Source organism: Quercus suber, unplaced genomic scaffold (assembly GCF_002906115.3).
Source record: "Quercus suber isolate HL8 unplaced genomic scaffold, Cork oak 2.0 scaffold_105, whole genome shotgun sequence".
NCBI lineage: Eukaryota > Viridiplantae > Streptophyta > Magnoliopsida > Fagales > Fagaceae > Quercus > Quercus suber.
The window spans coordinates 833,144-905,130 of record NW_027069570.1 but is presented as its reverse complement, the minus strand read 5'-3'; the positions used below and the strand labels follow the sequence as shown (position 1 = coordinate 905,130).

General features: G+C 34.9%; 6 protein-coding genes across 7 annotated transcripts in view; 2 read left to right on the top strand and 4 right to left on the bottom strand.

Annotated features, from left to right (window-relative positions):
• Positions 1-18,055: 18,055 nt before the first annotated feature.
• On the bottom strand, positions 18,056-24,996 carry LOC112012711 (DNA-directed RNA polymerases II, IV and V subunit 8B). 2 transcript variants are annotated; one of them, XM_065775136.1, is made up of 5 exons: positions 24,818-24,996; positions 24,291-24,396; positions 21,634-21,794; positions 18,913-19,004; positions 18,056-18,320 (listed from the first exon to the last, which is right to left on the bottom strand). In XM_065775136.1, the coding sequence occupies exons 2-5, from the start codon at positions 24,361-24,363 to the stop codon at positions 18,209-18,211; spliced, it is 438 nt and encodes a 145-aa protein (XP_065631208.1). In that variant the 5' UTR covers positions 24,364-24,396; positions 24,818-24,996; the 3' UTR covers positions 18,056-18,208. The 2 variants fall into 2 exon arrangements, with proteins under 2 accessions (XP_065631208.1, XP_065631207.1); XM_065775135.1 differs by having other exon boundaries at positions 24,822-24,996.
• Positions 24,997-26,204: 1,208 nt separating this feature from the next.
• LOC112029946 (peptidyl-prolyl cis-trans isomerase FKBP16-3, chloroplastic) lies at positions 26,205-32,094 on the top strand. Its single transcript, XM_065775133.1, has 7 exons — positions 26,205-26,302; positions 27,917-28,200; positions 29,780-29,863; positions 30,762-30,811; positions 31,260-31,308; positions 31,425-31,499; positions 31,764-32,094. The coding sequence occupies exons 1-7, from the start codon at positions 26,278-26,280 to the stop codon at positions 31,839-31,841; spliced, it is 645 nt and encodes a 214-aa protein (XP_065631205.1). The 5' UTR covers positions 26,205-26,277; the 3' UTR covers positions 31,842-32,094.
• A 2,743-nt stretch (positions 32,095-34,837) lies between these two features.
• Positions 34,838-35,621, bottom strand: LOC112012708 (uncharacterized). Its single transcript, XM_024045100.2, has one exon. The coding sequence runs from the start codon at positions 35,539-35,541 to the stop codon at positions 35,020-35,022; it is 522 nt and encodes a 173-aa protein (XP_023900868.1). The 5' UTR covers positions 35,542-35,621; the 3' UTR covers positions 34,838-35,019.
• A 1,031-nt stretch (positions 35,622-36,652) lies between these two features.
• Positions 36,653-40,470, top strand: LOC112012710 (pentatricopeptide repeat-containing protein At1g62350). Its single transcript, XM_024045101.2, has 3 exons — positions 36,653-37,003; positions 38,548-38,931; positions 40,119-40,470. The coding sequence occupies exons 1-3, from the start codon at positions 36,680-36,682 to the stop codon at positions 40,146-40,148; spliced, it is 738 nt and encodes a 245-aa protein (XP_023900869.1). The 5' UTR covers positions 36,653-36,679; the 3' UTR covers positions 40,149-40,470.
• A 4,227-nt stretch (positions 40,471-44,697) lies between these two features.
• LOC112012707 (GTPase-activating protein gyp1) lies at positions 44,698-61,083 on the bottom strand. Its single transcript, XM_024045097.2, is given in 12 exon segments — positions 44,698-45,165; positions 46,294-46,395; positions 46,606-46,691; positions 48,667-48,938; positions 53,863-53,954; positions 54,044-54,181; positions 57,946-58,016; positions 58,781-58,904; positions 58,907-58,963; positions 59,093-59,184; positions 59,187-59,248; positions 60,870-61,083. Coding segments are annotated over 12 exon segments (1,371 nt in total). The 5' UTR covers positions 60,983-61,083; the 3' UTR covers positions 44,698-45,003.
• Positions 61,084-68,438: 7,355 nt separating this feature from the next.
• LOC112020325 (uncharacterized) overlaps positions 68,439-71,987 on the bottom strand; it is a 10,006-nt gene continuing 6,457 nt past the window's right edge. Inside the window, exon 4 of the mRNA XM_065775106.1 lies at positions 68,439-68,827. Within this exon, the coding sequence (XP_065631178.1) occupies positions 68,439-68,827 (389 nt within the window). The remainder of the gene's footprint in view (positions 68,828-71,987) is intronic.

Sequence of the window (71,987 nt, the reverse complement as noted above, 5' to 3'; positions counted from 1 at the left end):
TTTTTTTTTTTTTTTTTTCTCTTAAGAATAGATGGAACTTATCGACAAGTTAGGGTTTGGTGTGAATTAGTCAATTAGGAAGATGCGTGTCCAAATATAGAATTCATATTGGACAGTACTATGTTATGAGTGCACTTTTATAGTTTTATGATTAAACTTGACCATGGAAACATGGTTTGCCTTTCCTAAAAAATAATTAGACAATGAACCTCTCAAATCTCATCCCTATCGCTCTTTGATTTTTGTTTATTATTTATTATTTCAACCCTTAACTCGAGTTATTTCGACACCATTCACGTACTGATCGACACCTTTTTTTTCATATTCTTCTGTTACTTTTGTCCGCTAGTGAGAGGGGCAATGAAACCCTACGTAGGACACTCGAATTTTAAAATAAATCTCTCTACCTTTTTGCCTTACTCTCTCAGTAATCTTCTTTGACCTAAAGCTGTCCTCTATGTATTAAAAGTTAGCTGGATGCAATGATCCTGGGGTCGCTAGAACTTTTTTTTAAAAAAAAAATAATAAAAAGCTTAATGCACTAATCTAAGTACATTGGCCTTAATTGGCAGGGTTGGCAGGGTTGGCGCTTATAGCAAATTAAAAATCAATATGCAATTTTTATGATACTGAAATAGAAGACATGATAGTCAAGGATAAGTATGATACTGAACTTACGTGAGTTTGAAGTGTTACATTTATAATATTTTTATAACAAATTATAAATGATAAGTTATTATTGGTTATAACAAATTAAAAATCAATATGCAATTGTATTATACTGAAATAGAAGACATGGCAGTCAAGGATAAGTATGATACTGAACTTACGTGAGTTCGGAGTGTTACATTTATAAAATTTTTATAACAAACTATAAATGGTAAGTTGTTATTGGTTGTAATTTGAATTCACAATTTAATTTACATTTTTACCCACCCATAATAACCTACCACTTATAATTTGTCATAAAAGTATTGTGAAAATATTGAAAATACAACATTTCTCTTTAGATTAATGACAAAATATAATATATTGTTCATAAATTATTAACTGATCTATTTATTTTCTTCCAAGTGGAGGTTTTGGGATTCGAAGTCAAACTTCTCACCATATCGGATATGTCATTAGATTACAAATTCCTTGGCTTAATTTTAACTTATGTAATATCATAAATCACACAATTATTATAACGTAAACCCATGCACATATAGGCATGTATGTTTTTTTTTTTTTTTTTGAAAACAGGCATGTATGTTTTTGAGTGCGCATGTACGTGCACATAATATAGGCATCTATAATATGGGCATTTTAAACAAGTTTAAAAATGATAATAATATAAGCAACGTACCCCTCTATATAGGGTTTTTACAAATATACTTTGGACTATGACATGAGTATTAATTTGTGTAAGGTTAGGATTTGTGGTCCAAGCCAAAAACAATGAATTTGTAGAGAATGGGTGAAAGAGCTTGATTGACTATGGAATTGACAACAGTTAATCACAACCTCCAAGTATAAACCAGCATGAATTTACACATAAAAAAGAAATGAATTGGTGCCCGAAGAGGCATATAATTGATTATGGAGTGATTACAGTTCTTAGAACTACAGTAAAATCTTTCTCTCTTTTCTAATGCCCTTTTTATCTCCCCCATTTATCAGGAGCTTCTTCCATATATCCTCCTTTCCATCATCTCCATCGTCCACTTGTACTTCATCTGTGAACCTACTTGAGTATATGTCACGTCAAGCATTTCCTTTGGCTCTGTGTGAGTGGCGGTAGGTGAGGTTACACCGTTCAAGGGTCTTCTCCACATAAATGCGGCCAGAAAAGTTGTTGCAGTGCCTTAAATACGGTGGTAGCAGCTTTTCCTTTAGATATTTCCTCATTCTTATCATCTCCAGATATACTCAGAGCTTATCTAATCAGTAGGAGTGCTTGGAAGATCATTTTGACCTTTTATACGTTCGATTGATCCGTACTGTTCGCGTCCGAGGAATAAAATCTCTTCGGACAGACGGCGATCTCCTAGGATTATAAACATTCTTTTTTTAGGATCCCTCTCCCAGATGATGGCCTTGCCTTACCACCTCCTTCTCTTCGGACGCACAGTAATCCTCACATAGGGCTCTAGGCTCACTACGTTAGATTGGGCCTTTCCCCCCCACAATAACCCCTCAAATTTTAATTTTTCCCTCGCATCCGAGGAGAAAGAGTAAGATTTTGACCTGCCATGCAAGGAAAAAGAATAAAAAAGTTTGAAAAGAGCTCATAAATACCCAAGTTTACACGTGCTCAGGCATAGATACAAGCGCTTCATTATTGCCGCTGTTAGTTCCGTATTCCCAAAATGTTGTATTATTATTCTCTACCGGCGGCGTTTTGTCTTTTGCATCCAACGGTGGATTGTTGATCCAACGGACAAGGCTCTTCTTCAGGATTTGGACGGGATGAATTACATCCTCTCACCTGTCCCCGTATATAAGCCCTAGAGGAGGTTATTTTTCTTTACTTTACGCATCCTCAGAAAATCAGCGAACTCATTCATTCAAAATCCTTCAAGCTTCTTCGATTTTCTGTCTTCTTTCTTTCCAGAATCTACCAAGAGTCCACTTTGAGTTCAGAGATCATTCTTCACTCCCGTCTGTGTAAGTTTTGGCATCTTTAGCCCCTTATTTCTTATCGGCAAGTTCTAACAATAGCTCTGTGGCTCACTCAGTTCTCATAGTACGTAACAGTAACCCTCTAGAGCTGAATTAAATAACAAAGCATCACAAATAATGATCCCACAATATTACTGGTACGAAATCGAATATCCATAATCCCCACATGTATCTGAGTGTATATAATTTAAGAAAGATAAATAACAATGACAAAGCAACAATAAATAGTCACAACTGAAATAGCATTCGGATTAAATCACCTGAAATCATTGCACCACATTCTGCAAGTACCATTTATATAGGTCATCCCTCAGAGAGAAATCTTTGGGGCCCAACCTAATGAAGTGAGCTAGGCATGTCCCAAACGAGCTTCCCCTCAAACCCTAGCACATCTTTGTGTGTTTTGAATCTTTTGAAGAAGCGGCGAAGTTTTTAAGGTAACTTGCATGGGCTCCGGGTTGATTTCTTGCAAGGTTAGTCAATATGTCCCAATCAACCTGGCCCACGTGGCCACTCTAATACCCAATGCCTACCTATTACAAAGTATGGGTTTTTTAGTGCTGGCCAGGCCCGTGATATATATATATATATATCCTGGGTCAGAATCTTACGTCCAGGCCTCAGATGATGGCGGACCTATTATTATTCACTGTTAACAGATTGGCCTCACATCAAGTTGGGATTTGGTTCGATTTGAATTTGTTTGTTGGGATTGGCAAGAAATAATGGTGTTAGTTCTGGAGAAATTTTTCTGATTTTTTTTTTTTGGTGGTTTTGAACTCAGGACTAAGAACGAAAAACCAGTAATGAGCTTGACAATGAATGTGTTTTTATGAAACAAAAATTCTTGGCATTAGAGTTCAGGGAGATAATAATATAATAAATTAAAAAAGAAACAACTACATTAGACCAACATTTTGTTGCCTGATAAAAAAAACATTTTAGTTGCCATAAAGTGGAATAAAAAGTAAGGAAATTCTAAATTTAACGTCATCAAGATCACCTAACTGAGCAAGAAGAGTTGTATTTACTATTTATACTCTACTAATATAGCTCACTTTGATTGGGTGTGTTTGAAATCCCAGGTGCCATATAATGAAATTCAAGGTACTTTTCTCTTCTAAAGCAGCTCACTTTCTACGAGATATTTATACTATATCACTAATTCTAATGTAGAAGAACAGTATCAAAGTCAAAAAAAAAAAAAAAACTCATCTATTTGTATATTTTTTATCAAGTTTCAAGGGTAGTGTTTTGAGTTTGGAGCCTTAAAAGAAAAGCACCTAAAATTACTCTTCTTATGTTGAAGGAATTTTTGAAAACATATATTAGACAGTATTTTTCAGTTGCCAGTTAAGGCTTACAGTTGATGATCCAATTACAAACAAAGGGATAGCCTTTTCCGAAGGAATTTTGTTTACATAGCCCCCACATCAAAAACAGCCAAATTTAAAAAAATAAAATAAAATAAAGAGGCTTTAAAGACAAAAAAAATCTATTGTTTTGTGTATAAATATAATGATTTATATTGTCCCAAAAACTAAAGGATAAAACTTAGGTATAGTATATTAAGTGTTGTTTCTTAGGTTCTCCTCNTTAGCTTGTATTTTTTCTTTTTCCTTTTTTTTTTTTTTTTTTTTCCTTTTGGTATGCACTTCATATAATAAAAAATCAAATATCATTATCTGTATTTGGTTGTAATTTACAACTGGTATTCGTAATGAAGTTAAGATATTAATTTGTCTAAATGGCTTAATGCTTGATAGCGTTCCACCTCCTTTGTGGGTGGGTTAACTGTAATTTGTTAGGGAAAGTTATTTGGATCCTCTCTCTCTCTCTCTCTCTCTCTCTCTCTCTCTCTCTCTCTCTCTCTCTCTCTCTCTCATGAAAGTCAAATAAAATTGTGATTACACTAAATTTGTCATATATCATTCCAATCGTGTATCATTATAATAGGTGCTATTGTAGCGGTGAAAAAGTCAATGCAAACCATTGTAATAAACTCCGAAGCCATAGATTTATGCAACACTAGATTTTCGTTGCAATAAGTTCCGCATTGCAATGATTTATTTTGAAAATCCAGTTTCAAAGAGAGAGAGAGAGAGAGAGAGAGAGAGAGAGAGAGAGAGAGAGAGAGAATGGAAATGACTCAAATGAGACTTGAAGATGACGATATGATAGAACTTCACAAGACACCGGGAAGTCGGTGTAGAGATGATACACTAATGGAAATAACGATTCAAGGAGGAGATGATATTGTTGATCGCTACAACACATTAGCAAAAACAACACAATCAAGGAAGAAATGGTGGAAGAATTTGTTGAAACACTTGAACTATGAAGGTAATTGAGTAGAAGAGAATTGTGGCTATATAATGGTAATGGCTGCTGTGATTACAACTATCACTTTCCAACAAGCAGCTAGCCCCCCAGGCGGTGTTTGGCCACAAAGTGGAAATGTTACTAATAAAAAAATCCATCCTTGCATGGGTAGAGGCCATTCACAAACTCAATTGTTGAGAATCTTGAGACTGTCGCATTGTTGTTTCTAATAATAGTTGAATTTTGAAGTATCCATCAAAGAAAAGTGACATAGCAGGTTGTGTGGTCTTTTGGAGCATCAATGCCTGATAAGTACTACAATATATTGGCTTCTCCTTAAGTTTTTTTTTTTTTTTCCTTCTCTTTGCTTGTATTTTTTCTTTTTCTTTTTTTTTGGTATGCGCTTCATATAATAAAAAATCAAATATCATTATCTATAGTTGGTTGTAATTTGCAACGTGTATTCATAATGAAGTTAAAATATTAATTTGTCTAAATGGCTTAGTGCTTGATAGCATTCCACCTCCTTTGTGGGTGGGTTAACTGAAATTTCGTGGGGAAAGTAATTTGGATACTCTCTCTCTCTCTTATGAAATTCAAATTAAATTGTCATTACACTAAATTTGTCATATATCATTCCAATCATGTATCATTGTAATAGGTGTTATTGCAACGATAAAAAAGTCAATGCAGACCGTTGTAATAAACTTTGAGGCAATAGCTTTATGCAACACTAGATTTTTGTTGCAAAAAGTTCCACATATTGCAATGTTTTATTTTGAAAATCTAGTTGCAATAGGTGTTATTGCAACGACAAAAAAGTCAATGCAAGCCATTGTAATTGAAAAAGAGATAGGCTTGGGTGTGGGTGTAAGTTAAATTTGAGAGGGGAGAAAACAAGAAGATAGATGTGGTGAGAGAAAGTGGGAAATTGAGATTAGGAAGAAAAAAAAAAAAGAATAGACATGGGTGAGCAGATGCAATTGTGTTTTTGTATATTTTATTTATCTATGTAAATAGACCGGCAACTAGATAACCATTTATTCGAAACCATTTAGGTGGATTTTCCAAGAATAATCTTCTTATTATATCAAGTGAGAGAAACGTAGTGCAATTCACAAGTGAGGGAGAGAAAGAATGGAAATGACTCAAATGAGACGTGAAGATGATGATGTGATAGAACTTCACAAGACACCCAGAAGTCGGTGTAAAGATGATACACTAATGGAAATAACGATTCAAGGAGGACATGATATTGTTGATCGCTGCAACACGTTAGCAAAAACAACACAATCAAGGAAGAAATGGTGGAAGAATTTGTTGAAACACTTGAACTACGAAGGTAATTGAGTGGAAGAGAATCGTGGCTATATAATGGTAATGGCTACTGTGATTACAACTATCACTTTCCAACAAGCAGCTAGCCCCCCAGGCGGTGTTTGGCCACAAAGTGGAAATGTTACTAATAAAAAAATCCATCCCTGCATGGGTAGAGGCCATTCACAAACTCAATTGTTGAGATTCTTGAGACTGTCGCATTGTTGTTTCTAATAATAGTTGAATTTTGAAGTATCCATCAGAGAAAAGTGACATAGCAGGTTGTGTGGTCTTTTGGAGCATCAATGCTTGATAAGTACTACAATATATTGGCTTCTCCTTAAGTTTTTTTTTTTTCCCCTTCTATTTGCTTGTATTTTTTCTTCTTCTTTTTTTTTTTTTTTTTGGTATGCGCTTCATATAATAAAAAATCAAATATCATTATCTGTATTTGGTTGTAATTTGCAACGGGTATTCGTAATGAAGTTAAGATATTAATTTGTCTAAATGGCTTAGTGCTTGATAGCATTCCACCTCCTCTGTGGGTGGGTTAACTGAAATTTCTTAGGGAAAGTAATTTGGATCCTTTCTCTCTCTCTTATGAAATTCAAATTAAATTGTCATTACACTAAATTTGTCATATATCATTCCAATCATATATCATTGTAATAGGTGTTATTGCAACGATAAAAAAGTCAATGCAGACCATTGTAATAAACTTCGAGGAATAGGTTTATACAACGCTAGATTTTTGTTGCAAAAAGTTCCACATATTGCAAGATTTATTTTGAAAATCTAGTTGCATTAGGTGTTATTGTAACGACAAAAAAGTCAATGCAAGCCGTTGTAATTAAAAAAGAGATAGGCTTGGGTGTGGGTGTAAGTTAAATTTGAGGGGGAGAAAACAAGAAGATAGATGTTGTGAGAGAAAGTGGGAAATTGAAATTAGAAGAAAAAAAAAAGAATAGACATGGTGTGCAGATGCAATTGTGTTTTTGTATATTTTATTTATCTATGTAAATAGATCGGCAATTGGATAACCATTTTTTCGAAACCATTTAGGTGGATTTTCCAAGAATAATCTTCTTATTATATCAAGAGAGAAACATAGAGCAATTCACAAGCGAGGGAGAGAAAGAATGGAAATGACTCAAATGAGACGTGAAGATGACGATATGATAGAGCTCCACAAGACACAGGAAGTCGGTGTAGAGATGATACACTAATGGAAATAACGATTCAAGGAGGACATGATATTGTTTGATCCTACAACCACGTTAGCAAAAACAACACAATCAAGGAAGAAATGGTGGAAGAATTTGTTGAAACACTTGAACTACGAAGGTAATTGAGTGGAAGAGAATCGTGGCTATATAATGGTAATGGCTACTGTGATTACAACTGTCACTTTCCAACAAGCAGCTAGCCCCCCAGGCGGTGTTTGGCCACAAAGTGGAAATGTTACTAATAAAAAATCCATCCCTGCATGGGTAGAGGCCATTCACAAACTCAATTGTTGAGATTCTTGAGACTGTCGCATTGTTGTTTCTAATAATAGTTGAATTTTGAAGTATCCATCGGAGAAAAGTGACATAGCAGGTTGTGTGGTCTTTTGGAGCATCAATGCCTGATAAGTATTTCATATATTGGCTTTTCCTTAAGTTTTTTTTTTTTTTTTTTTCCCCTTCCATTTGCTTGTATTTTTTTTTTTTTTTTTTTTTGGTATGCGCTTCATATAATAAAAAATCAAATATCATTATCTGTATTTGGTTGTAATTTGCAACGGGTATTCGTAATGAAGTTAAGATATTAATTTGTCTAAATGGCTTAGTACTTGATAGCATTCCACCTCCTCTATGGGTGGGTTAACTGAAATTTCTTAGGGAAAGTAATTTGGATCCTCTCTCTCTCTCTATGAAATTCAAATTAAATTGTCATTACACTAAATTTGTCATATATCATTCCAATCATATATCATTGTAATAGGTGTTATTGCAAATAAAAAAGTCAATGCAGACCATTGTAATAAACTTCGAGGCAATAGGTTTATGCAACACTAGATTTTTGTGCAAAAAGTTCCACATATTGCAATGATTTATTTTGAAAATCTAGTTGCAATAGGTGTTATTGCAACGACAAAAAAGTCAATGCAAGCCGTTGTAATTAAAAAAGAGATAGGCTTGGTGTGGGTGTAAGTTAAATTTGAGAGGGGAGAAAACAAGAAGATAGATGTGGTGAGAGAAAGTGGGAAATTGAAATTAGGAAGAAAAAAAAAAAGAATAGACATGGGTGTGCAGATGCAATTGTGTTTTTGTATATTTTATTTATCTATGTAAATAGATCGACAACTGGATAACCATTTTTTCGAAACCATTTAGGTGATTTCCAAGAATAATCTTCTTATTATATCAAGAGAGAGAAACATAGAGCAATTCACAAGCGAGGGAGAGAAAGAATGGAAATGAATCAAATGAGACGTGAAGATGACGATATGATAGAGCTCCACAAGACACCAGGAAGTCGGTGTAGAGATGATACACTAATGGAAATAACGATTCAAGGAGGACGTGATATTGTTGATCGCTACAACACGTTAGCAAAAACAACACAATCAAGGAAGAAATGGTGGAAGAATTTGTTGAAACACTTGAACTACGAAGGTAATTGAGTGGAAGAGAATCGTGGCTATATAATGGTAATGGCTACTGTGATTACAACTATCACTTTCCAACAAGCAGTTAGCCCCCAGGGGGTGTTTGGCCACAAAGTGGAAATGTTACTAATAAAAATATCCATCCCTGCATGGGTAGAGGCCATTCACAAACTCAATTGTTGAGATTCTTGAGACTATCGCATTGTTGTTTCTAATAATAGTTGAATTTTGAAGTATCCATCAGAGAAAAGTGACATAGCAGTTGTGTGGTCTTTGGAGCATCAATGCCTGATAAGTACTACAATATATTGGCTTCTCCTTTAGTTTTTTCTTTCTTTTTTTTTTTCCTTCTATTTGCTTGTATTTATTCTTTTTTTTTTTTTTTTTTTTTGGTATGCGCTTCATATAATAAAAAATCAATATCATTATCTGTATTGGTTGTAATTTGCAATGGGTATTCGTAATGAAGTTAAGATATTAATTTGTCTAAATGGCTTAGTGCTTGATAGCATTCCACCTCCTCTGTGTGTGGGTTAACTGAAATTTCTTAGGGAAAGTAATTTGGATCCTCTCTCTCTCTTTTATGAAATTCAAATTAAATTGTCATTACACTAAATTTGTCATATATCATTCCAATCATATATCATTGTAATAGGTGTTATGCAACGATATAAAAGTCAATGCAGACCATTGTAACAAACTTCGAGGCAATAGGTTTATGCAACACTAGATTTTTGTTGCAAAAAGTTCCACATATTGCAATGATTTATTTTGAAAATCTAGTTGCAATAGGTGTTATTGCAACGACAAAAAAGTCAATGCAAGCCGTTGTAATTAAAAAAGAGATAGGCTTGGGTGTGGGTGTAAGTTAAATTTGAGAGGGGAGAAAACAAGAAGATAGATGTGGTGAGAGAAAGTGGGAAATTTAAATTAGGAAGAAAAAAAAAAATAGACATGGGTGTGCAGATGCAATTGTGTTTTTGTATATTTTATTTATCTATGTAAATAGATCGGCAACTGGATAACCATTTTTTCGAAACCATTTAGGTGGATTTTTCAAGAATAATCTTCTTATTATATCAAGAGAGAGAAACATAGAGCAATTCACAAGCGAGGGAGAGAAAGAATGGAAATGACTCAAATGAGACGTGAAGATGACGATATGATAGAGCTCCCAAGACACCAGGAAGTCGGTGTAGAGATGATACACTAATGGAAATAACGATGCAAGGAGGACATGATATTGTTGATCGCTACAACGCATCAGCAAGAACAACACAATCAAGGAAGAAATGGTGGAGGAATTTGTTGAAACACTTGAAATACAGAGTAATTGTGTAGAAGAGAATCATGGTTGTATAATGGTAATGGCTACTGTGATTACAACTATCACTTTCCAACAAGCAGCTAGTCCCCCAAGCGGTGTTTGGCTACAAAGTGGAAATGATACTCATTATTTTGGTTATAACATCGAAGTTGATGCTGGAATGTCGGTTGTAGATTCTATCGATCCGTTGTACTACTTCTATTTCATGATATTCAACACTATCTCTTTTATTGCATCAGTCATTGTCACCTTCTTACTAATTATTGGATTCCCGTTCAAGAATAAGATTTGTATGGGCCTCTTGACAATAACTCTATGTACCACTCTCGCATTCCTTGTTATTACCTATATAACTGCAATCTCCATGTTGACCTCGTTCTCAATACGCTTTGAAATATAATAAGGTCTTTAATATACAAGAATGGGTTCGAGGTAGTTTGGTTTTGGTGATTTCTTTGGTTTTTCTGCTTCACTTAATCTATTTTCTTGTTTGGCCAGGAAGAAGGATAAAAAAATCCTTCCCTGCATGTGTAGAGGCCATTCACAAACTCAATTGTTGACAGACTTGAGACAATCACATTGTTGTTTCTAATAATAGTTGAATTTTGAAGTAACCTTCAAAAGAAAGTGACATAGCCGGTTGTGTGGTCTTATGGAGCATCAATGCCAGATAAGTACTACAATATATTGGCTTCTCTTCAAAAAAAAAATTTTCCTTCTCTTAGCTTGTATTTTTCTTTTTCCTTTTCTTATTTTTTTTTTCTTTCGGTATGCGCCTCATATAATAAAAAAAATCAAATATCATTATCTGTATTTGGTTGTAATTTACAACGGGTATTCGTAATAAGTTAAGATATTAATTTGTCTAAATGGCTTAATTCTTGATAGCTTTACCTCCTTTTTGGGTGGGTTAACTTAAATTTCTTAGGGAAAGTTATTTGGATCCTCTCTCTCTCTTTCTTATGAAAGTCAAATTAAATTGTCATTACACTAAATTTGTTTTTATCATTCCAATCATATATCATTGTAATAGTGTTATTGCAACGATAAAAAAGTCAATGCAAACCATTGTAATAAACTCTAAGGCAATAGGTTTATGCAATACTAGATTTTCGTTGCAATAAATTCCACATATTGCAATGATTTATTTTGAAAATCTAGTTGCAATAGGTGTTATTGCAACGACAAAAAGTCAATGCAAGCCGTTGTAATTAGAAAAGAGATAGGCGTGGGTGTGAGTGTAAGTTAAATTTGAGAGTAGAGAAAACAAGAAGATAGATGTGGTGAGAGAAAGTGGGAAATTGAGATGAGGAAGGAAAAAAGAATAGACATGGGTGAGCAGATGCAATTGTGTTTTTGTATATTTCATTTATCTATGTAAATAGACCTGCAACTGCATAGCCGTTTAATCGAAACCATTTAGGTGGATTTTCCAAGAATAATCTTCTTATTATATCATGAGAACGAAACGTAAAGCAATTCACAAGCAAGAGAGAGAGAGAGAATGGAAATGACTCAAATGAGACATGAAGATGACATATGATAGAGCTTCACAAGACACTAGAAGTTGGAGTAGAGATAATACACTAATGGAAATAACATTCAAGGAGAAGATGATATTGTTGATCGCTACAATGCATTGCAAAAACAACACAATCAAGGAAGAAATTTGGAAGAATTTGTTGAAACACTTGAAATACTGAGGTAATTGGATAGAAGAGAATCATGGCTATATAATGGTAGTGGCTACTGTGTTACAAATATCACTTTCCAACATGAGCTAGCCCCCAGGCGGTGTTTAGCCACAAAGTGGAATGTTACTCATTATTTTGGTTATAACATCGAAGTTGTTGCTGGAAGTCGGTTGTAGGTTCTATCGATCCGTTGTACTACTTCTATTTCATGATATTCAATGTTATCCCTTTTATTGCATCATCATTGTCATCTTTTTACTAATTTGTGGATTCCCGATTAAGAATAAGATTTGTATGGGCCTCTTGACAATGCTCTATGTACCACTCTGCATTCCTGGTAATTGCCTATGTAACTACAGTCTCTATGGTGACCCCGTTCTCAATATATGCTTTGAAATATAAGGAGGTCTTTAACATACAAGAATGGGTTCTGGTAGTTTGGTTGTGGTGATTTCTTTGGTTTTTCTGCTTCCTTAATCCGTTTTCTTGTTTGCCTGAAGGAGGATAAAAAAAATCCATCCCTGCTGGGTAGAGGCCATTCATAAACTCAATTGTGAGAGTCTTGAGACTTCGCATTGTTTTTCTAATAATAGTTGAATTTTGAAGTATCCTACAAAAGAAAGTGACATAGCAGGTTGTGTGGTCTTATGAGCATCAATGCCAGATAAGTACTAGAATATATTGGCTTCTCCTCAAGTTTTTTTTTTTTTTTCTTCTCTTTGCTTGTATTTTTTTTTTGGTATGCTTTCATAAATAAAAAATCAAATATCGTTATCTGTATTTGGTTGTAATTTACAACGGGTATTCGTAATGAAGTTAAGATATTAATTTGTCTAAATGGCTTTATGCTTATAGCATTCTGCCTCCTCTGTGGGTGGGTTAATTGAAATTTCTTAAGGAAAGTTATTTGGATCCTCTCTCTCTCTCTCTCATGAAAGTCAAATTAAATTGTCATTATACTAATTTTTCATATATCATTCCAATTATATACATTGTAATAGGTGTTATTGCAACGATAAAAAAGTCAACGCAAACCATTGTAATAAACTCCGAGGCAATAGGTTTTTATGCAACACATCAATGATTTATTTTGAATCTAGTTGCAATAGGTGTTATTGCACTGACAAAAAAGTCAAAGCAAACTGTTGTAATAAAAAAAGAGACAGGCTGGGTGTGAGTGTGAGTTAAATTTTAGAGGAGAGAAAACAAGTAGATAGATGTGGTGAGAGAAAGTGGGAAATTGAGATGAGGAGAAAAAAAAAGGATAGACATGAGTGAGAGAGAGGAAATTAATGAAAAAAAATAGTGCCAATTTCCCTGATTTTCCCGCTACTCTATGACTCCCTCTATTACATCAACAAAATTTGATGTAATATAAAGATTTAACGTATTACAGCAATAAAATTTAATGTGAAGTAAAAGATTACCTATTGCAACAACATATCTCAATGTATAATAAGGGTTAACTATTACAACAATACATTTCGATGTAACATAATAATTATTGCTACAGTTTCATATTGATGTAATAAATTTAAATTACTACTACAACAAAAATCAATCTAGAGATGCAATAGAATATATATTACCTCCATTATTTTTTTTTTTTGTTGCAATAATACTTGTTGTATTATGTTTTTTTCTTGTAGTGAGGATAAAAAAATCCATCCCTGCATGGGTAGAGGCCATTCACAAACTCAATTGTTGAGAGTCTTGAGATTGTCGCATTGTTGTTTCTAATAATAGTTGAATTTTGAAGTATCCTTCAAAAGAAAGTGACATAGCAGGTTGTGTGGTCTTATGGAGCATCAATGCCAGATAGTACTACAATATACTGGCTTCTCCTCTAGTTTTTTTTTTTTTCTTCTTTATTTTCTTCTTTTTGCTTGTATTTTTTTATTTTTTGGTATGCGTTTCATCGAATAAAAAATAAAATATTATTATCTATATGTGGTTGTAATTTACAATTGGTATTCGTAATGAAGTTAAGATATTAATTTGTCTAAATGGCTTAATGCTTGATAGCATTCCGCCTCCTCTATGGGTGGGTTAATTGAAATTTCTTGGGGAAAGTTATTTGGATCTCTCTCTCTCTCTCTCTCTCTCTCTCTCTCTCTCATGAAAGTCAAATTAAATTGTCATTACACTAAATTTGTCATATACCATTCCAATCATATTTCACATAATATAATTACAGCTGAATCATGCATGGCAGCTTTTTAAATGTGTGAAACGATGTTGTTTCTCTTGGTTTTGAAAAAAAAAAAAAAAAAAAGGGCACCGAACGCTGTCGTTTTGTTCTAGGTTGTGAGAGTGCCTTTTTTCTCAACACAATGGCCTAAAGATCCTGGGCCAAATAATTTGTTCTTGGTGGACTGGGCTTAATTCACCGTAGCTAAAAGGCTATTTAAGAATTAAGCGGTGCACAAAGCAAACTTCCTACAACACAAATAAACTAACAAACAAAAAATCTGTATTGAATGACAATTTAAACGGCAAGGAAATGGACAGCAAATAAGATACAATAAAAAAAGAGGGTTAGGGATCTTTGAATCAATGAGAGACATTTTATAAATTTTACTTAATTATGATTACAATGCTCACTAAAACATGATACAAGGTTCAACTAAGTTCAAAAATTATAGACTTTGATAGCTATTCGAGCTTCAAAGACTTGCAAAGTTTAAATCTTTTGAATCCGAGTACGTGCTATAGTGGCTGTCTAGGCGATATCGAGAGTGATTCCTCTGTTTTTCCTTGAACTTTACAAAGTCCTTTTATGGCTCTTGTGTCTTTTCTAGAAATCAGAAAAAATGGCAATGTGTGTAGATGAAAATCAATGAGTCACTCAATCTCTGAATGATCATTAGCTAGGACTTCCTCCTTCTTTTATAGTGCAGCTCTAGGGTTCCGGGGTTACCAGTGATTTCCCCCTTTTGCCCCTAAGAGTTTGCACTGCCAGTTTGTTTAGGGGCTGGTCGTTTCCTTTTTTCCTCATAGCTTCTTCCTTTTAGTGCGACCAAGCTGAAAGTCTTATAACTGTTTTTCTATTTCAAGCTCTCATTAGGCCGCTGATCTTTAGTCCTTTCTTTCACCCTCCCAGCTTCTGGTTGCACTTCATTTTTGTCATTTTCTTGAATAGTTAGTCTTTTTTACTGCTGAGTTGAAAGCTCCCTTTTAGTTACCTCTTTTTATGCTTTTTCTCATTCTGGGGACCTCGGGACACAGCTCATGCATTTTCTGCTTCTGTACCTTCCTGATTCCACTGTCTGCCTGGGCGCATGAGACCCACATGCTCCTTGTCTTTTATCCTGCTTCAATTTTCTTTATACTGTGTTGTTCCTTCCAAAGATTCCTGGACTTTGGTGACTTTCTGGGATCCCGACCCATCTTTTCTTGTTGGACTCCTTTTGGTCTGTTGATCCTAGACAGTTGGGCCTTTCTTTTGCTTTATGTATTTTAAATTCTGTTTCTTTCATGGATCATTGGATCCCAGCCCTTTGGGTCTCTCACCCTTTTTTTCTTACTTTTCCTCTCTTCTTCATCACGTGAATCCAGCCCCTTATTTTTCTCTAACTTCATTTTCATGAAATTGGTCCGACATGCTTATTTCTTTGGGCCTTAAACTGTGGGCAATTTTTTTTGAACCTCAACATAGGTCAAGGCTCCTACATATTCTTTCTTTTCCTTTGTTCTCACCTTAAAACTCTCCTCTCTCTCAAGTCTTGCACTCAATCAGCCCAATTTTTTAATAAAAAAATATATTGTTATTTTAATGTTTCTACCCAATTGAACCCACCGCAAAAAACCGTACGCTATAGGTTGAAAAACCGACTTTAACCGGTGTGCATTGATTCCAATTATGTGAATACCGATCCCTATCGTTTCAATGATAAATTTGAGAAAAACCCACACCGACCGAACCGCGCACACCCCTAATTTTAATTCTTGTGATGTTGGTTTAGTAAACCTATGTTGTCATGTTTATACAAAGGCCTTTTTTCTATCAGTTTATATGGTTTTAACTTGTTATCAAAATGGACATGATTTGGGTACAGTGCATAGGACGCACTAGACCCAATCCTTATCTTAGCAAAATTAAGATTGGATTGCTTAGGTGCGGAGTTAGGAATTTTTGTATGGAGTGGTAGAGGTGAAAGTCTCATATTGATTTACAATTCAAGAAAATCCAAAGTTCAACATACATACATGCATGTCTTCCTGCATTAGTTAAAAAAAAATATTTATCAAATCCAAAGTAATAACTTGTGTGTGTGTGTGTATGTCTTCCTTTATTAGAGCAAACTTAAATACAGTACATTAAGTAGAATACATTGGGTTTTCTAATTAAATTTAACAAATTTACCATGACCAATAAAATACAAACAATATTATGCCATCAACACTTCTAAAAAATTTAGCATTTACCATCTCAAAAACTAATTTTATAATATATAACACATCATTTTACAATATTCCTTCCATCAAAACTTCTATTTTTTTAACACTTCATTTAAATATTCCTTCTTTTTTATTTTTTATTCATTTTTTTATTTTTCCTCTCTCTCCTCTCTGTCTCTCTCTTTATTAAACAAATAATTTTTTTTACAATGGGCTGCTATCTCTAGTAGTCCACTGTAGCTGGATTGCAAAATGAATAGGATTTAAGAGCTTTGATGGAATATGCTTTTTGATCTTTTGATACTAAAATTTAGCATTTATAGCATTTGAGAGTGTTGATGAGAATGCTCTTACTTTACCCACACAATCTCTATAATTCTCACACTACTACACTAGTACAACATAGGTCTAGGTCCTTGAAAATTTATGAGATATGGTCTTAGCTAAAAAAAGAATTATACAAATATATATGTTGGCACATGGGTTACGTACTTAAAAGTGGAATGGAAAAAGAGCCAAAGACACAAAAGTGAAAAGAGAGTTAGGGTGAGGGGACTTTCATGGCTGACACATTGGAAGGGAGGCCAAGCTTTTCTCTTGGAGGGGGGCAGCTCTTAAATAAATGGTAGAAAGACCTATTTTACCTACTATTAGAGAGGTTTTAAAAAATAATTGGGGGGACCAATGGCTAACGTGGCTCTGCCCCTGGGACTGCTTTTCTTCTCCTTTTTTGGCATCCCCACTCGCAATGTCGCTCATAGCCATTCATGCTCTACCCATTCGAAATATAAACTTTCTAAGCATTCTTTCGAGCCATTAATCACACAACTCGAAAGAACAAACGATCTATGGTTCAAAAGTTGCACAAAAAAATGAATTGGTGTTTCAACCTAATGATAAAGAACAATCATAATAGAGATGACATCATAAATTGAAATCCTATTTTATGTATAAAAAAATCAAAAAGAAAATCACACCACTTAAGATTTGAAGATGATTTGCAAAACACTATTGACATCAACTCCAAAAACCGCCACACGCCGCCAAATCTTCTTGTTAGGTGCCTCCATGCATCATTCCACTCGTGCACTCAAGCCCTTATGCAACACGAGTACTGCTATGTTTCCTCCTCTCTCAATCATAGGTTCGGTAAATTTGAGTCTGAGTGGTAACTTAACTTTAGGGCTTAAATTTACTAAACCTTGTATTTTCAACAAGAGCCTCATGTTTACTTAGTAAAGTAATACTATTTTTTTAATAATCACTTAGTAAAGTAATACTACAACAATGCTACGCAACAAATTCACAAACTTGTTTTATAACTTATTGAGATGGCTGATTTTGATTAGTACAACATCACTTTTGCTAAGACCATCACTCAAATTACTTTCATTATACACCAATCACAACCAACCACCTCAACAATTACGAAAAAAATTGTAAAACCTGTTACATCTTTAGATTTATAAATGACATAAATGATAAAAAGACCGTTTGTTTTCCTTACTCAAATTTAAACCTTACTACACAGATACTACTGAGGGACTATACCTAACTCCATGGGATATTGATATTGGGATCAATGAGATTTAACCTGTAGTATTATTTCCTTCCCAGGCCCACCACAAAAGGCTTAGCGTCCTGATCATTTGCACTACACATAGGCATACTCAGAGGTACAATAACGTTGTTTTTTATCATAAATTCGGTTTTCACAATTAAAAACTTAATGTGTCATAGCATCCATGTAACATAATTTGGCAACTAAAGAAAAATCCTCCATACAGAAAGGGTACGAAGTTAACAAGACTTTGATCTTATGACACAGCTTCACACCTTCCTCATTAGGACATACAGCCTCTGATCAAGCTCAAACTTGTTGCAATGAGATGGATCTCCCCTCAGCATCATCAGAAGCCCACCAAACGAAACATTTATCTCCCTGAAGAAAAAGGCAGAACCTGATGTAAAAGCTTTCTAAAATACATGACTAGAAAGCTACCAAAAGGTCCAAAACCCTTGGAATAGTGATTGTTATTGCAGCATTTAACTGATATGCATTGAGCTTAAAATAAATTAATATATAACTAAAACTTTCATGCTTAAGCTGCACCTTAAAGCACTACAATTGAGCCTCATTGAAACTTAGGGTGGAGTTCGTGCGAAGGCACACTTTCTTCTCTCTTGATCAGTTTTGGCTCATCGGGAGTGAAAATAGGAGATTCAAACTAATGACCTCTACTTCATAAGACATGGTCCCCAACTGAATGCACTACCTTTTTGGGATAATAGGCACACTTTTGACAACCTTGTCCACAATAATGGCAAGAGTTGCACAGTTCTGAACCATCCATGTTGCAGACAGTGCAAATTGGATGCCATACCGACAATCATATATGGATATGAGACTATACACACTTAAGTGAGTAACTACAACTATCAGCTATGTTTTTCTTTAGTTAGCAACTATAAACATGTATAACAACTCAACACATGTAAAAAAGAATTAATGTCTGAAGAGTAGCACTACATACGCTTTAATTCCGCGTCCTGAACCATCTGCAATTTTATACAGTTTCCCATACATGACGTAATCAAATCTATCTGCAAGTGACTGCCGACTGCCCTGGAAAATAGTTAAGAATTAATTTATTAGGGCCTCAATGATTTGAAAATCCACAAAATTCAGGAAAAGCAAACAACCAAAATACAACAAAGAACAAGGAATTTTTTAGTCGCTCAAAAAACTTTTATCATTGAAACTTACAGAAATGGTTAGAAAAATTGTAGAAACTAAAAAATGCACAGGCACAGTACAATAATATCTTTAAAGGCTTAAAAAAAAACTTTATAAAGAAATGGTAGAAACAAGAAACTCAAAAAATGCACAGGCACCATAAAAGCCAAGTTTACTAGCTGTTGAAGATCAGTCAATGTAACAATTCATCATGATGAACCTGCCGTCAATTCTGTCACTATAACAGCTATAGAAAGAGACATTTAACCCAAAAAAAAATCTGCCAAAAATAAGGTTCTAGGGTTGAAAAGCCCAAAAGGCTACATAATGCAGGAGAGCCTATGAAATTCCTAGTCAATGGACTGTCTTGCAATGAGGTGGGTGGCAGTTGATTGTTCAAGGTGATGCAAAATTGGTAGAATAAGGTTTATCAACACTGTTTTGATGTCCCACAACAAGCTATCAAATGCAGAGAAATAAAGGGCCAGTTCACAGTCAAATTATCACGAAAGAACTTAGAGGGAGAGAGGGTAAACAAGCAAGGAAGGAAACTATTTCTCCAATGAACAAAAACAGTCTAATTATCAATTAAACCAGGTTTGACTTCATTTAGCTGCAACAAGACATAATTATAGAATTCTACATAACTCACCTAATAAACACCCAATTGAAAAACTCGAAACAAGAATACATGCATGTGAGTAGTTGCGACACAAGGAAACTACTAGGAACCCTACACCAAGCAGGCTTAATTGAGAAGCTGCCGTAAATAGACCACAACTTAAGTTCTGGGCAGGACTCCTTTAATCTACACTTCTACCATAAAAACACCTGTATTCTAAAGCTAATGACTCAAATTAGAACTGCTTCAAACCTATTTAACCCTGCACACTCACACACAACGACTTCCAAACGTATGTAAAACTCATATTCATCAAACACCACATGTAAACCCCCTATATTACGACTCAAAATTGCCAAAAATTGCAAGTATAACTTTTTTCACATGGCTGCAAGACACTGTTATGAGATGAGTAAATTAAAAGAATGTCATTTGCTACTACATTCATTAGTTCTAGTGAGGCAACTAGTGCTTCCTCCTCCCATAATAATGGGATGCCATCATGGGTTTAGACCCACTAGATGTGCGTGTAACTTACCAATCAAACCCAAAGATTTGAGACTAAGGCTTGCTTTTTTTCTTGTTTGCTACCAATCAATCATTCAACTCATTGAGATCAATCTGTCATCAATCAGCATATTTCTCAATAAGAGCATGGATTGATCATTTATGAGCACAGAGTGTCCTACAACTTCCTGTGTTGTCAAGGATCTATTACCCACAAAATTCTTTCCAGAATGATAAATATACTCCTTTTTTCTTTTTCAAATAGGGGGTACCCATATCAAAAGACCTATTGTTGATTTTTTGTTTCATTGTAAGGAAAATTTAATGGGGATGATAACAAGTAACATTACATTGTATTTGGGGAATTATTAATTAGAGACTTGAATATAATTAGAAAGTATGGTGAGAGCTTTGGACATCAGCACAGTTGATAATGTTATGTTTTATTTTACTCATTAAACCTGAAAAATAAGAAGCATTCGCAAAGATAATTAAAATACATGTGCATAAGCACGTGTACAAAAACTCTAAAGCAGCACCAGATCATATAATTTTCATTTTCTAAAGATTGATAATTTTGCAATCTTACTCCCATTCTCCCTTCAGTCTCATTCTAGTTAATTCCCCCCCCCCCCCCCTCTTTTACCATCATCATTCTTTTGCTCTGTTCTCCCATGTATTAAAAAATTTCTATAATGCTTTTTTATATGGTTGCGTCACCATTGACTTGAACAACTTTTACTTTCTTGATGACACAAGTAGTGGTCTCCATTGCACATGACAAAGACATTTCACCCAGCTTCACCCCATTTAAACACTTACCCATGCAACCTCCAATGATAATGTATCATTCACAGTTGAATATCTATTGCTCCGCAACCCATCCAGCCCCAAATTATGATTTCAGCTAGACTCACACTGAAGCCGCGTAACCACCCAAGAAGCAGCTTCATCATCCAATGGATCAAAAATAATAATAATAACTGGACCTAACCCACTAATCATCATCTCATCTGGGAGTAATGCTGCTCGTTACCTAAATGTGTAACTCAACTTGGCATTTTTAGTCTCACCACTAGCACCATTTACAAATTACATAGAGCATCACTGCATACAGGAGAGTTACACTTGAGTGGCCCAGGTTTGTTGATGTCCAAGTTAATAAGCCCCCCCCCCCCCCCCCCCCAACCCAAAATCATCTTCATGTGGGGGAATAAACATAAAAAAATTTCTGAGAAACGATTTATGTTATAACATCATCCATGGCCGAAAAAGTGTTTTTTTGTCACAACATTCTGCTACCAATAGTTAAAATAAATAAAATAAAATAAAAGCATAAACAAGTTGAGGATAATAAACTAATGCATACTACACAAGTATTACAATTACCGGAGTGTAATAGCCAGTGTCAGGTGTTCCATCCAGATTTAGCGTTGGAGCTATTACCATAGCAAACTTATCACCTTCCTTCAGTTCAAAATCCTTTGTAACCATCACATCTAGGTGCATGAACATGTCAAACTTCTCACTTTTTGCTTCAACCCGAATAACTACAGAAACACAATGGATGAAATTGTGAACATAAAATGCCTACAAGACATGTATATCTAAAAAATACAAACAGATATCCAATCATGATGAATCTTTCAAGGTCAAATAAACATAGTACATTCCTATCTAATGTAGAGTCTAGCAAAAATCAGCCTGCAAAAACCATTAACTAAAAAACATAAATTTACTGAAAAACCCTATACAACACCTTACCATTCAAAGGGCACCACCCCAAACACAAAGGATATAAAGAATATTAAGAATGTCTTCCACGGAAACTTCTTTATAATTGCAAACTCAACCGTAGTAACAACTAAGGGAAACTTAGTTCTCCAGCCCTTAATAGAAACACATTACCATCAAACAGCCAGTGCATTTTTAGGATCACTGTTAATCTAATAATGGAGAATTTAAGGACAGGTGTCGCAGGTGGCAAGAAGCCAATTTCATCTTTCTTTTCTTTTATTCATTTGTAACTGTTAGGGTCAATTCTGTAATTTTCTAGTTTCTGGAAATGGATTGCACCATTGATCCATTAGATCTTATTTTGGGGTTTGATTATTTTATTGAATTTTGTTTGTGAGTTTAGTTATTTAGTTTGGCCTTCGTTAACAAAGCCCAGGAAGTCCAAGTCCTATTAGGTTTGGTTATTAGTCCTCTATTTATATGGATGTAATACCTTCTCTTCCTAAATTTTCAGAACCTATGAAGATTTGTATGATACAACCTTCTCTGAGGTGTGATGCCTACAAGTTTATTCCTTTCTTTTGCATCCTTAAATTTCCAGAAACTTGAAAGTTGAAACCTAGCTCACACACACATTGATTTTTTACCTTTAAAATCCTCAACCACTCATCCATATAAAAACCTCAAAGAACCCAAAACAGCTCATTTGCTGTTCCCAGACCACAGATTTTCTTCTTTGTTTCATTCCCAAATCCTACTATTCCTTTTTATCATTAGAAACCCTCTTACTTACTATTTTCCAGCCTTTTTTGCATCAACCACAAAGTCTAATTCCTCAAAATTCAAGCCAACCAAAGCTGCCAGAGCCAGAGCAGATTTGACTAGGTTCCCTATTCGTCCTACAACAACAGGTCCACTTGAAGGCATTCTAGTATTCTACTTAACTGATATATGAAGAAAAAAATTGATAAACAAGCATAGCATTTGTAAAAAAATTTAATCACATTCTAATGCTGGTTTCTACACAGACTGTAGTTACAGTTTGATGATTATATTGCATTTCAATTAGGAAATAGTACTGCATATCACAGTGCATAATGCAGCCATAAGCCTGCAATTCCTGACAATTTTACTTAAAAAGAAGAAAAAAAAATACAATCCCTCCAAGCCCCCATATTCTTTAAGTTCACAAGTTCTACTTAAACACAAGGCTCATAAGGGAATCAAATAGCATTGGATGGTCAAATAAAAAGCTCATTTATGGTATTTCAAACTCTTAGAAAGACATGAGGCAATGCTTTTTGATAATAAAAGGAGGCTGCCTTATCATTTCAGCTGATAAATAGCCAAAACATAATTCACACAGCTAACAATGAGGGCAATAAATGTTCATTCATGATGCACCGACTTATTAAAATATATAGGTATAGTAATTATTTAAGGAGGAAAAGAAAAGGTTACCTACTGTTGGCAACATTCAACTAGTTGAAAACCCAGACAGTTCTGCTAAAATATTAAAAAGTTTTACGACAATTTTTAAAGACCAACTCTGCAGACTTCATTATACTTTTCAACACACTACGAGAAAGAGAAGCAAAGAAGAGGAAAGAATTTTTTCTAATGACCTCCTATAACACCACTGCTTTTGCTTTTGTATTATCATTGCATGCCTTTTATTCCTTAAAGGCACTCTTTGTTCCTTCCTCTGTGTGATCTCTTCCCCACATAAAACTTGCTTTGACTCGTGTTGCTACTATGGCTCATGAACAACTACTCCCCCATTTCAGATACCCACTAGAAACTTTCATAGTAGATATTTCTACAAGAGGTCCTACTTCAATCCTTGCAACACCCCCAGAGTAGTATTACATAACACCATTTAAAAATATAAGGCTTAAATACACTGTTAATCCCCTAAAGTTTAGCCCCATGAGCAATTTTAGTCCCCTGAAGTTTAAATGATCACTTTTAGTCCATTAAATAATGTGACTAAACTAAAAAACTGACTCATCATCACTCCATAAGGATTAAAAGACATCACTTTAAGTTTGTTAGGGACTAAAAGCTATCACTTTAAACTTCAAGAACTAAAATCGCTAATATGTTAAACTTTAGGGACCAACAGCGTACTGTGGCAAAAATATAACATAATAAAAAGGTCATAGCTTTAAGCTTATTCAACTTGCAATTAACTAGGCTACATAAGATACTTGTACATGCCACATTTACAATATGAAACCAAAATGAATTTTACAACGTAAGCAAAAGAAAGAATAAATAAAAAAATGAGAACCCAAAAACTTATATACCTTTATCAAACTTTTTACCATCTGGGTTTAGTCGCTCGATTCTGAAAATGTCTTCAAAAAGAAACTCCACCATTGTCACTTACTTACAACTACACCAAATTCAAACCTACACAAAATATACAGAGAAAAGAAATTAAATAATCAGAAATCACACTAATAACAGTTTGAAACCCTTTACAATAAGCACCAGGATTTTTCAACCACAAAGCACTTAAAACCAAACTAAAAGCAAAACCCAAATATTAAAAATTATATATATCAAAAAATAAAATTAATTAAAACCCTATAAAGGGTCAGCAAAACCCTAACACCCAAAGACTCAAAAGTTCAAAATTTTCGGATTACATGCAAAATATAGGATTTTTTTTTTTTTTAAATGGGTTTTGGTAGAAAGAAAAGAAAAGAAGAAGCTGAGAAATTAAAATTTTGAAAGAATATAAATTTACGGAGTTTCCTGCGTTTTCTGAACTACCAAAATAGAGGAGAAGGAAGAAAGTTTTGGTATTTTGGGAGAGTAGAGAACGCACCTACCTTAATTTGGAGGGTCTGACTGATGATGAGAGAGCCTAAAGAGAAAACGAATAGAATGGCACTCGGCTTAAAAGCTCTAAACCAAAGCAGGCTTTTTTTAAAAAAAATAAAAAAACCTTTAGCCTGTTTGGGAGATGAGAAAGGAGCAACTAGGTATAGAATGGGCCGATATATTTTCTTGTTCGGATGTAGGAATGGCAGTGTGGTTACCTATGGCCAAGGGCGATATTTATTATACACATTAAATACAAACCATTAAAAACGAAAACGTGATTTCAAACTTAAAATCGTACTAGTGCACATTTTTGGCATGGTCATTTTATAAATATAATTGTTTGTAGAGTTTTGAGGACAACCGGAATCAAGTATTTAAGAAAAAGTTTTACATATATTTACCCTTCGACTAAATTAGAGTAAAATTTCTGTTTTGTATCAACGACAAACAAACAAAAACTTAAAAGTCATATTTTTAGTTGTTTTTAACACTGTGCAACAAATTTTCCCCTATCAATGGTCTCAAGTGTAGAAGTGGAAGCCTACTCTTTTTCTTTTTCTTTTTTCATTTTGGGTTTTTGCCAAATTTTTATTTTCATTTAATGGTTTTAGGAGACTAGTTTATCTATAAGTTGCAATATAACCGTCAGGACCGGCTTAACAATTTTGGGGGCTTTAAGCGAAAATTTTATGTAAATTCTTTTTTAAACTTTAAAGTATAAATCTGCACAAATAAAAATTAATTTATTACATGGTTTAATAAATTAGTATTACCATAATTCAAATAAGTTGATATAATATACAGTTATTCGAATAACTATAAACTGATAGTATACTACTCCCTTCGCTTCACAGCTTATAAAGCAGCAAGTGGGAGGGTTTTCCTTCGATGTGGGACTCCTAGAACAGCGTCTTAGGAGGTTGCCAAGCAAGCCGAAGACGTTGCGAAGCATGCCTAGGACATTGCCAAGTATGCCCGAGGTCCCGAGAACGTTGCAAAAAGCATGCCTAAGACGTTGTCAAGCATGCCTATGGTACCCACAATTGTTGTAAATCATGGTAGACCAAACAGAAACTCCACTAGTACTTCGTGATGTTTTTAAAGAGAACATAATGAGTTTAAATCTTTTTTTAATTTTATTGTAATTATTGAATTTAAAAAATTATTTCTTTATGTAATTATTGAATTTATAATAATTTTAATAGCAAAAAGACATCTACTTTCAAATGAGATGTTATTGAATATTAATATTATACATTTTCAGACAGTCTGAAAAAAAAAATTAAAAATCAGTGCTGAGGTGGCAAGATCATACAAAGTATTTACTAGATACTACACCAATGGAGAGATGCCAAGCTGGCAGAGAGAAATACATATATACACACGCATGACACAACAAGATTTCGTTATCCGTTTCCAAACATTACAACCTCTTCACTACGCACTTCATAGCCATAGGACATGGCTTCTCTGCTTCTTTCACTTGGTAATCCACTTTTTTCACTTTATCTGTTACTTTTTTTTTCTTCTTCAAATTTCCTTACTTTTTAGTCATAATTCTGAAGTCAATGTGCATGTCACAAAATTATGAACTCTGTGTTTTTCTTTTCTTTCATTTTGCTTTTCTCATAATTCAGTAAGTTTGGGAATGTGATTCTGACCCAAATTGTAATGGAACTTATCCTCCACAGCTTCAGTTTTGGAAAAAAATGATGGGTTTTCTTTTTAAAGTCAATACAAATACTTATTGCCTGACAAATGTGTCTGGTTTTCTTGTAAAGAAAGTGGGATTCTAAGTGGGAATTTTGTTTTTGTTTTTTTTTTTTTTTTTTTAATGTTTTAATTTCAGTTTAATGGTTTTTTCTTAGAGTCTGGTTTTCTTGTAAAGAAAGTGGGATTCTAAGTGGGAATTTTGTTTTTGTTTTTTTTTTTTTTTTTTTAATGTTTTAATTTCAGTTTAATGGTTTTTTCTTAGCCACTTCACATTCTAGCCATAGAATTCCCTTTCTCAAACCTTAGAAGGTCCAAATGCTTGATAGATTAATCAAATTACTATGCTTAACTTTGCTATTTTGGAAATTATATATATAACCATCTGAACTTTGAAGCTCCACCTCCAAGTAGGCAGCTAATTCTGTTGGGGAGATAACATCTGTGGGGACTCCAATTGAGGCCTTGATATGAAATATAAGGACACCAGTTAACCCATTTAAGCTATGGGTGTGGGCTCAGTTATGTTTCGTGATTCTCATTATGTCATTCATTCAGGTTATGTTTGAATTTTCTGCGAAAATTGTATCATTCCTTTGTAATTTTGTGTTGTACATGACATTTCAATTTGGTTTAACATGCATTACAGAGCAGTGGAATCGGTAACTTTGATTAAATAAGAAAAATAGAAGCCAATAACTTCATGATCATTCTAGAGATGTGTAGCCCCTTATAGGCCTATGTTTATGACTGATCCAAGGTTACTTGTATCACTGCTGGAAATGCTTTGAATTGAGGTAGTTGGGCTGTGTCATGCAATGGAACTTTCGGCCATGAAAATGGGAATCATTGATCCCACGTTTAGCTCACTAGAAATCAAATAATTTGTTGAAAACAAATTCTTTCCTTTTCCTAAAAGATTGACTTCCATTTGGATTATGTTCCTTTCTAATGGCCATGAAGATGGATATATTTTCCTTAATAATCAGGAGAAGCTACCATGACCAGTTCAAATACATATTAAGAAATTAAGATGCTTGATATGATTTTTGTCAATCATTGAAAGAACTTCCTCTCTCTCGCACTTTGTTCATTTGTCTTGTTTTTAAATTCGTAGAATGCATTCCTATTATGTGATGTAAATTCATTTCTTGGTATTTTTATATTTCTTTGAAGGTAGGAATCATAGAATGCGAGTGAAATTATATATTTGATATAGAATTCTACCAGATCTTGTCAATGAGTGGGGTTCAAAAATATAACTGAGGTCTGACTTTTTGCAACTGTTGTTGTCACTGTTTAGTAGTGATATTCCTTCCTTTAACTATACTTCAACTGTCTTTTTTCTTTCCCAAACTCTATGTAGTTAATGAGTTTCCTCTTGTATCAGGTTCTGCTTTTGGCAAAGGTCTGTTTGCCAACCATCAAGGAATTTCTAGTGACAGGGTTCGAGGTCTAGTTGTGCGATGCTCAACTTTGGACCTTAAAGCTGAAGCTTCAAGGGCAAGTGAATGGAGAGATGAGTTCAATGTAATTAAGCGTAGGGATCTTATGGGATTGATTTTTGGATTGTCAGGCCTCTTTATAGACTCATTTGATGCCAAGGGAGCTGGCTTGCCCCCAGAGCAGAAGCCAAGACTATGTGATGATACTTGTGAGAAAGAGCTTGAAAATGTATGGTGAGATTACATGGCCCCCCTTAACTGCACAAAATATATTCTTCTTAGAAGTTCGTGTACCACTTGCTTTACCACTAAATGAAGTAGCATTTAACCATTTTTAGCAAGTCTCTCAAAAGGACTATAACTTAGAAGACGGCAATGTAATTACCATAACTTGAAAACATGGCTCACACTACTGTAGGTTAAACTTTGAAGTTTGCCTTAAAGACTAAAGCCCTTGGGGGTCCATGCCAAGAGTGTGGAGGATATATATGGCATACACCAAAGCTTAAGGCATGCCTTTCTGGGTACATTTCAGAAATATATGGTTTTTTGTTACCAATCAAACTTAAAATGTGCTTTTCTTTCATTTCTAGTCTTTTCCATATGATGTCACATCATCTAAGGTTATTTTATCTGGCTATAAATAATTATAATTCTTGCATGTAACACTAAATGCCTACCATATGTGAATAACACAATTTCTGACATGCTTATTACATGTCTTAAGTCCTAATGACAGGCACTGAGTGGTGTTTCAATGAATGAGGATTTGAAACCTGCTTTGCAATTAAGATTATCTGATTTTTTTTTTTTCCATTCTAAGATACTTTCAACCTCTTATGTCCATTTAAAACTTCCTTTTCCCCATTTAGAGTGAAGTTTCTTATGTACATTTACAAACCAATTCTGCGTTGTTCTATCTCTCTCTCAAACACACACACACACACACACACACAACCATTTCAATGGGTTGTCCCTCATTCTGTAAAATTTTTAGTACTCAACTTTTCTCTTTCTGTTTCCTTGCAACTCTCCAGTATTATACTAGACACAGTCATTCTGAAGGATACGTAAGCCAAAGTCTCACTCACTGTGGCTTAGTTCTCATGCTGCATGTTGTCTCAACATCTTACCTCTCACTTATTACATTACTGATTTCTACTCAACTTGGTCAAGTACTTACTGCACAGGACTATTTATTAGTACCAAATTAAGTTTAACTATGCAGTATGTCACTTAAACTTATTCTCTTGATATGAATGATGTCCATATTATCAACATTATCTGCTAAAGTCATGGATAGGATCCCGACAATTTTACATGAATGTCCACTCGATCCTACATGAATTCGACTGGAGGAATTGTTGTATGGTGCAAATCTGAAGGACACCCAATTAATTAACAAATTATGGAGGGTTCTTTGTTGCCTTCTTGGGCTACTACAATAATTTGGTATAAACTACTTTCATTATCTATAACCTTAATCTTTTTCCTACCATACTCAATAATGCCAAAGATTAAAATCGTAGACTCGTAGTGCAGTCTTGAGTGTGAGAAACATCCACTCAACTTCATGACAGTCCATATAATCAATGTGCATAGAGTTGCTGCAGATCAATATTATATGGGTATATACCTAGGAAGAAAATTATCATTATTCTAGTGACTATGTTGTGGGTTAAACATTTTCTTGTATGTTTAGATTACCTGTGATCATGATTAAGCATGAAATTAGTTTGATTTAATATAGTGTTGACTTCTATGAATGATGATTTGGTACTAAATGTTGGACTTGCTCTCTGATGAAGGTACCCATGGTAACTACAGAGTCTGGTTTGCAATATAAGGATATTAAAGTTGGTGAAGGCCCTAGTCCACCAGTTGGATTTCAGGTGTACAAATTAGCCTGGCTCACAAATTAGTGATTTTTTTTCTTTTTTCCTGCTAAGGCATTGGATAGCCAAGATATAACTTTAAGTAGCTATAAAATGGTTAATAAATTAGTTTCTGGCTTGCACAATGTAGTTTGTATCTGCTATTCAAGTAAGCATTGGATTTTTATGCTACATGAACTTCTTAAGAAGCTACACCAAATTTAGCTAAAGGATGGGTCACTAGGAATACATTGATGCTTGACTTGCACCTGAGCAATGTTCAGAATCAACTGGTGAATAGCATCTTCAGTGTGGCATAAGTTCATATGTCTTTCACTCTTAACTGCCCTCTATACAGTTGGAATATTTTGGGCATATCCATCAACCTCCAATTTAGGTAGAACTAATACTTGTGTATAGCCATTGCCTCAGCAGGTGCAGGTGCACGTGGAGTGATGAGACCTCTTACATAATACATGCATCCTTCTGGCAGCCTTCGTCCATCTAATCCTCTAGTCATTCTACATCTTTGGTTTCCTTCTTCCACAGCTTAACCCCTCTGTTAAAGATAGCTTACTATTTTTGTGTTACTTCTTAGTGGCTAAGCAGATCTGGTTGATATGCCTGACTGACAACCCATACTAATTGAAATTAAACTAGGCCTTTTGAGAACATACTTCCCTTAATACTGCCAGTTGAACTAGACAATGGTTAATAAAAAATTCATTATGAAAATAGTTTAGATTATCTTTTTTGTTGTGGGGTGGGGGAGTTGGATTATATCATTATCACAGCATATCAGAGAAACAGAAAAAGAGGGTCATATCACCTTTTTCTTATGTCTATACTTTTCTTGCCACTATATTAAGATTTATTCTTCATGTGTCTCTAACTTTTCTCATGCTGATGATCACAGGTGGCGGCTAATTACGTTGCCATGGTTCCATCTGGACAAATATTTGACAGGTAAGTAAAATAATTACAAGAAAATGTGACCAATTTCTCTTGCACAAATTAGATGATGCAGAACTTTAATGTATGTACTTGGACCTCTATAACATGTCTCATTTGTCATTAGTGGCTTAGAGATAGAATTTTTTTTAATGATTTCCAAAAAAAGTACTTAATTTTCACAAAAACATTATAACTTAATTATGTGCATTTTACCCAACTTAACAGGACTCAGATGATTCTCAAAAAAAAAAAAAAAAATAATAATAATAATAATAATAATAAAAAGGTCTCAGATGATCGTGACTACCAAAATTATGGAAGATTTTAATTATGGCTATCTTTGGCATTACTAACTAGCATGTATACATTGTTTGATAAACTAACCTGAAGGGAAATGTTTGGAGTCTTGAGACCCACATGCAAAAATTTTCTCTAAGGTTTCTTCCTTTAAATCCTGCAGTTCATTGGAGAAAGGTCTGCCTTACATTTTTCGTGTTGGCTCTGGTCAGGTAAGAGAAGTGATTGCATAATTTAAGCTCAATCCGAGCAAGTTTGGTGTTTTTCTGCTCAGTCTTCTAATTTCATACTCCTCATTGGCATATTATAATCTAAATGGGTATAACAGGTGATCAAGGGACTTGACGAAGGGATCCTGACCATGAAAATAGGAGGGAAGCGTCGACTCTACATTCCAGGATCAGTATGTTTAGCACTAGATGCTTCATATTCCAACATACTTTTACCTGTATAATTTCCATTTCCCTTGAGTGCTTTTGATGCTTAGCTGGGATAAAAAGGTGCAGCATCAATAATAGAAGTGTGCATTCTTATTCACCTAACCTTGCTTTTATGGCATTGGCCAATCATGCAGAAACAATGAACTTCTATTTCTTTCTCTTTGTTCTTCTGATGAACAAATACGAGGAAAATTTCTAACATTTAGGTGATTTTTTTTTTTTTTTAGTTGGCATTCCCGAAAGGTCTCACTTCAGCTCCGGAAGGCCAAGAGTGTCTGCAAATAGTCCAGTTGTTTTCGATGTAAGTTTGGAATACATCCCAGGCCTTGAATTGGAGGAAGAGTAAGAGAATTCTTGTCCGCAGTTTTCTTTCTTGGATTTTTTTGCCTTTGATAGATATAGGAGCTTGAAAACAGGTCCATGATTTGAGTACTTACATTGTATACTTCCATTAATTCATTTTTTACCACTAATACTGTACAAAAGCAGTATTTCTGCAGTTCTATGTAGCAACAATCAAAACAAGTCCATTAAATTTGCTTGACCATTTTCTTTTTTCAAGACAAGTCTACATTTCGACCCTGGATAGTGTTGTTAACTGATTGGAGGTTTGCACACTTCAACTTGTGCCAATGAACATGCTTAAAATGAAGGCCACGAAAATCTAGTCCTACAAATTTGCGACTCCTGGCAAGAAAAGTTTGTCTAAGCTCCATTTTGTTTCGACGTAAACCATTTTTTGGAAAGGAATGGAATTGTAAAACCTGATACCTACTAAACACCATTTAGAAATAAAATGTGATGGAAGAATTTTGGCCATTTTGTCTAGGAACTTCGAGGATTCAATTCAACTAAAGTAAAATTGGCTGAATGATCTAGCCTAGGACTGCAGCGTAGTAGGTTACATGGTGGAATAACATTCATAAGAAATGAAGTGCTTAAAGATCTCCTAACATGAAAGGAGATGAGCTACAAATAGATTATTGGGTTCTATGCTGTGTACTAAACGCAACTGATTCTTATAGCACTAAATGGTAGAAATTCAACCATATCCAAAATAAAATTTTACTATGTCTATTCTATTTGGAATAGAATGAAATTGAGATAAATCATAAATTGAAGAAAAAAAGACACAATATACCCCCACTTTAATGTAACTCAAAACTCCCGTATTTTAGGTGAAAATACATCACTAATTTTGTTGCATTTATGATTGTCAAGGATGTTTAATGTTGTTCTATAGGAGATTCTATGTTTTAAGGAGAAACTACAGTAAGTTTTTGTGTACTAATTCGGGAAAATTTTAAATCTCGTTATGTTTTGGTTTAGTAATTAATATTTTGTGCACGGTAATTTTAAATGTAATGATTACTTGGTTGAAATAAGAGACAAATTGAAAATCCACACGGCCTTTGATTAAAATATGAGAGAAAATTCATACTACCTTTTTCTTAAAACTAAAATTATGGATCAACATCGTATTCTTCATTTGTGATTTAAAAAATTGAATTTTACCTCCCAATCTGAATACATAAAGACTGGAAATTAAAGTAAATACAATTAGATTTATAGATCTCATATAAATAAAGTATAAAACCTTTTAAGTCATAAACTCACATTTTAAGAATGGAAAAAGTTTTTTTTTTTTTTTTTTGGTAATTTTTTTAAGAGGATATTTTTTACCATTATTCGGTATTAATTGTGCCAACTGTTTAGGGCTATCCATGTGAACATCACATTTAATCTAAAGTACTACGACTTGAATCACAACTCTCGAACTTGCAATGGTGGTGATGGTTCAAGGGACTCCTGTCATCAGATTGCCACCCTTCACTAGTTTTTTTTTTTATTATTTTTTATTTTATAATTTGATAATAACCCATTAACCCCACATATAAATTATACTATATCATCAACTGAATTTGGAGGGAATTTGTAAGATAGCATTAGGGAGGGAAAGAATATAATAAGTTGACATGGGTGAGGAAGGATACTGGGAACTAGTATCTCGAGTTTTAGAGTCTTGATTTCTATCTAAATATCGAGTTTCAAATACTCGAATTTCACTTGCTGATCTGGGTATTTTTTGCCTCATAGATCTCGAGTCTTATAGACTCGAGTTTGTAAAAAGTAAATCCGAGTCTTCAAGACTCAATTTCTATAGTGAATCAGACCCAAACAAATCAGATCGAGCAGGAACAGAGAGAAACAGAGAATAGAGGGGCAGAGGCAAAGAACGGAGGAACAGATCAGGAAGGAAGAAGAAGAAGAAGATGAGGAGGAAGAGAGGAAGAAGAACATAGGACTAGATTGGGAACAAAGGACTAGATCGGGCAGGAACTCAGATCTGAAAGGAAGACTTAAATGTGGAAGGAAGAAGAAAAGAACTGAGGAAGAAGATATAGGAATTTTTTTTTCGTTTAACATTATTTTTGAAATATTTTAATTAGTTGTCAGATTTCAAAACTATGTAGCAAACTAGTATCTCTAGTTTCTAAAACTCAAGTTCAAAGATGGAACTCGAGTTTTTAAAACTCAAGTTGCATGTGTAGGCAAACTGATGTGGAAAAAAAAATCCACGTGTAAATCGAGTATTTAAAACTCGATTTCCATTGTTCTTCTTATTCTTCTTTTTTTTTTTCACCTGGTCCGTTCTTCTTCTTTGTTTTTCTTGGTTCTTCTTCTGCAGGTTCCTTTCTTTTTTGTGCTTGGGTTCTTCATGTTCTTCTATGGGTTTCTTTCTTCTTCATGTTCTTTCTATTCTCGTGGGGACTGTTCTTCTTCTTCCTCTGTGAGTCACTTCATCTTCTTTTCTTCTTCAATTTTAGATCTTCTTTCTTCTTCAGATTCTTTTTCTTATTCTATGAAACTCAAGTCTTTAAGACTCAAGTTCTATGTGGCAAAAATATCTCCATGTCAACAATCGATCTCGAGTCTTTGAGGCTTGATTTTTTCGCCGAATTTGAGTTTTAAATACTCGAGATGCTAGTTTTCTAAATGGTTTCAAAATCTTTCTAACTAATGATATTCTATCTCCTCACTATGTTAGTTTGCAAATTCCCTCAAGACTCATACGTGGAAGAAGAAGAAGGGAAACTCAAGTTTTAAATACTCGATTCCCACGTGGGTTTTTTTCCACCTAATCCTCCCATCACATGCAATTGGAGTCTTAGAAACTCGAGTTCAAATTTGAACTCGAGTTTTAGAGTATTGAGATACTAGAGTTTTAGAGTATTGAGATACTAGTTTGCTTTATAGTTTGCAAACCTGACAACTAACTAAAATATTTAAAAAAATAATGTTAAAAGGAAAAAAAAATTCCTGAATTTGTCTATTTTGTCAGTGGGAGGCCAATATTTGTTCTGTTCTTACTGACAGCTTTAGATAATGCCACGTGTCACAATGAACAAAATTTACAAACCCAAAAACTAAAAACCAAAAACTAGAAGTAATTTACAGAAACGGCCACCAAAGCCAGAGTCCCTAGCCTGACAAACTAAGAAAAACCGAAGTTGCTACGCCTAGCGCGTAGACCCCAATCGCGGTCCCTACCAGGTCCTTCCCAGACCGAGTCACGGCCCCGATTCCAGCGATCCCAGCGATTCCAATCGGCACTCGGCACATCAACGCTTTCCCAGCGTTCACCACCACAGCGTTAGCGAACAGCTCCACGGCCCATTTCTTGAATGGGGTCGACCCAATAACGACGGTGGACTCGTCCTCCTGGGCTTTCGACGAGGAGCGAGTCACGGCTCGGAAAGCCGAGTCGACCTGGGACCGAGTCGGGGGTGATGGGACCCACTTGACGATAAGAGGGTGGGGCCGGAGCGTGGAGAGCGTGCGGTGGATGTGGTCGGAGGCGGTGGCGAGTTGGTAGGGGAAGACTCCTGGGAAAGCGTGCTGAGTCATGGTGAGGCAGTGGGTGTAGGCTGAGTCGCAGGCTGAGTCGAACTCGGACGAGTTGGACAGTGAGGTACCAACTCGCTTCGAAGCTGATATGCCCATCTCTCTCTCTCTCTCTCTCTCTCTCTGTTTGGTGTGAGGCAGAGAGAGGGTAGAGAGGAGAGGAGATAATGTTGTTTGCACGTGTGCATTTATGAGTGTGAGTTATAGTTCGTTCTTGTTTGATGAAAGTACTCTTTTGCCCCTTTTCAACTTACCTAAAAAAATTGAGTTCTTACTTTTTTATCTTTTACTCTACAAAAACTATTATTGAGACTCTTGAAGATATTTTATTTACTTTTTAAGCATAAATAATACTCGATACTTTAACAACTTTTTTGGTGTATATAAATATAATTGCGACAATGCAATCATTGTGAAATGTGTACAATCAAAATTAGTTACTGGATGTATGTAGAGAGATCAAAATTCTTTGATGGGATTTAATTCTAATTTTCCAATCCATCCAGCTAATTGAGAAAAATATAGGCCATTTATGCTTAGGAGCAAATTGGATTTGTCCAAACCTTATTAGCGATATTTGAAAAAAAATATTTTACCCAATTCAAGAATTTCAAGGCTATAAATCCTTTACTTATTTTACATTCATTTTTTGTTTTATTTTTATTTTTTTTCATTGCAATCATTTATCTTTAATTCATATTCATCTAATTAGAGCTTTAAGTCCATCGAAACAATGGTATTTTGAAAAGTATAAAAATATTAGGAAAATTGCAATCAACCTTCTTGTGATTTGGTGGAATCAGAGATTAATTCAAAAATTTTCAATTATTACAATTAATCCCTAGGATTTGATTTATAATAAATCATTAGGATAAATCCAAAGTATACTAACCGATTTTTTTTTTCTTTTTTTGAATAGCCCAACGATTTTATTTTATTCTAATCTTTAGGGGTGAAAATATTAATTGAAAAAAAAAATTGTGGAACTAACTTATTATTGGCTCAAACTAATAGGAATAATTTTTTTTTTTTTGTCTAGAAAATGCAAAATTTGTTAATTTTAAGATAACTTGACCTTTCCATTTAATCCAAACTTTATGCATCGAATGTACCAATTGAAAAATTATGTACTAATTTGTGATAATGCCCAATCCCAGAGGATAAATTGTAATTTACCCAAAATACTAAAGCTGAAACTATAAAACTATAAAAGGTAAGATTAAACGGAACTAGACAAATGAAAATGAAATCCAGTGTAATGGGCTCTCTGGAATTCCAATTCCCTCAACTGGGTTTTCTCCAAAACCTCTCCAAACCCCACTCACGATGCTCTTCCACGGTCACCTTTGGGCTTAGAGGCGGACCCAGAAAGCCTCTGTGGAGGAAAAGTGTTCTGTCATCAGAAACCATTCAAGTAGTCCATTCCTTGAAGCTAGCCAAGTCATCCACATCCAGATTACAACAGGTTTTTAGTGGCAGACTCAGCAGGCTCTTGAAGGCAGACTTGTTGGACACCTTGGCTGAACTCCATAGACAAAATGAGTTGGACTTAGCCCTCAAGGTATATATTGCTCGTTCTTGGTTGAATATAAATTGCTTTTGTGTTTGTATTAGAATATATGAGCATATGTTAGTATGACTTGATGCCCCTCTGAGTACTGCTTTTTGTTATGAAAAATGCTAAAGTTTACAAATTTTACTACAAAATATTTACAAGATGTGGCAATGAATGAGAATGGTAAACTTCGACCACATAATAAATGAATGTTTAAATAAGTTTTTAGTGATCGGTATTGGTGACATATCAGTTTGTAAGGTTTAAGTACTAAAATTTGTAGTATTCCTAGCAGCTGCATCACTCTTGTTATATATATATATATATATATGTGCGCGCGCGCGTGTTTTTTAGATTAATTTGGCATGGGATTTTTAACTGATACTATGATAAATTATTAGTTGTCTCAAAAGCTTAAGGTGAATGGAAAGGATTAATTTGATCATTTTACCATTATTATAACATAATTTGCACGTGTCTAATGTATGTGTGTATGGAAATTAGCCTTGTTTTGTTCCTCTAAGGAGAATCTGATGCATTTTCTAATAGGTATATATTTATTGTGTGACAAAGTATTTATGGTTATTTGGAGAATTTAGGCTTGATGTTGGAAATACTACTAAGGAAATATAGGATTGAAAAGATTTGGTTGGATTTTAATTAATATGGTTAAAACTTGAATGACTGACTTGCAGATTTCTTGGAATGTGGTAGAATTTTAACTTTCTTGTATATGAAAAACAAATATTAAGAAAATTCAAGATGTCGAAATGCCAATTGAAATTTTGAAAGCTGATTTAATTCAATGTTGTTTTCCATTTGTAACAACCATGAGCATTCAATTGTGCTAGAATTACAATTTGGGTAGATTGTATAATTCAAAACTTTGATAATTTGAAACTAATAAAACTGAAGAAAATGTCTGTTTTTGTTAGTTTAGTACCACGAGCCTTGCCTTTTTTTTTTCTCAGAAATAGTTCACTGTTATGATCATCTTTGTGAATAGTCCTTTCTTCTGTATTAGGTTTCGTTATTGAGCGTTCTTGTCATCAGATAGTGTACTTGTTAGCAGATATTTTGTTCAGGTTTTAAGAGATATAAGCAAAATGGGGAATACTCTCTAAAAAGAAAATATGTATCTCTTGACCTATTTTATTCAGAGAATTTCCATATTGTATGATATCAATGGCTTTGATCTGATCTGATTTTCTTTAATGATACTTGTTAGTTGGGGTAACTTCTAGTTTTTGGCTGTCAAGCCAGGTAACTTCTTTGGTAAACAACTTAAGTGGTTTGCCAATACAGTTGCACAAATTAAATAAGTATTGCTTTGGGGAATATCTTGAAGCATTTAGAACAGAATGGCTGGTTCCTTGTCCTTGTGGTTGAACTGCCAATTTAAAAGTTTCCAAAATGCTGACTCCAATTAAGATAGCCGTATGACTAAGTTCTGGCCTACTTCTAAGTGTTTAATTTGCCCAATTCTGTTATCTGTTGAATATCCTTTCTTTTGAATTTTGTATTTTATCTGAATATAAATCAGGTTTTAGGTCTTCCAATTTGTGCGCAAGGAAGAGTGGTATCAACCGGATCTGCCCTTGTACTGTGACATGATTCTATTGTTGGGAAAGAACAAATTGATTGACATGGCTGAAGAGTTCTTTTCTGAACTAAAGAAAGAAGGCTTACAGCCCAACACAAGGGCTTTTGCTGAGATGATTGGGGCATATATACGAGTGGATAGGATAGAAAAGGCAATGGAGACATATGAATTGATGAAGGCATCAGGTTGTGCCCCAGATAGATTGACATTTATGATATTGATAAGGAACCTTGAGAAGGCAGGAAAAGAAGAACTTGCAGAAATGGTAAAGAAGGAATGTGTTGAATATGTTGATTCGCCTGAGAGATTCCTGGAAGAAGTTGAACAGCATGTAAGGATTTTAAGTCTTTATGCACTCCAAGTTTTTTTTTTTTAATAGTACATATGAATCTAATTTTTTCTATGCATCCTTATTAATATATTGAAATATAGCTGTGTTCTCCTACTGCTATATGGAGGAAAATCTGCATCAGAAGAATCTTTCTCACGCGTCATTTATAAAAGGCATAGATGCAATGGAGCTGGAAACCCTCTATTGATATTTCTAAGGATAGATTAAGCCTCTAATCTGTGGACAATTTTGAACCTAGTCATTAGGTTTTATCCCAATCATTTTCCCTTGTCTTCTCTTGCTCCTTTCCACATATCTTCTAGTCCTTTCAAACTGTCTTTTGCCCTTTAACATTATATAATTACCAAGATGAAACCAACGTTCTTTGGACCAAAGGGTATCCCCAACTCTCTTACACAAGCAGTAGAGGATGAGATCACGGGTCAATATTGTATAGGTATTTGAAGCCAATGGGATATTTTCTTATCCTCACACATGTTTATTTAAGTAGGACAAGGCACAGTCATAAATAACACCTTTTTTTTTTTCAATTTAACATTGTGCTTCAGCTAAAAAGCTATGAATTAGAAAGCCTAAGCTATTTCAAGTTATACCTGACAGCAGTACCTATCAAAAAAATAAAATAGTTATACCTGACAGTAGTAATTTTTAGCATTTGCAACGTGGAAAGGAAGCAAGTTTGTTATTTCACAAGCACTTAGAAAGCCTAAACACTGTTCTGTTAATCTCACTATTTTAGTAGCTGAATAAAAGAAGCATTTATTACTTTAATTAATAGTTTTTCTCCTTTAAAACAAGCACTTCTCAATTTGGTCTGAAAAATATAAAAACTTCTGAGGGGCATTCGCTTTTGCATATAATATATATATATATATATATTTTAAGGGGGGGGGGGGGGTGGGGTGTAAAAAGTTTGTTTTAAGTTTAATTTTTCAGCTTGTTTCCTATCATTAGAAAAAAGCTGACAAACTTGGTGGACACATAAAGGATATCCTTTCTTTTAATTTATATGCTAAGCAAGAACAATTAATGTAGAGTGGTGTAGCTTCAAATGGATTCACATTCGTGAATGTGGCAATGTTTCTCCAAAAGCTTATGAATTGTTTGTCCTCATTCATATTTTGTTTAGACCAAGTATCTGACTTTGGCCACTTCTATTGTTTCAGCAAAAGAGGAAATCATTCAATCTTGCGTGAAAACTTCCAGTGCTTGGACTGCAAACTTTAGATTGGTCTACTTTAGTACATTTAGCAGCCGTGAGCAACAGACATAGCCAGGCTCTCATTGTAGCTTGTTGTCAACAGATTAGAGATTATGAAGAGTCATTTTGAAATATGATTTGGCAGTGTTATTGTTATTTTAATAAATGCTGCACATCTGTAGGCCTTACCTTTGTCAATACTTATGTAGCTATCTTGATTCTTCATTTGATATCAGGAATAACTTCATGTAGTAAGAGGTTCTAGATATACATGGGGTGTTTTATTCCTGTAGTAATTCATATGATCATTTCGGATATCTCTAATGTTTCTATTGAGAGTTCTTATAGGAATGGAATGAAATGAGTAAATTATAGAAGTATAAAATGAATGGAATTAGAATGGGTAGATTATAGAGGAACTCCATGTTTTATTAACATGCAGCATGATAATTGTTTGGCTACACTGTTGGATGCAAATCATAAGATTCTTTTTCTTGTTTAATTTACCTCATGTATTAGTTGCTGCCTTGTTGGGTACAGGCTCAAAGGTAAATAACAGGCTATTGTTGTTTTGTCTGCCTTTCCATTTTATTTTTACCCAACTGATAGGATCTGAAGTTTTGAACTTGCTACAAGTTTTGGTTGTTAAACAAAAAGGAAAAAAGAATTTGGATTTTAATTCTTTGTTATTATTATTAGTAGTAGTAGTAAGTTACATACGCATCTAGTGGATTAAACCTCACATTCCGATCAATTATTATGGAAGAAGGAAGTATTAGTTGATACTGTTGAATTATAGCTCATTGAATTAAGTTCTAATTCTTATTGCTTGGCATGATGCAGAAAGCCTTTTCTTGTTAGGGGTCTACATCCTTCTCGATAAAATGGTGGCTCAACCACTCAACCTCGCACTATATCTTCCAAATGTTTTGTTTGGCCATGTTCAGGGAGAGTGATCAATGCACTAGTGATTAGTGAGTTTATTTAAGTTGCGAGAATGAATAAAGGTAAAGAAAGACTAGAAAAACTAGTAGAAGTAATAGAAAATTACATGTCAATCAAAAAAATGACAAAGTATGACTTCTTCATGTGACCAACTCTTACACTTTTACCGTTGTTGAGAGGATCTATAAATGGCTCCAAAAAAATTGGAACTAGGACTTTGTTGGAATTTTTTTTCCAAATAACCTTAAATATCAAACCATTTCGTTAGTTGTCACGTTTTAAAATAATGTGGAAAACTAGCATCTCGAGTGTCTAAAACTCGAGTTTCTAAGTCTCGATTTGTAAGCGGTGGCATCTGATGTGAAAAAATATCCATGTGAAACTTGAGTTTTTAAGACTTGAGTTTCACAGTTTTTTTTTTTTTTTTTTTCCTTTCCTCTTCTACGCGTTCTTCTTCCTCGCGTGCGTTTTATTTTTTCCTTCTTCTTCTACGTTCTTTGACGCTGAGATGAGATGCATAGAATCTAAAAATTAGAGTCCAAAAAGAATTATGTAAGGACCCACCATCTTCACCATTTCCTTAAGGTCCTATGGCACCAGCAAAAAAAAAAAAAAAACTTAAACCCATAAATTGAGATGAACATCAGACCCATAAATTTACATGAAATCCAAAAAATGAAATGAACATCAAACCCATAAATTAACATCAAACAACAAACCCAAAAAAATTACATCAAACCCACAAATTCACAACCCATAAATAAACATATAGAGAGATCAAGCAACAAACCTACTGAGATGAACAACCCAGAACCCATAAGCAGCTCCTTATTTCAGTCATCAACAAACCCAGATCGGCTCACCTAGTGTTCAATCGACCAGATCGTCTCTTCGTTCTTCCTTTGTTTTTAGGAGCTCCAGATCATTATTCCTCTGTTTTTCTTCAAAATCGAGTCTTAAAGACTCGGTTTTGTTTTTTAGAAATCGAGATCTATGTGGCATCATACTGCCAACTCACCAAGTGGGAATCGAGTCTTTAACCCTCAAGTTTTAGATTGAAATCGACTCTATGAAACTCAAGATGCTAATTTATAGAATTCTTTCAAACGTTTGTTAACCTATGATATTGTTTCCCCTCACTATGCTAGGCTGCAAATATCCTTGACTTTGTTGTGTTTACTCATCTCATATCTCGTGCAAATTTCAAATGTAATGAAACATTCTTCGCAAATAGGGTATGTTGTGTTTATTTTGTAGTTTTTTTTTTTTTTTTTTGGTTGCCCTACCCTACCTAAAGTTGTAAGCTCGCATTTGGAAGAATCCATACCCAATGAAATTTTGAACTGACATATCGACTGAAAATGGTTAATTATGATTACTGGACCTCTCTTCAGCCTTCGGGCCACGGATGTAGGCAAATGCGCACTTTACCATGTACAAAAACATTGAGCATATTAAGCACTGTCAACAACACAAAAACTGTTATATCAATTGAATTATTGTTATTATTTTAAAGCGTCTAGGGAGACAAGCACACACCATCTTCACCATTTCCTTAAGGTCCCATGGCACCAGCCAAAAAAAAAAAAAAAAAAAATCTTAAACCCATAAATTGAGATGAACATCAGACCCATAAATTTACATGAAATCCAAAAAATGAAATGAACATCAAACCCATAAATTAACATCAAACAACAAACCCAAAAAAATTACATCAAATCCACAAATTTACAACCCAGAAATAAACATATAGAAAGATCAAGCAACAAACCCACTGAGATGAACAACCCAGAACCCATAAACAACTCCTTATTTCAGTCATCAACAAACCCAGATCGGCTCACCCAACGTTCAATCAACCAGATCGTCTCTTTGTTCTTCCTTTGTTTTTAGGAGCTCCAGATCATTATTCCTCTGTTTTTCTTCAAAATCGAGTCTTAAAGACTCGGTTTTGTTTTTTAGAAATCGAGATCTATGTGGCATCATACTACCAACTCACCAAGTGGGAATCGAGTCTTTAACCCTCAAATTTTAGATTGAAATCGACTCTATGAAACTCAAGATGCTAGTTTACAAAATTCTTTCAAACGTTTGTTAACCTATGATATTGTTTCCCCTCACTATGCTAGGCTGCAAATATCCTTGAATTTGTTGTGTTTACTCATCTCATATCTCGTGCAAATTTCAAATGTAATGAAACATTCTTCGCAAATAGGGTATGTTGTGTTTATTTTGTAGTTTTTTTTTTTTTGGTTGCCCTACCCTACCTAAAGTTGTAAGCTCGCATTTGGAAGAATCCATACCCAATGAAATTTTGAACTGACATATCGACTGAAAATGGTTAATTATGATTACTGGACCTCTCTTCAGCCTTCGGGCCACGGATGTAGGCAAATGCGCACTTTACCATGTACAAAAACATTGAGCATATTAAGCACTGTCAACAACACAAAAACTGTTATATCAATTGAATTATTGTTATTATTTTAAAGCGTCTAGGGAGACAAGCACATTAACCCAAGGAAAAGCACAATCGGTTTATACCACACGTATAAGGCAGAGGTCACTAGTTTAAATCTACATTTCTCCCTTCCCTTTGAGGCCAAAACTCACACACACAATTCTAGACCTTGTCTGTGATCTTCCCAATTGATCAGTTTTGGCCTAAGCTAAGAGGAAGAAGAACATGCTTAGAAGAATACAACTGTGAATAGTTTGATAGGGACAGATGAAATTTCAGTATTTACCACGAGTTTGTGTAGTAGTAAACAAATAATGGCTATATTGGATGCTGATTCCTCTCAACTCCATTCATGAAATGGAAAATTTTCATACGGTGCATTTGTAAACATATAATGAATATATTGGATTCCTCTCAACTCCATTCACGAAATGGGAAATTGTCATACAACAAGGTAATTCTTTTGTTCTTTTACAAATTTCAAATGTAATGAAACATTCTTCGCAAATAGGGTATGTTGTGTTTATTTTGTAGTTTTTTTTTTTTTGGTTGCCCTACCCTACCTAAAGTTGTAAGCTCGCATTTGGAAGAATCCATACCCAATGAAATTTTGAACTGACATATCGACTGAAAATGGTTAATTATGATTACTGGACCTCTCTTCAGCCTTCGGGCCACGGATGTAGGCAAATGCGCACTTTACCATGTACAAAAACATTGAGCATATTAAGCACTGTCAACAACACAAAAACTGTTATATCAATTGAATTATTGTTATTATTTTAAAGCGTCTAGGGAGACAAGCACATTAACCCAAGGAATAGCACAATCGGTTTATACCACACCTTATAAGGCAGAGGTCACTAGTTTAAATCTACATTTCTCCCTTCCCTTTGAGGCCAAAACTCACACACACAATTCTAAACCTTGTCTGTGATCTTCCCAATTGATCAGTTTTGGCCTAAGCTAAGAGGAAGAAGAACATGCTTAGAAGAATACAACTGTGAATAGTTTGATAGGGACAGATGAAATTTCAGTATTTACCACGAGTTTGTGTAGTAGTAAACAAATAATGGCTATATTGGATGCTGATTCCTCTCAACTCCATTCATGAAATGGAAAATTTTCATACGGTGCATTTGTAAACATATAATGAATATATTGGATTCCTCTCAACTCCATTCACGAAATGGGAAATTGTCATACAACAAGGTAATTCTTTTGTTCTTTTTTATCCTTCTATGGTCAAAGTAAATCTACAAAGAAATGCCTGAAAATACACATATTACAAGCCAAAATACATATGAGAACATGGGCCGATTATCTCCAATGAAGTAAGAGAAAACACATCTATAGATACCAAAAGGCAGCAAAATATGAAAAACATAGTGTAAAGAACAAAATTCCTAACTGACCATAAACAATAGCTATTACAATTCCCTTTTTAGCTAGCCAAGTGGCTGGGAGAGTTGTTAAACATACTGTGCCACATGAATGCTCTTGAAAGCACCATCTCAAGCTCTTGGTGAGTCCAGTTTTGGGTCGGAAGGTGTTGAAGGAACATCACCAATTCTTGGAAATCAAGCTTCTGAAGCTTATCTGACCACTGAACATAAGGTAACAGCTCATTTTAATCATTTGACATAATCATCACCATCACAAAAGCAAATGCAACATCATCTAGTCAACTACACAGATTTATTTGGATAAAAAGGCATACGGAAATGGCATACAATTTTTTTTTAAAGACCATATAGAGACAGCCTTACCCCTCCAAGGATTGGGACAATGGTTTGAGACATTCATCAATTGCTTGCAAAGTTTCAGAAAGTTAATCACATTTACAAGGAAAATTAATGAGCAGCTGATGCTATGGCTAATGTAGGACATGCTGCTAATAATTAACAGTATTAGGATGGCAGTTTTGCTTTCAAAATACAAAGGATTTAATGAGAAGCAATCAGTTCTGCTATGTACTAATGTTTATTAATTAATGCATCTTTTTCTACAAGAAAATATTGAGAAAAGATAATGTGTTGCGTGGAATAGGTATAAAAGTGCAACAAGAAATATAGCAATAATAAAGTGGGAGCTTTGTGCACCAGGTATGACCTTTTATGACTTATATAATGTCTTAGGCCAGAATATTTGGCAAAAAAACCAATGAAGAACACTGCTTTTTTTTTTTTTTGATGAACAATGAAGAACACTGCTAGAATGCCCATAACAGGTTCACTCGCCTGCCATGACTTAAGAACATCACACAGTTTTATGTGTACCATATGACTTATTTCTAAATGGGGAGTATATAAAAACCCATCCTGAGGCTGCTGAAACTCGCCATGTTTTTAGTTCTAGAAATGAAACAGAAACTTGCTTTATAAAATAAAATTATTTCCCCTCCCTGGATCAGCATATTACAAGAAAGGTACTTTCTAATTGGCAATTAAAAGGTCAGTTTGCTTCTTGGTTTAGCATTCCAAAGTGAAATACATCAATACCAAGTCCAAATGAGGAGCTAATAAAACACCCCAAAAGTGGCACGCGGATGCTAGATGATGCAAGTGAAGCACAACTTTTTTTCCTATACATACCTAACTATATATTACTCAATATCTATCAGATGGCAGTAAAGAGATGCATCAACATTTACCGACAAAAACATTTCTAACCATAAATCTGAGCATGCAACCAAGTAGATCATACCAACACAAAGCAAGAACGTCCATCTCACCGTTAAAAGAAAACTGGCAAATATGTACACAAGGAAATCTGGCAACGCATCCCCTTCCGCAAGATATGTGTCCCACAGGCGTGTAACAAGATGGAAAGGTATCTAACAAAAAAGAACAAGCCATTAGCTTTGCATAAATAATAAAAGCAGTTCATGGCCAAATCTCTGCTGCAAATGTTATTAGCTGCAACTTAAGCAACTTAGAGATTACATATTAGGTTCACATTCTTAACAAAACTTGTGGTATAATAAGATAGAGGAGAATACAGCAATTCCTGATACAAAAAAATACATTTGTAGAAGAAAGCAAACCTCACGTATTAGAAGACAGTTGAACCAGCGGAAAGCAAATTGAAGAAATTCCAGCCCTTGCTCCTCCATGTGTCTTGAAACAGGTTCTAGAGCATTTCAAAAAAGTATTCCAGTCAATAAGACCCAGCATATTATAATTAAAATTTTTGGACGGATATAAATGTTAAACAGGTGAAGAAACAACAAGGATTAGATACAGTGAGATGATGGAAATTGTGACACGTTTCCTGCACTGATTTAACTGGGTAATATATATAAAAGACAAACATTTTGGTAGTGCAATATGGAAGATTCCTCACCAACCACAACATGAAAAAGACCTGGGAAACCCAAGAAAGCTTTTTATGAAAGCAGTTGAAAAGTTCCTTTCCCATTGAAGCCCTTGGAATAACTATGAAAATATGCTCCCCTTTAGTCAAAATAAAATTCCTAAATATTACAGTTTCTAGAAAAGCATAAATTACCAATAATACAATTTTTACAAAAAAATATGTATAGAAAATCTGCAGCTAACATGAGTTAGGTTGGCGTGCTCTATGGGATGGGAGGGTTTTTTCCCCCCTGCATTTATAATAGTAACCAGATATTCTTAATTTCATTTTGAATTGTTGAACAAAGGATATTTTAAATGACGATGGACTTGTCTAACTAGGTCCTGGCCTATAGGAGGGTGGTGTGCCGTTTCTAAACATAATTAAATGCGTTATTAGGTATGACTCTTGCGATCATTCTTGGTTTGACTCATGTATCTCCCTAATAATCTAGGTACACGGCATTGGGATCCTTGGTTCACTCAATCCTTCAGGTTGGGAATTAGAGTCAATGAAGAATCTCTTCAATTTTCTGTATTCTAGTTTTCCATTTTGTCAATGAGAGGATCGATTATCTTAAAGTTTGACTGTTTGACATAGAATGAAAAAATTGGAATTCAATCATCTTGCCTTTAGGAGCTCAATTCAGAAAGTGTTAGCCATTTGGGATGGCGTTCATGAACATATGGAGAAGCAGTTCCATTGTGCCTACTGTGGACAATGTGGTGGGAATTGAAAAATAGAAATTTTTTTTGATAAGTAAAAAAAAATGGTGTTGAATGCCCAATCATGTTATTATACAATTTTTATAAAGATCCTAATATTATTCGATGACTACATAGGATAGTGTCCCTTCATCTTATTTTCTACATTTCTTACATCTGTTGAATCTCATATTGTAATTGCATAGGAGTAACTCAATGCACATATTATGTATTCAAACTTAGCTCCTCTTTAAATAAAATTAGTGTTATAATTAATTAAACCATTGTTTATAAGTTATAAAAAATGGTTTAATTAACTCAAATATCCATTCTAATCCACGATTTTGTAATTTTTCAAAAACACCAAATTAATCCCAGATATAATCCTACAGCTGAAGATATATCCCCTTGCTGAATCTCAAGACTGAATTTCATGTAGAAGAAAGACAAAATACATCTAAAAAATATAACTATCATCATACTTAATTATACAGAGATATTTCCATACTGGAAACAGATTAAGTACCAATTTAATGTAACTTTGTATCCCATAACATCAAGAAACTGGCTAAGAGAAACCTTAACTTCATTCAATACTTAGCACGTGTCTACAAGTGCCAAAGGCTTCCCCCCCAAGAGATGGAGGGAGAAAGGGAAAAGAGACAGGTAAAACTAGCTGAGGGACACAAGACCCATAATCTTACTGCAGGTAGCATATAGGCATAACCATTAGCTATATTTGTCTATGTATAACTGTGACTGACTATGAAACAAAAATTATGGGGCCGTTTGGTAACGTTGTTTGTATTTTTTGAAAATACTTGTGGGTGAAAAAGTTTGTAGAAATACGTGTAATGTTGTTTAGAAACTGAAAAGTATTGCTTAAACTACCATACTAAATGGCCCCTATATGTTTTGGGCCTATGTCCATTCAACGCTATACACACAACACACAGGCAAAGGAAAAAACCAAGCCTAGAATATATGCATAATGGCATAAAGCAGTTAATATCACACAAAGAAAGGGGCTCTAGATAAAGTGTTACCATCAATCCGCCTGACCAATTCCTTCAACTTAAACACAAGCCTCTGAATTCCTGGTTGAGCAAAAGTGTAATGGTCTTGCATACCATCAAGCAACTTCGATAGACACCAGTAGCAATCAGCCTCTAAGTTAGAGATATTTTCCAGAGATAAATCAGAGATTGACCAGTTATCCGCACCCCCTTCTAAGTATTCTGACAAGAAAACAACTAGAAAGGGTGTAGCCAGATCATTTATTCCCTGAACATATCCACTTGCAGGATGCCGAATGGCCCTGGAAAGAAATCAGGAAAGATAGTAAAGATATAGATAATTAATTCAATCAAAATATAAGGAAACTATTTCAATGATAGCACTTACACAACCCTACACCACATCCCCTTTTTTCCCCTTCTTAAAGTAGTAACTGTGGATATAAAATAATTTCAGCCCAAGGTATGCAAATTAACAAAAATATACAATGACTTATGGATGTGGAATATGGTAATTCCAAAAAATATGGTCATAGGATTAAAATTATATGTATTTTGACACATAGGATTAGAACAATAGATTTTCTTTTAATAAATAAAATACTTTATTGAAAATTTTGAAACAAAAGATAAGGAACCTACCAATCATATCAAATTAGAATCGGAGATTCAACAATTCATTGAATTCTAAAAAAGATACAAATGGGATAGTGCCTAAGGCATTCATCCAATCATACAATGATCTCAAAAAGGATATTTTGATAACATGATTGAGATGTTCAACACCATCAAAAGTTCTACCATTCCTTTCTCACCATATGAGTTATGACTAGATGATAAATAAAGGAGCTTCCTTCCAAGCTTTTACACCCTGGTGCCAACAATTCAAGTACTGATTTGGCATAACCCAAGATACTCTAAATAAAGAAAACATTAGAGACCAAGATCTCTCGACACAAAGCAAAATGGTATAAGATGTCCACTGTCTCTCCACTATTCTAACACATACAACACCAACCCAGATCACCATATGACGCTTCCACAGATTACCAATAGTCAAAATCTTGCACAAGGCTGGTGTCCAAGTGAAAAAAGCAATCTTACAAGGCACTCTAGCACCCCAAATGCTTTGCCAAAGAAAGGAATATTCCTTGAACTCCTTAATTCATCATAAGATTTAACATCATATTTTCCATTCTTTTTTAAGGTCGATGGTAATCTGTTCTCACCTTGAGTAGAGGGAAAATTAGAATACAGCAAGTCAAATAAATTCTCCACTAACTCTGTTTCCCAATCCTGAACTTGTCTAACTTCACTGTCCCCCATTCCCACCAAGTAGAAGGCCATAGAGGCCTTTTTGTCCAACGCCAAAGTAAAATCAGGAAAAAAATATTTAAGGCAGGATTTTTGTAATTTTTGTTGACCCCTCACCTTGATTTAAGGCAGGAAACCTACCTCACCTTGATTTTCTTGATTCTTGTAATTTTTGTACTTGATTTTTGACCCCTATACTCCTTGTGTACTAGGGTGTCCCTTTTTTATATCAATAAATCTTATTACTTATCAATATATATATATATATATATTAAAGGCAGGAATCCCCACATTCCATGCCATTTGTCATACCAAAACAGAACCCTAGTGCCATTTTTTTTTTGATAAGTAAATAAAGATTCATTGATATCAAAAAGAGAGAGTCACCCTAGTACACAAGGAGAATACAGGGGGGAACAAATCAAAAACGAACATTCCATAAGTCAAGAAAATCCAAAATAGAAGAAAAAGGTTGGTTTCTCCACACAGAGAACCAATCAAGTAAGGCAGCCAACATCTCTTATCCTCCCCGCTCCCCCTTACAGCGATGCTATAAATGGTATTGATGAAGCTCCTGAAAGCTTCCAATTCACGATTATGCACCTCCCTACAAAACCGAATCTCCCAATGAAGGACTCCATTGGTGTACCTCATCAGATCTGCCACACTTGCCTCTTTGCTACGACAAATCCTATATAAATCCAGATAGCAATCTGTGAGAGAAGAAGTTCCACACCAACAATCTAGCCAAAATTGCACTTTTGAACCATCCCCAATTTCATACATAATAAACCGAGATAAAGAGTGCCACCCCCTTCTAATATTTTTCCACAAAATGACTCCACATGGACTAGAGAAAGAGCTAGAACACCAACCACCCCAATCACAACCATACTTCACCTCTATCACTTGACGCCATAAAGCGTCTCTTTCTTGCCCAAATCTCCATAACCACTTTCCTAATAAAGCTACGTTGAAAGTTCTCAAGTTCCTGATTCCCAACTCACCTGAAGAAAGCAGAGTACACACCGTCGACCAATCAACCAGATGAAATTTGGGCTCATCTCCTAGGCCACCCCACAAAAAGTTTTGCTGAAGTCTAGCAATACGGTTGGCCGCAGAAGCAGGAATAGGGAATAAAGAAAGGAAATAAGTAGGAAGATTTGAGAGAGTGCTTTTGATTAAGGTGACTCTACCTTCCTTGGATAAATATAATTTTTTCCAACCTGCTAATTTTCTTTCCATCTTCTCTTTGGATTCCAAAATGACTTGTCCTTAAATTTTGCCCCCAAAGGAAGACCCAAATATTTCATTGGGAGGAACCCTTGCTTGCAGCCTAAGACAGCCATCAAAAGATCCATGTTATGAACTACCCCCACAGCCACCAATTTAGACTTATCTAGATTTACCTTCAGACCAAACACAGCCTCAAACCGAATGAGCACCATACGGAGAATCAAAATTTGATCTATATTAGCATCACAAAAAATTAGAGTATCATCAGCGAAAAGGAGATGGGAAACCATCAAAGATCTTCCAGCAGAAGCACCTACACTAAAACCTGACAAACGACCTTCCTAGACAGCCTCATCCAACATTCTACCGACGACTTCCATAACCAACACAAATAAAAGGGAGGACAGAACCCTAGTGCCATTCCCATTCCCTATGCCAAGAGTAACATTTCTAGAAAAGGAATCCCATCCTTCTCTAATACTCGTCCAAAGACCCATGCAATGAGAACCTCACACCACCTTTGCTAAACATACCCCCAATCCTTCCCATATTTGATGGATATAACACATCTCCAAAAGCGGACGTAGGACAAGCCAAAACAATGCACATTAAAATTGTTGAAGAACAGAAAATTAAAGATAGAGAACCTAGTGGTTAGGACCAAGGCCTGCTTGAAGTTAGCACCAAGAAACCCTTTAGGAGTTAGCACCTAGGGTTGGCTGGAGTTAGTATCATACCATTGGGACATTTTCAATAGAAGTTTTATTCATCAAAACAATCCACCACAATAGGAGTACAATACTTTGCTTGTATAGACTTTTAAACTCTAATCTTGACTATCATAGGAAACCCTAATTCTAATAGACTTGGGAAATCCCAATAATTGAATTACAAAAATATCTAACTCTAATGAAATAATAACCTAATTAAATACTAGGGCCTAAAAAATTAAAATACAATTTACTCCAAAATCAAATAAGACTAAATCAAAAATAAAAATTTCTTTAAGCTTCCCACATCACCATCTCTAACCCAAACCTTCATAACTACTTCCTTAAAAGGGCATGGCTGAAAGTATTTAATTTAGATATACCCAAACACCCTTCTTCAAAGGACAACACACCACCCCCAGTCCACCAAACGGGACTTGGGAACTACCCCCGCGCTGTCCCGCAAATAGTGTCTATGTAACTTTTCCAATCGGTTAGCAATATGGATGGGCATAGCAAATAGAGACGTAAATTTCACAAAATATCTTTTGTTGGTGACCAGAAAAGTGTTGATAAGAGGTGACATTAGTTTCATGTCCATGAATTTTTCTAAATTTAAGAAAGTTCCCTAGAAATAATAGAGAATATACAATGAAAAAGTCATCAAGTCAATGCATCTTTGCATACTGAACTTGAGCAGTAGATGATGCATGTAGTATATGTTGTTGTTGTTCTGCCATAATTCTGAGAACTCTTCACAATATAAATTGAGTTACAGTGCTAGAACAGGAAAGTGGCAAACAATTCATGGCAGCTACTAAGAGAGCTTTGTCATGATGTCACTGCCTATCATCCATATTTACATATTTCATGGGTCAAGACCAGTCATTCAAATCCCATGGAAGATCACCCCTAGACCCAAAAACCATCCTGATCAGCCAATCCACATCTCTAATTCGTCATAAAGTTTGAGTGGAAAAGAAAACAATCTAGGTAACAAAGATGTTCCATTAAGTGACAACCACGGTGGGAGTTCTTTTGTCAATCACACCCTACCCTGGGTATATATAAAACAAAATATCATTTGACAACAAAAGTTAACAACCATAATTATGCAACAGGCCCGTCCATGCAGTTGAAACTGGGAACTACTCATAAAACCTACAAAAAGAGACAAATCAGCTGACAGCTGATTCAAGCCTCCAGTCTCCAGAAATCTAATGGTCCTAAAGGCATGGACATGGGATGTTAGCTGCTAATGCTAGGCGCTCAACGGACAGCGATTCATAATCCCTTTATTTTTTATAAAAAAGGGGTGGGGGGGGGGGGAGGGAATATCTTTTTGTTTGTACTGTAAACTACTACATAATTTCCCAAACTAGTATTTATTGAACCTAATAAGTCATTTCATTGAACCACTTCAACAAATTCAATGGAATGAATGTTCTGCAGTAAACAATACACCTACTGGTTTAGACTATTGGATGATTCAAGCTGAGCACAACAGAAAGGGTTGCAGGAAATTTATATTCCACAGAGCACCAAAAAGCAGAAAAAAAAAAAAAAAAAAAATTCAAACACAGGTTGTGCTATGAGCAGATTAAATTCAAAGCAAATCCAGAGAATCCCAGGTGCAAAAACATACAAATCAAAGCGTTTGATATGATTAAGAGGAAATTTAGCTGAATGTAACTGACAAAGCATTCGGCAGAAGAAATCACAAACAATCGAGTGGTGACTATTCTACCTATATTTGGAAATGTAGCAAAGCAGTAATCCAATTCAAAAGCAAAAATTTTGTCAGAAAATTATTAACTAAATAGTCTAAATTGGTTGATAAATAATTTAAGCTTAACCTAGTGCAAACTAGTTTGATATGACTGGTGCATTCATTTCTTCCTTCCTCTCAGATGCACATATTACTTGACATATAAAAGCCACTGGCACAGAAGAATAGGTATCTAACCATGTATAAAGGATGCGCTCCAAGGATTTCTGAACTTGTGGTTCTTGGAAGAAAGAGACATCAGGTACAGTGCGTGGACAATCAACGGCAATCTAACAAGAATGTCATCAGCAATTCATCAAAAATTGGGCAGAAGAGATTTATAATAATCGAGATGAGAATTCAATAGACACAAAAATACCTGGCGAAGCATATTGATCTCGTCATCTGATCTTTCTGTATCTGGAATGTCATAATACTGAGAAACACAGTCAAGATACTCAAGGCGCTTCCTTCTTAAAATTCCCTCCTTTCTATCTGAATTAGGTGGTGCATATCCCTGTTGTCAGTTCATTTTAAATTTCAAACAAGCAACAAAATTTATTTCAATAGGAAAATTCAGGGGACAAGCCAGATTAGCTTAGCCTCTGATCTTAGATGTGATTGTCCATCCAATGCATGCACTACAAATGAGACTTTATGTTCCAAGCAATAATTACATGACAGCTTAAACCACATGGATTAAAAAAAGGAACAAAAACACATGTAAAGCTTGTGCAATCGAGTTAGTAATTTCTTCCAACTCAAGAATTAGCCCCATTAGATTAAGTTAACCTCTGAACTTAAATGTGACGGTCCATCCAATAAACGCACTACAAAGAGCCTTTTTGTGATATAAGACAACTAAAACCACATTGGGTAAAAGGGAGAACAAACAAATACATAAAGCCTGTGAAATCAAGTTGGTAATTTCTTCCTCCTCAAGATTCAGTCCCACATAGACAAATAAAAAAAAAAGGCAACACATGCTATAAGGTAAACGATAAATCTCATACTGTAGATTCCCTAAAACATTCCAAATCTCACAATGTTTCCCCAATGTTACTCTTAAATGTGTCCACCAGTGTTTGCGTTAATGTGTTTATCAAGCTCACTGTCTCTTGAAAACTTTACTTAAGAAAGTAAATACATACCAGAAAAAGAAAGTTCTTATAATAAATTATAGGGTAAAATACTATTTTGATTACTAAACTTTACCAAAAGTTTGTTTTAGGTCCCTAAACTTTAAAAACTTCTTTTGGTAAAGTTTAGGGACCAAGATAGTATTTTACCCTAAATTATATAATAAAAATAAAGCCTTAGTCCCAAAACTATGGAGCGAGCTATGGATTCTCAACAGACTAATCGGGGTTGTTTACATGTATTCTTTTATGCCATTCTATCCAATCAAAAATCATACTCTCAGTCACCCCCTTAATTAACAAGTCCTTTTTTACTACTACTAGCGGAAAGTTCTTCAAATAAATGATCTTCAACAAAATTAGATAAGGACAGAAGCATGATCAACAAAAGGACCATCAAATAAGAAATAAAGGAGCATTTACTAGCCATATTATAAATTTATAAGGCAAAAACACCTACTAAAAAAAAAAAAAACTTTATAAGGCAAAAGCAAGGTCTTTTCTTTTTTGATAAGTAATAAAAATATATTAAAAAGAAGAGGGTTGTCACCTGAGTATACAAGAAGTATACATCAAGAACAAAAACAAATCAAGTGCATAAAGTACAAAAGTCCATGAAATCATGGACTGAAGAAAAAGAACGAAGGCCTAACACTGTAACCCAATTCAAAAGAGTCTTAAGGAAGAAGAGTTTAAGATCTGAAACTGATCTCTCTAAATCCTCAAAATGCCGGTTATTCCTCTCCCTCCAAATACACCACATCAAACAATGGGGCACAGCCATCCAAATAGTAGAATTCCGATGCCTCCCAAACTTTCCTTGCCAACAAGCCAACAGCTCCACCACTGTTTTCAGCATAACCCAACGAATGCCAAATAGAGTAAACACCATAGACCATAAATCAAAAGCAATAGAGCAATGGACGAGGAGGTGGTCAACTGATTCCCATTTCTTTTACACATACAACACCAATCCAAAATCAAAATCTGCCGTTTCCTAAGATTATTAATAGTTAAAATATTCCCCAAAGCTGCAATCCACACAAAAAAAGCAACTCTAGAGGGGACTTTAGACTTCCAAACAGTCTTCCAGGGGAAAGACTGATCGAAACTTTTTGTTAGCACTTGGTAATAAGCATAAACAGCAAAACCTCTTCACATAGCAGGTTTCCAATGCATCTTATCATCCCCAACTCCTTTCAAAGAAGCTCCATAAATTCTAGACATTAAATTGTAGAAGGATTCCAATTCCCAATCTTCGCGGTATCTTCTAAAAGTTAGATCCCAAAAAAGAACACCATTTGGGAACTTCATCAAATCAGCCACATAGGCTTCCTTATTTCGACTTAAAGAAAAAAGTCTTGGATAGAGCAAACGCAAAGAAATGTCCCCACACCAAATATCCTGCCAAAATCTAACAGTAAACCCTACCCCAACCTCAAATTGGATGTGACGAACAAAAGATGGCCAACCATGACTAATAGAGTTCCACAAACTCACTCCATGAGGACCAATAAAGAGAAGAGAGCACCAACCTCCCCCTTCACAACCATATTTTGCACCTATCACTCTCCTCCACAAGGCCTGTCGCTCATTCCCAAATCTCCATAACCATTTTCCAAACAAGGCTTTATTAAAACTTCTCAAACTTCTAATAGCTAAACCTCCAGAATGAAGAGGAGTGCAAACTGTGGCCCATTTCACTAGGTGAGTTTTTTTAACATCCCCCATACCACCCACTTCAGAAAAAATTTCGTTGAAGTTACTCGATACGGTTTGCAACCTCCACAGGGATAGGAAAAAGAGAGAAAATAAGTTGGAAAATTGGACAAAATACTCTTAATAAGAGTAACTTTACCTCCTTTTGAGAGATACAGTCGTTTCCAACCTGCTAACCTCCTCTCCACCTTCTCAATAATTGGATTCCAAATAGATCTATCTCTGACATTAGCACCTAATGGAAGACCTAAATATTTCATTGGAAAGGAGCCTTGCTTGCACCCTAGCACATCAACCATATCTGCTATATTTGGAACCACACCCACAAGGACCAATTCAGACTTACCCATATTAATTTTCAGCCCATAAACTACTTCAAACCAAAACAGCACCAGCCGGAGAAACAGAATCTAACCAAGATCAGCATCACATAAGACCAGGGTATCATTAGCGAAGAGAAGATGGGGTCACCTGCAAAGAGTTTCCTATGGGACCCACCCTAATACTAGACATGAGCCCATCCCTCACTGCCTTATCCAACATTTTACTAAAAGCATTCATAACAATGACAAACAATAAAGGGGATAAGGGATCACCTTGTCTTATATCTCTAGAGCTTTCAAAGAAACCACACGGAGTTCCATTAATGAGAATGGAGAATTTAACAATAGAGATGCAAAAGAAAACCCATCTTCTCCATTTTTCATGAAAACCACAACAATCCAACATATAAATGAGAAAGTCCCAATTCACATGATCATATGCCTTCTCTACATCTAGCTTACACAACACCCCAAGAACTCCTGATTTCAGCCTACTATCCAAGCATTCATTGGCTGTAAGAACAGAATCTAAAATTTGTCTTCCTTTAACAAAAGCATTATGAAATTCGTGAACAACATCCCCAAGCACCATTTTCAACCTATGAGCTAAAACTTTAGCAATAATTTTGTACACCCGTCCAATTAAACTAATAGGCTGAAAATCCCTTACCTCCATTGCATCAGATTTTTTAGGAATTAAGGAGATGAAAGTAGCATTCAAGCTTTTCTCAAATTGAGCATTATCAAAAAAATACTGAAAAACCTCCAAAAGATCAGTTTTGATAATGGCCCAACAAGTCTGAAAAAACGCCATAGGGAGCATTTAATAGCCAATATTACCCTTTGTGAATTGTCATCTATGTAGCACTAACATCTTCTGTGAAATAAGTTTTCATTATCAATTTGATATATATATTTTTTTAAAATCCAATTTGAAAGCTTTCCACTGAAACCAATATCTCTAATTGTACACCAAGAAACATTTGATTATAAGTCTGAAATTTACTTCTAAGACTAAGCAACTTTGAATTACAAGCCCAATATTTCCAGTCATCATGCTTTTTAAAACCTATAGCTAGTATTAGAGAACTCAAACTTACCAAGAGAAGCCTCCACACATCAGGACGCATATAATCTGGTATTCCACTCCAAGCTAACTCACGCAACTTCTCTACAAAATGAAATTCAAAAAGGAGATGTTACAGCTCTCAAATTGTACTTAACATTAAAATTATGGAACTTCTAAACCCCACAAGCGAGAGAGAGGGAAAATTAGAGAGATCCTAACCTCTATTAGAACCAAAATGAAATTTCTACAGGTAATTTGCTCAAAAATCCAAAAAAGAAACATCTGCTTCCCAGAAAATTACAATTTGAAATTTAAGAAATCAAAGTCTACAAAAGAGGAGATGGTGGCAGTGCTATGAGTGCTCTAACACCTGTAAATTGTGCACGACAACAATAAACTCAAGCTCAAACATAGGCAACTCTGCACTTTCAAATGTACAGGAACAAGGATGCCAAAAAGAGTAATGTTAAGATAATATTGGAGGAAACAAAGACACATTGCATATTTAATTATTTATGTCTAGCACAATGGTAAGTTTTCACAGACACAAAATTAAGCACACAAGTAACCCACTAGAGAAAGAGGCTTAAACGTCAATTTCTGCAGCCCCATTTTGGCATAGATCAGCAAATCCACATTTTTCTTATTAAGTAAGCAAATCAGGAAAAATGAATTTACTATTACTAATTCTCAATTCCATTCTATTACCAAGCAAACTAGGACACCAAAAAATAAGGCACATAAAAATCCCAATCAAAATGTTTTCTCACACTTTCTCAGCAACCAGACGCAGCAGAAGTTAATGATATCACCCAATCCCAATGCATAGATCCTATCAATTGCAAAACTTTCTCACTGATCTCTACCTAATATGACTGTTGTCCCAGAAAGTGCCTTTGTGAACTTCATAACTCTTGCTGAATCTGTAGCTCTTGCACCCATGGCAGACTTCTGAACTTCTTTGGATGTATTTTCGATCTCTGAGGTTGAGTTTTTAACTTAATGACATTTGTGTTATTATTTGGCTTGCTAGTACTCTGGACTTCTTCCTACATTACGAGTAAAAGTCCAACTTATTAAATTCTCAATAACTAAACTTTTGTCCATCATGTGTTTAAAAATTTTAATTTAAAAAGAAAAAAGTGCACCAGAATGAGGAAAATGGATGTCACTATTACCTCCGCTGCCTTGGCCAAGCGATCACTTGAGCCAGCTTCATTGTATGAGAGGCTCCTTTCATACTCGGAGTCCGTTCTTGTACGCTTGATTCATCTAGTGGGTCTGATCTCCTAGTCAGTAATATTTTACCAGGAATACTGCGGCCTTTGAGTAAACTAGATAGGCGAAAAATTCAAGATTAAGAAACANAAAGAGGATGGCACTATCTATTAAGATAGGATTGTAAATGCCACAGAAACACAATATATCTTGTTTCATGGTAAGATAAAATTTGTATTGGTATTGCATACTGTTATCGGACTAAATTATGTTCTTGCAGAATTTGTTATTAGAATAGAAAATCACATTGTGCAAAGGGTTGTGCCTTAGACCTAGGTTACATGTGCCTGTTATCATTCACAACTACTATCAATGTGATGATTAGAGGGGAAAAAAGTCCTGCAGCTTTTTAACATGTACGCCTGAGGGTAACATGATATGTTTTTACAATGCGAAACCAAGAAGGACAGAAACATCACCATAACACAACAAGAAATCCAAACAATATCCAGTAGGCACAAATAATTGGAAGAGAGAAAAGTCGCAAAGTTAAAAAATATATCAAAAGCAGAAAATTTACATGCAATGGTATTTCATCTTAAGACTTAGCGCCAAAAATTCAAGATTAAGAAACAACTAATAGAACAACAAACAAAATCATTGATTCTTTAGAAAAAACATTACAACAGTAGAATTGAGATGCTAAAGCAACAGCTATAGAAAGTATCTTCTTATCAATAATTACACAAACAACGCATGCATCTTAAACCCATGATCTTACCTTCTACCTAGTTCTTACAAAGAAAGGAACAGCTATATGAAGCATTATATAGGTAAAATATCTAAATATTGGACACAATCATTCCACTTATAGATATCAAGTAATAAGCTTTCTTCCTAAACTGACTAACTCAAAACATTTCAAATGATAAAAAATTACATAATCAAAAAATATATATTAGTCCTGTCCAGTTCAATGTCTTAGGCAGCCTACTGCAATGTGAATCTAACCAGTTTGAGAACAGAGCGCCCGAAAATCAAATCTAAGAAATAAAAATTAAAAATAAATGGCAGTGATATTGGAGGAAAGAAAGACACATTGCATATTTAATTATTTATGTCTAGCACAGTGGTAAGTTTTCAGAGACACAAAATTAAGCACACAAGTAACCCACTAGAGAAAGAGGCTTAAACGTCAATTTCTGCAGCCCCATTTTGGCATAGATCAGCAAATCGACATTTCTCTTATTAAGTAAGCAAATCAGGAAAAATGAATTTACTATTACTAATTCTCAATTCCATTCTATGAACAAGCAAACTCAGGACACCAAAAAAATAAGGCACATAAAATCCCAATCAAAATGTTTTCTCACACTTTCTCAGCAACCAGACGCAGCAGAAGTTAATGATATCACCCAATCCCAATGCATAGATCCTATCAATTGCAAAACTTTCCTCACGGATTTCTACCAAATACATCAAAATCAACAAGACCCACATGAATTTTCTCAACCATATCACAGAATTTGAGAGATCAAAAGTTATAACTCGTAAATTAAAACTAATATCCAAATGGGTTTTCCGAATCCAATCCAAAAGACCCATTTGCAAGTCAAAATCGATAAGTCCTCGAAAACCTTCATTATGAATGTTTTAAGCAAATGGGGTTTTGAAATATGAAGGAGAATTGAACCAAACGAGAGTGAGAAAATTAGAAATGAGAAAACTTGGGCATACCCTTGAACATTCCTGAGGGTCTGGTTGAATCTGGAATCAAGGCTTGTGAGAGTGCTCTCTTTCTTCCTCTGATCTTCTGGGCTGTTATTGTTGTTGTTGTTGGTGTTCCTCATGGTTGTTGCTATGCAAAAACCCAGCTCTGTATTTCTGTTTGCGCTTGTATTTATTTATTAGTCATATTTTAGTTTTCTCTTTCGACCAAAGAATAAGAAAGCCTCAACAACATGCGGTAATAATAAAAAAAAAAAAAAAAGCAAATGATGTACTTGACTTTAATAATGATTTTTTATATGTATTATTGGAAATAATAGTTATTGAGAGAAGATGTTTTGTTAAATTAGATATATCTGAATTAACAGTATACTATATAGAGAAAGGGGAAATTTTAAATTAAGCGAAAAAAGAAGAAAAAAACAATCTTTTTTGTTCTTTCATGTGTTTAGTTTAAATTATTTTTATTGACTTATTTTGCTTAAAAATAGAGTTTTATCCCCAAAAAAATATTTTTAAAAAAATTATACATATACATCACTTTTATGTTAAAATTTAAGGAAGATAAATGAAAAAAAAAATGCATATACAATATGTGAATAATTCTACTAACTTTATCAACATTTTATAATCAAAATATATTATATTTGACATAAAATTATCGAGAGGAATCCTAATACACAAGGGTTCGGGCAAAGAAGGAGTTGTCATGTGAATATGTAATTATAAATTCATGAACAGTTCTTTGACTCCTATAGTTCTATGTAGAGGTTTAACTAAAATAGAAGGTAAGTCCAAAGTTATGGCACATGCTTAAAAAATGAACATCCAAGTTTGCATAATTTAATGGACCAGATTCCAGTTATACTACTTAACTACATTCTAAATAAGCATCCCCCTAAATGTGATATTTCTTAGATATACATAATATTTTTAAATAAATAAATTAAATAGTCACTCAGAGTTTCACCCAAAAACAAATGTTAGGGTGGGTGTTCCTAATTCTAAGGCTTATCCTAGTTGTATGTGTTTATCATTTTTAAACATATACCTTAAGCATGTGATTGTTCAATTTAAAATGAAGGAATTCGAAACATACATGTGACCAAAATATTAAAATGGAAAAAGCAATAAAATATAAGAGCATTCACATTAGGTGTGCTGCTATTTTAGCACCTAAAATACCAAAAAGAAGATCTACATCTAGTGAAATATATCTAAAAAATTTTAACAACCCGCTTGTGGGGATAGGAACGCAAATTTGATATTGGGCTTTGAGTCTTATCTGAGGACGTGGATATGTCTGAGAATGAGTAAATGATTGGAAGAGGCCCCGAAGTTAAGAATCACGGAAGAAAAAAATGGAGGCATATAGTCCGAGAAGTAGTTCCCTCTCGGATACAATGAATATTGGTCAAGCATGCATTTGGGTAATTTAGGTGATCTTCCCAGGAGTTCCAACAATGATCAGGATGAATCTTAAGCATGTACAAAGGTGATGAGAACACAGAAATATCTAAAAGAAAAGCTGCTACCACTGCATTAAATGCACTGCAGCAACTTTTCTGGCCGCATTAATGTGGAGAAAACCCCTGAACAGTGTAGTCTCAGCTACCACCATTTGCAGAGAGCTAAACAAGATGTTTGATGGGACATGTACTTAAGTGAATGCTTAGATGATTAACAAGTGTACGATCAAGAGAGTCTAGAAGGAACTATATAATGTAAAAGACTTGCCATAAGAGGGGGAGGGGAAAAAAGAAGAGAGAAAAAAGGGAAAGAAAATTACTGTAGCACTAAGAACTGTATTAACTTTAAGAATTAATAGATTACTTCATAATATATCTCCTCGGACGATCATTGTATTGAAATTTACGTGTGTTTCATGCTAGTTCTTCTTTTGAAATCCTTATTAACCATTGTCCTATCCACCACAAGCCTAACTCTTTCACCCATTCTTTACAAATTCATTGTACTGAGTTTATTGGGCTCATATCCATATTTTTTGGACTTGGGCTACGAATTGTGACCTTACACCGCTCTAGTAAATTGCTACCTTTAGTAGTTACTATGGAAACAAGCTAAACATAAACCCAATTTTTTATTAAATTCTCTTTCTCTTTCATGCATAAAGAAAGAGTAAAAAAATAAAGAAATAATATTTAAATGAAGTTGTAAAATACTAGAGTATGAGATGTATAGTGTATTATTAAATAGTATGCTAAAATAGATAAAAATAGCTTTTAGGCATGTTAAATGTTAAATTTTTTAGCATATTAAATGTGTTTGTGGGCTTGGTCTTCAGTAGGAATTCTTTTTTGTTTTTTGTTTTTTGTTTTTTTTTTGTTTTTTTTTTTTTCCAAGAAGAAGCAAAAGTTAATTCTAAATTGATTACATTAAACTAGGTACTTTACTACTATGCTCAAACTTAAAGGAATGAAAGCTAATGGGGATCAACACTAAGTATTACTCATCCTTATGTCATCGTCCAAAGAGCAGCCAAAATTATACCAACTCGTCCATTGATGACTGAGTTTTATAATGTAGGGAGTTTTCTAGAGACGAGATGATCTACAGACGACTAATACATGGACGACCAAATTATACGTTGTGAGTTTTGTAGAAAATCCTCCATTAGATTCACATAAGCAAAATATGACACATTGCATGATATGTGGAAGGAATTCCACATACAACACTCCATATAGCCCATTTTCTTTATCAATCGCCAACATTACCCACAATGGTAGTGGATCCAAACAAGTAGACTCACGTCTAACTCTCTATAAAATGAGTAAATCCTATTTAACCAAGGTAAGTCCAGACCATTCACTATTTTCTTTCCTTGTGTCTTAGAGAGAAAACTAACTTAATTGTCAAAGGGTCTTTGGCTAGGTTACACCGGTCACCTTTAACAGTTTTTTCTTTCTTTACAAGATTGACAGCCATTACCGTAGCTTGAAGTATTTCAGTCTACTGATTTTCGTGCTTCATCAATTGGTGCTATTTGTGGGAAAAGAGAGAGTTTCTATCAACTTTTTTATTTTCCAAGACAAAAAGGCTGCATAGTTCGAACTAGGTCAATGACTACTAGTCCAGGACACCAGGAGAGTGGAAACACCTCTAGTCACCCAAATCACACACCACCACCCCCCATGACTGTCCAATAACAGTTACAGTCCATGGTGGCAATGATGGCAGAACTGACACAACAAAAACAAGAGTTAACTAGAGAAGTTACACAGGCAATGTCAATAGCATGGTGGAGAATGAGGCCAAAATTCAGGATGTGAAGGTGTTGAGAACAATGCAGAAGGGGACCAGTCCAAGGGCACTGTCACTTAAAAGGTACCACATATGGAGAGAGAGATGGACCAGACGAAGAGGGCCATTGAAGAAATGAAGGATTCCATGAGAAGAGTGAACCATGTGGATGATCTCGTCCATATGACAGATTCCCCCTTTGTTGCGTCCATCACCAGTCATCCTTTGCCTTCCAAGTTCAAAATGCCAACCCTGGATTCGTATGACAGGAGGCGTGACCCTTTTGATCACATTGTCACGTTCAAGACAATCATGCATCTTCAAGGTGTTTCGGATAAAATTATGTGCAGAGTCTTTCCTACAACTTTGAAAGGTCCAGCTAGAGTATGGTTTAATAAACTACCACTAAACACCATAACTTCCTTCCAAGAGTTAAGTAAGTTGTTCGTCAACAACTTTGTAAAGGGACAAAGGCCGAAGCATTCGTCGTCTAGCCTATTGTACATAGAGCAAGGAGAAAATGAGAGTTTAAGCACTTTCATTAGCTGTTTTAACAAAGAAGCCTTATTGGTAGACGAGATGGATGACAAGATCCTCTTGGCAGCTTTCTACAATGGAGTTAGTTCAGACTTGTTCATTTATAAGTTGTACGATCAAGAGCCACAAACGATGGTTGAGTTGATACATTTAGCCTAAAGTTTCATGAATGCAGAAGATGTCATCATTGCCAATAAGAAAAAGAAAGGGGAAAGGTTAGAAACTGGTTATGTGCACTATTCGGAGCAAGGTCTTCGTCCAAAGAAAGCCAAAGTTAGAGAAAAAAAAAGATCGCGATGGCAAGAAGGCAAGGCCGTCTTTAGGACAATACTCTAACTATACTCCTCTGAACACTTCACTTAATCAAGTGTTAATGCAAATAAAAGATGGTCCATCCTTGAAGTGGCCAGGAAGAATGAAGGGAGATCCTAGTAAGTGGAATAAAAGCAAGTATTGTTGTTTTCATCGCTACCATGGGCATGATACAAACGAGTGTTATGACTTGAAGCAACAAATCGAAGTTCTCATCAAACAAGGAAAATTGAAAAATTTCTTTGGACGAGATCATAAGGACGAGAAACAGCCAATGAAGGGCAAGGCAGAGGAACCAATATGTCCACCATTTGGAGAATTAAAGATTATTGTAGGAAGACTTATCTACAAGAAGTTTAGAATGTTCAGATATCCAGATGAACACCAAGGGTGATTAGAGAAGACGACCTAGCCATTGTTTTCATAGACAAAGACTCTAGACAATTGCACCATCCTCAAGATGATGCGATCGTCATCACTTTGGTGATTGCAAATTATACGACTAGAAGGGTGTCAATAGATAATGTGAGCTCAGCATACATCCTTTATTATATAGGCTTTCAACAAATAAGGATTAACAAGAAACTACTTCGTTCAGTGAATGTACCATTGATCGGGTTTGGAGGAATGAAGATTCTACAAGTAAGTACAATCTTCCTACCAGTTGTAGTTAGCTCTTATCCACGACAAATCAATAAAGAAGTAAATTTCCTTGTGGTGTATTGTTCATCTTCACATAATGCCATCATTAGACGACCAATTTTGAATAGTTAGAGAACCGCAATGTCTGCTTTCTACTTGTCTGTCAAGTTCCCAACAGAATATGGAATTATAGAAGTGCAAGGAGATCAATTAGCTGCTAGAGAGTGTTACTTAGCAATGCTTTCCATGGATGAGCAGATGCATACGATGAATATTGAAGAAAGAAGAGTGTTGGCTGAACCAATTGAAGTATTGGAGGATGTACCATTAGACGAGTCCAACTCAGAGAAATTTACCAAGATTGGGATGACTATGGAGGAGAAAACAAAACAAGATCTTGTTGGATTCCTCAAAAGAAGTACAAATGTTTTCGCTTGGAGTCATGAAGACATGCCTGAGATTGACCCAAGTGTGATTACTCATCGTTTAAATGTATCATCGGCTTACAAGAATGTTCATTAGAAGAAGAAAGTGTTTGCCCTAGAACGAGATAATGCCATCAAAGAAAAAGTTCAAAAGTTAATCACCGCAGAATTCATTCGTGAAGTCTACTGCCCTAATTGATTAGCTAATGTAGTGATAGTCAAGAAGGATAATGGCAAGTGGAAGATGTGTGTAGATTTCACAAATTTAAACAAGGCATGCCCCAAAGATAGCTATCCTTTCCCACGCATTGACCAGTTGGTGGATTCAACAGTTGGACACCAACCGTTAAGTTTTATGGATGCATTTTCAGGGTACAACCAAATCAATATGGACCAAGAGAAAACATCCTTCATCACAAGTCAAAGTTTGTTTTGTTATAAAGTTATGCCGTTTAGGTTAAAAAATACAGGAGCTACCTACTAGAGGTTGGTTAACCACATATTTCATCCACAAATTGGATGAAATGTTGAAGTATATGTGGAAGATATACTGGTGAGGAGTGCAAAGGAGACGTAGCATCTGGACGATCTTTAAGAGACCTTTGATACACTTAAGCAATATAAGATGAAGTTGAACCTAAGCAAATGTGTTTTCGAAGCTGCATCAAGGAAATTTCTCGAAAACGCAAACCCTGATATGATCCAGGAAATTTTGAACATGGAAACTCCGAAGAATATTAAAGAAGTCCAGAACCTCACCAAACGAGTGGCGGCCTTTAACAGGTTCATTTCAAAAGCCACTAACAAGTGTTTGCCATTTTTCAGAGTATTAAGGAAAGTGTTCGAATGGACAGACGAGTGTCAACAAGCCTTTGAAGACTAGAAGGATGCGACGCTCGTCATTCCTCTTTTGTAGGTGATCAAGATGAGTGTCTTTTACAACAGCATCCTCCTTAAGCTCTTCGATGAGGTTCTTCAGCCCCTTCACCTCGTCCATAACCTTAGCCACTACCTCGGCTCTACTCCTATAGTCTACATGCACCTCACGAACTCTTACTTCTAGCCTAATCCTTTCATGGTCCATCTCAGTAGCCTGCTTGGACGCCGCCATGAACTTTGACATGGTCTATATGTACAATTGATTGAAAAAGATAATTAGACGAGTAATGTGAAATATGATACAAGACAAAATAATGGCAAATACATAAAAGCATGCCTTGAAGAGATCATGAACAGCAAAGCGTTCAAATTCTTTCAAGGACATGTCATAACACACAGCAATGTCCTCGTCAGTCACAGCTTGTTAAAACCTTTCCCAAGCAAGATCCTCATTCTCAAGAAGATTCATAGGAGCTCTTTTGGGAGGTTGGGATAAAGTGGTTGCAGCAGGCTTGGACGGAGTGGCTCCAGCAGGGATGGACAAATCCAAGTCAAGTGTTTGGATGGACGGCTGTTGAGAAGAAGCAAGAGGGACAACAGAACCATGCTTGACAACTGCAGACTTAGATGACCCATGCTTCGCCTTCTTATAACCTTGACGACTTGGAAGATTTCCCAAGTCAATTGTCTTGGACAAAGTCTTCCTCTTGTCTTCAGCAACTGGACGAGGCCGAGATTGGGTCTTTGGCATGGTCTCCTCGTCTGCCAAGCCCTTCCCCTTGTTTTCTTTCATAGTTGCTATCCTTGCAAAGAAAAAGAATGTTAGAGCTTGGGTAAAACAAGTAAGGAAAAATTTTGAAGCAAAAAAGCTTACGTCTACGCGTAGTGAGTTCGTGAGCTAAGGCTTTAGCAGACGGTTCAGACCCAAGCCCCCAAGTGGCAAGACACTAAAAAGTGACTAAAGAATGGAAGCTTCTATTAGTGAATCGACGAGCCTATTGAACATGCTCAAGATAGGATTTGCTTAGAGAAGGTCATCTTACAGCTGTAAAAAAAAGAAAAAAAGAAAAAGAAAAAATAAGTTAGATGAATACAATAAAAGATTGAAGATATATATTAAGTAGAAATGAAGCATACCTTCTGGACCAAAGTTCCTTATCTAGCCAGTATAGGAAGGGAATGGATCCCTATCTACCTCGACAGGGTTCCCAGCCCAAAAACCAGAGACGAAGAAGAACTCCATCTTCCAGTTCCTATCAGACATGAGGAGGGACTTAATCAATCTACAATTAGTACCCCTGGCTGAGAACTGGTAAAAACTCAGGGATTGACTAATTTCAAAGGTTTGTAGTAATAAAGGAACTTATCCATAATATGAGGACGATCCCCCTCAAACACTTCCCTCCACAAAATCTACATAGAGTCGATGAGCCTCCATGCATTGGGGGTTAAGCTGACAAATTCCTAAACCCAAAAGGTAGGCCTTATAAATACCTACTCCAAAACGAGGGTCATAACACTAATCGCCATGAACGGCTAATCTAGGGTTAAGCTTGTCTGGAATTTGGTACCAACTTCTAAGGGAAGTAAGTCTCCTTTCTTCAGTCTTAGAAGGGACACCTATAGCACAGCTATAGACGGTTTCTACTTCATTTAGGGTGGTGGACAAAGGAGCATTTGTGGAGGTACGAACATATGACCCCGAAGCAACCCTCATCCTTAGCTCCTCTTGAAGAACTTCTAAAGGTACCCCAGGAACTCCAGACGTATATTGCTCGTCTGTAGTATTTCCTTCGCTACTACCGTTGCCATTACTTCTGCTACTATTACTGCTACTTGAACCACTATAACTAGTGCTATCATAATACTCGTCTATCTCCCTATTATCGCTATTGCTAGACGAAGATACTACAATTTCAGACATCTTAAAAAACTAAAGGAAAACCTAAAGACGAGATGGAGAAGATACCTGGCTCTAAACGAAGAAGGCCTAAGGACGCAGGAAGACTTCTAGACGAGGCGCTAGACGATAAATGTCAAAGAATAAAATATTAGAAATGTGAAAGGGTATGAGAGGAATCTACTATTTATAGGCAACGAAGTTGGTCATAGGAAATGACGCGACCAACCAAAAGAAAACATGTGGCGCTTTTCTTAAAGGACGAAATGACATGATTGATAAACCTTAGGATCATGCCACGTGTCAACAATCAAATACAAAATTTAAAAAATTCAAAAATTTGAAAATTCAAAATTAAAATTTTTTTTTGATTGATTGACAAACAACACAAGGGCAAGGGGGCAACTGATGGGATTAACACTAAGTATTACTCGTCCTTGTGTCATCGTCCAAAGCGCAGCCAAAATTATACCAACTCGTCCATTGATGACTGGGTTATATAACGTAGGGAGTTCTCTATAGACGAGATGATCTACAGACGACTAGTACATGAACGACCAAATTATACTTGGTGAGTTTTGTGGAAAATCCTCCATTAGATTCACATAAGTAAAATATGACACGTTGCAAAATACATGGAAGGAATTTCACATACAACGCTCCATATAGCCCATTTTCTTTATCAACCGTCAACATTACCCACGATGGTAGTGGATTCAAACAAGTAGACTCACGTCTAACTCTCTATAAAAGGAGTAAATCCTATTTACTCAAGGTAAGTCTAGACCATTCACTATATTCTTTCCTTGTGTCTTACAGAGAAAATTGACTCAATCGTTGAAGGATTCTTGGGCGGGTTACTCCTGCCACTTTTGATAGTTCTTTCTTTCTTTTCAAGATTAACAGCCATTAACGTAGCCTGAAGTATTTCAGCCTACCAATTTTCGTGCTTCATCAAAAGCAAAGTAGAAAAACTAAACACAAAAACTTAGGATATGTTTGGTAAACTGTAATAGGCATTTTAATGTAATAGTTATTCCTATGATTTAACTATTCAGTAGTTTGGTTATATTTTTATTACAATGAATAATCATTCCTTATGAATAATTATTTTTTAAAATGAGAAATAACTATGCATCTTTAAAAGAATTGTAATAGCTGTTCCTTAGTAGGTGTATTAATTTCTAAAATTAATACATTTTCAAATAAACAAACTTTCCATATGCACATAACAATTATGAAAATAAAAAATCATAAAAAAATTAACTAATCTCTCTTTCAAATTTAAAAAATATTATTTTTAAAAAAATATAATTATATGAGTAAAATATTTCCTAAAATATATCTTAAGTTTGATTTAAAATACTTTCATCCCATTGTCTTTAGGGATCTATTATTGTATTGTCACCAAATAATTGAATAATAATAAGTATTACGTTACAACATCTTATATTTCTTGTAATACCCATTCTTATTCCTATATAATCAAGGACGGACCTACACTAGGGCAGAAGGGGGCATTGCGCCCCCCCCCCTCCCCCCCCCCCCTCAATTAAAAAAAAAGTATAAAAAAAATTAAAATTTGCCCTTATATATATTTGTCTCTCTTCCTCTAAAATATTTAGATATTGACCTACAAGAAAATAAAAAAATAAAATTCAACCCCTTTAACTACAAAAACAAAATAAAAAATATATATATGAACTAAACAAAAATCGAGCACAAAATAAGAAACACTTATTTTGTATATTATACTTTGTTGATGTGTTTTATAATATGAAATGTTTAAAAAATACTTCTTTTGTATGTAGTATTTTTTGAATATGAAATAGATATTAGTTTTTATTTTCATAATTTTTTTTTTTGGTTTTAAGCTTTGCCCCCCCTAAAGTATGAATCTTGGTTCTATCCCTATATATAATTCCGTTATAGTCTAGCAAATGTGCCTGTAAAGACAAAAAATAAAGAAAAATTCTGAAAACTAATGACAAAATATTAAAGACGGAAATTTAAAAGCCTAAAATTAAAAAATTGAAACTAAATAAAGAGACTCACCCAAATGATTTCACATTGATACTCTTGGTCTTAGAGAAGAACCACTTTACCAAGTATAGCATGCACAATAATGGAAGAAAAGAAAATTTTAAATAAAATGATAAAAATCATTTTTGAAACGATTGGAAATACTAATTAATAAGTATGTCAAATTTTCACTCTCTTAAGCATTTTTATTCACTTTATCTATGAATTTTGAATCAATTTTAGTCAAAAAATTCTTTCGTAGAGATTTATGGTCAACAACTACTTATGCAAGATTATGAGTTTTTAAAAATATTTTGGCCATTTTGTGTCTTTTTTATTAATTCTTGCTCCTTTTAATATTGTCATTAAGGATGAGTGACTTAAGTCATGGGGTACAAAATGGGGGGTACCGGTGTATATGTTGTTCCTTTATTGACTATGCTTAAATACAACAAAGATCATTGCAAGTACAAAATGTGTTATGATGAGGTGGAAATTATCTCTCATGCATTACGACACTAACCATTTGCCATGATGTGTGGAGAACAAGCGCAATGCAAATTCACCACAGCAGCACACAATATTGAGTTTACAATTGTAGTTTTTGAGAACTGCATTCTAGTGATGATCAGTTGGAAAATGTAGTTTTCTACATCACTACATGGATGATATAACAAAGAATAATCAAGGCCCATCGCGTGGGATAAATGATGGCGGCTCTACTGCTTCCAAAAAAGTATGCTGCGAAGTGTGTATATATATATATATATATATATTGATTTACAGACCTCTGCGGATATCTTACAAAACGTAGCACATTGTGTATGACATGAGCCTTTAGAGTCAGCTTTGATGGAGTGCAATTGAAAGGATATAATGCCATGGGTGTGGGTTTCTTGTCCTTGGTGTACTTAGTGAGAAGTTAAAAGAACATATTGACACTAGAATCGCAAAAGCAACATATTTGATGAAGGTTGTACATTTCGTGAGATACTTGTATGCATCATATATACTAGTTTTGAGCGGGAGAGTTCATGATAGAAGCGATGAAATTCTCCAAACCATGTTTTTATAGGTTGGGGCATCCGCTAGAAAATGCTGAGGCAACAAAGCACATCAATAGTGTGTCTTTTAGTTAGGCCAAAC

Bases quoted from the DNA above. Each gene is read 5' to 3' on its own strand.
- LOC112012711 (XM_065775136.1), bottom strand. From the start codon at position 24,363: ATGGTGGAGTTTCTTTTTGAAGACATTTTCAGAATCGAGCGACTAAAC. The intron at 19,005-21,633 runs GTAATTGTAATA...ACTATTTTCCAG, and splicing joins ACACTGGCTATTACACTCCG to GGCAGTCGGCAGTCACTTGC. The intron at 18,321-18,912 runs GTATGTAGTGCT...CTTTTTCTTCAG, and splicing joins TCAGGACGCGGAATTAAAGC to GGAGATAAATGTTTCGTTTG.
- LOC112012708 (XM_024045100.2), bottom strand. From the start codon at position 35,541: ATGGGCATATCAGCTTCGAAGCGAGTTGGTACCTCACTGTCCAACTCG.
- LOC112029946 (XM_065775133.1), top strand. From the start codon at position 26,278: ATGGCTTCTCTGCTTCTTTCACTTG. The intron at 26,303-27,916 runs GTAATCCACTTT...CTCTTGTATCAG, and splicing joins TTCTCTGCTTCTTTCACTTG to GTTCTGCTTTTGGCAAAGGT. The intron at 29,864-30,761 runs GTGTACAAATTA...TGATGATCACAG, and splicing joins GTCCACCAGTTGGATTTCAG to GTGGCGGCTAATTACGTTGC.
- LOC112012710 (XM_024045101.2), top strand. From the start codon at position 36,680: ATGAAAATGAAATCCAGTGTAATGGGCTCTCTGGAATTCCAATTCCCT. The intron at 37,004-38,547 runs GTATATATTGCT...ATCAGGTTTTAG, and splicing joins AGTTGGACTTAGCCCTCAAG to GTCTTCCAATTTGTGCGCAA. The intron at 38,932-40,118 runs GTAAGGATTTTA...CTATTGTTTCAG, and splicing joins TGGAAGAAGTTGAACAGCAT to CAAAAGAGGAAATCATTCAA.